The sequence below is a fragment of the Astatotilapia calliptera genome, chromosome 16, assembly GCF_964374335.1.
Source record: "Astatotilapia calliptera chromosome 16, fAstCal68.1, whole genome shotgun sequence".
Classification (NCBI taxonomy): Eukaryota; Metazoa; Chordata; class Actinopteri; order Cichliformes; family Cichlidae; genus Astatotilapia; species Astatotilapia calliptera.
The window spans coordinates 33,125,788-33,197,876 of record NC_137437.1 but is presented as its reverse complement, the minus strand read 5'-3'; the positions used below and the strand labels follow the sequence as shown (position 1 = coordinate 33,197,876).

General features: G+C 38.6%; 1 long non-coding RNA gene across 1 annotated transcript; it reads right to left on the bottom strand.

The window, feature by feature from the left end:
* Window positions 1-28,306: 28,306 nt before the first annotated feature.
* On the bottom strand, window positions 28,307-38,331 carry LOC145421156 (uncharacterized). Its single transcript, XR_013902470.1, has 3 exons — window positions 38,176-38,331; window positions 30,031-30,473; window positions 28,307-29,946 (listed from the first exon to the last, which is right to left on the bottom strand). It is a non-coding gene; the product is annotated as an uncharacterized LOC145421156 (long non-coding RNA).
* Between the last annotated feature and the right edge of the window lie 33,758 nt (window positions 38,332-72,089).

Sequence of the window (72,089 nt, the reverse complement as noted above, 5' to 3'; positions counted from 1 at the left end):
ATTTTATAAGATTTGTGCCTAATATAGTATTTCTGCTAAATTACAATATTTCTGCTTTTTATACTATTTGTGCTAAAACATAGTATTTCTACTAAATGTAGTATTTATGCTTAATCATACTATTTCTGCTTTTTATGGGATTTGTGCCTAATATAGTATTTCTGCTTTTTATAGTACTTTTGCTCAAACATAGTATTTCTACTAAATGTAGTGTTTATGCTTAATCATCCTATTTCTGCTTTTTATAGGATTTGTGCTTAATATAGTATTTCTGCTAAATTATAGTATTTCTGCTTTTTATAGTATTTGTGCTAAAACATAGTATTTCTACTAAATGTAGTATTTATGCTTAATCATAGTATTTCTATATATTTCTGCCAGGTCCCCAGGCAGCCAATCCTCTGTGAGGACTGAGAAATTCAAATTTTCAAATCAAGGCCTGCACGGCTTCCCAGCCAATCATATATGTGTCCTGAGGCATTCAAATTTGCATATTGGGGCCTTCATGGCTTCTAAGCCAGCCAATCATATCTGAGGGCTGAGGAATTCAAATCCACAAATCAGGGCCTGCACAGCTTCCCAGCCAGCCAATCATATATGTGGTCTCAGGCATTCATATTTGCATATTGGGGAATTCGTGGCTTCTAAGTCAACAAGTCATCCATGTCATATATCTCTAAAAATTCACATTTTAATGATAAACTGTTAACACTGGAAGATTCCCCCATCTCTTCTGAACAAAACAGTGTAAGAATGACCGCTCTAGCCCCTACGGTTAGGAAATTATGGTCATTTGTTTGAGGGGAGTCCTCACTATGAGAAATAGGCTGCAATAATCCTGTGCCTCTCTGTGCTGCTGCGTGTGTAAAAAGATGCACCTGTTTTGGCGGGAAAACGTAAACAGCCACTCTGATTGGTGGATTTAAATTCGGCAGCTCTCTCCCTCTGTGTGTGTGTGTGTGTGTGTGTGTGTGTGTGTGTGTGTGTGTGTGTGTGTTTAGTGGGAGAGAGAGGACCCTGCCCTTATTTGGCAGCATGTCATTGTAGGATTTAAATTGAATATAGTTAGACTGGTTGACTGGATTAGAGCCTGTGTTTGTGTGTCCCTCTGTGCATTTGTGTTTCAATAAGTTATTACTATTCTGCTAAATCATAGTATTTCTGGTACTTTTCGGTACTTGTGCTAAATACAGTATTTCTGCTAAATTATAGTATTTCTGCTTTTTATAGGATTTGTGCCTAACATAGTATTTCTGCTAAATTATAGTATTTCTGCTTTTTATAGGATTTGTGCTTAACATAGTATTTCTGCTAAATTATAGTATTTCTGCTTTTTATACTATTTGTTCTAAATTATAGTATTTCTGCTTTTTATAGTACTTTTGCTCAAACATAGTATTTCTACTAAATGTAGTGTTTATGCTTAATCATCCTATTTCTGCTTTTTATAGGATTTGTGCTTAATATAGTATTTCTGCTAAATTATAGTATTTCTGCTTTTTATAGTATTTGTGCTAAAACATAGTATTTCTACTAAATGTAGTATTTATGCTTAATCATAGTATTTCTATATATTTCTGCCAGGTCCCCAGGCAGCCAATCCTCTGTGAGGACTGAGAAATTCAAATTTTCAAATCAGGGCCTGCACGGCTTCCCAGCCAATCATATATGTGTCCTGAGGCATTCAAATTTGCATATTGGGGCCTTCATGGCTTCTAAGCCAGCCAATCATATCTGAGGGCTGAGGAATTCAAATCCACAAATCAGGGCCTGCACAGCTTCCCAGCCAGCCAATCATGTATGTGGGCTCCAGGTATTCAAATTTGCATATTGGGGAATTCGTGGCTTCTAAGTCAATAAGTCATCCATGTCATATATCTCTAAAAATTCATATTTTAATATTAAATTGTCAACACTTGAAGATTCCCCCATCTCTTCTGAACAAAACGGTGTAAGAATGACCGTTCTAGCCCCTACGGTTAGGAAATTACGGTCATTTGTTTGAGGGGAGTCGTCACTATGAGAAATAGACTGCAATAATCCTGTGTCTCTCTGTGCTGCTGCGTGTGTAAACAGATGCACCTGTTTTGGTGGGGAAAAGTGCACAGCCTCTCTGATTGGTGGATTCAAATTCACCAGCTCCCAGGCTGACCTAGAAACTCACTTCTCTCTCCCTGTGTGTGTGTGTGTGTGTATGTGTGTGTGTGTGTGTGTGTGTGTGTGTGTGTGTGTGTGTGTGTGTGTGACAGAGAGAGAGAGAGAGAGAGAGAGAGAGAGAGAGAGAGAGAGAAAGGCTTTTAATGGGATGATCTCATTCTAAGATTTAAATTCAATATATTTAGACTGGTTGACTGAATTGGATCTTGTGTGTGGGTCTCTCTGTGCATGTGTGTTTCCTCATGTGTACATATTTGTGATTGTGTGGCTGTAATAAATTTTTTTGCAGATTTTTGTCATTTAACAAGTATATTTGAGGGACCCTCAGCATGTTCAGCATTTTTTCAGCTGTCCATTTTGCTTTTCCAATTTTTCTGTTTAACTTATTACTATTGTGCTAAATCATACTGTTTCTGCTATTTTATAAGATTTGTGCTTAATATACTATTTCTGCTTTTATAGGATTTGTGCTTAATATAGTATTTCTGCTAAATGTAGTATTTATGCTTAATCATACTATTTCTGCTTTTCATAGTATTTGTGCTTAATATAGTATTTCTGCTAAATTTAGTATTTCTGATTAATTATAGTTTTTCTACTAAATCATAGTACAGTATTTCTGCTTTTTATGGGATTTGTGCTAAAACAAAGTATTTCTACTAAATGTAGTATTTGTGCTTAATCATACCATTTCTGCTTTTTATAGGATTTGTGCTTAATATAGTATTTCTGCTAAATTATAGTATTTCTGCCAAATTATAATATTTGTGCTAAAACATAGTCTCAATTTAAAATTACAATATTCATAGTTCATCACAGTGTCTCTGGTAAATCACAATATTTCTGCTCTGTTGTACTATTTTTCTAAATCATAGTGTTTCTGTAATGTTTAAGTATTTTTGGCTAAATATATTCTTTCTGTTATCTTATACTATTTCTCCTAAATTCTTGTATTTTTGAGAAGTTATCATGTTTCTGGTAAGTTACAATATTTCTGCTAAATTCTGCTATGCTATTGTATTTCTGCCAAGTATTATGTTTCCTCTAAGATATTGCAGTTCTGCTAAGTTATTCCATTTTAGCAAACTTCTTTTGCTTCTGCAAAGTTTTTACAATTTCTGCAACTTTTCAGCTTTTTCAGCTACTTTTTGCATACAGCTTCAGCTTTAAGCATCCACACTGCATTTTCGCAGGAAATGCAAATTTTTCTAGTTATTATTATCTATTCCGTACGTTTTTTGAAAGCCAACTCCTTCAAAACTGTTCAACTTAGAAAAACCATTCAAACACCGTTAGATTCCTATTCTTTTGGACAACATTGCTTCTATTTTTCTCATTTTTAACATTTATATTTTTAATTTTATTCAACTTTTTTCAACAAAAATTTATAATGTATTTCAATGGGGAGACCCTTCAAATTCTCATTCAACTTCATCCTCTTTAAACTGTATCTACTTCCACATACATTGACATAGAGCCACCATTCAAACTTTAAAACGAAGACAAGACATTCAACTATTCAACTTGTATTTATCTTTTCAATATCTATTATACTTTTTCTTCAGTTCCAGTTTAAGTTTCATGATGTTTTTTCACCCGTTTCAGAGTTTATAATGGGTGTGTATGGGACGGAATGTTGGGGCTAGAGTGAGGCAGCTCAACTGCTAGAGTGAGAGGAGCAAAAAAATTAATCTTAAAATATTTTTTAAAACTGCTGCTGTGTCCACAGCGTTTGCTCTACAGGTATGATTTTACCCTCAAACCGTAGCCATGGCTGTCCTCTTTCATCCAATGTGTTTACTATTGTCCTAGGTGTTATGGTTCTTTCATAAATGTCACCAATGCACAGCCTCCTCCCTCCAACTCTTCCATAGACTCTAATGTTAAAACGGCTCAGAAGGTTGGTTTGAAAATCAGAAGAGCATGGTGTCTTTACACTGTCACCACGTCCATATAATAAACTCCACAGGCATGAAAACTGAGAATTCAGTAGACTAGAAGCTGCTGTCGCTCACGGTGAAAGAATTTCGTCAATACGACTTGTACTTTTCATATGGGAACGATTTGTTTCGGCCTGACTTTTCTGTTCATTTTAAGCAGCAAAAGTGAGGTGCATGTCTGTGTCGTGTGTATGGAGCCATTGGGTGCGGTCACTATAGCAACCAGGCTCACACCTGCCTGCTTAACGAGCTCTCTCTCACTCTGTGCCAAGATTCATCTTAAGCACTTCTCTTTCAACTGCTGCTGTGTCCACAGTGTTAAAGCCATCATTTTACCCTCAAAATGTCACCATCGTTGTTCTCTTTCCAACACCGTATCTTTCAAAGCTCAGGCATTTAAACTTTTTAAACTGTGTGGATCAAAGTGGAGGGATCACATTTGAGTCATTCAGTGATTCAAAGAATATGACCTTTTAATATTCATTCAGATGTTTTCTGACTCTAAATGTTCTTTTCTCATTTCTTAGGGTTTTCTAATTTACATTTAAAACATTTTCAGTTTTTTTCCAACTTCTTCTTCTGTGTAACCTTCAGCTTTTAGCAGTTCAGCACCTTTGTTTTCAGGTTAAATTCGGTTTTTTTTTTTTGTTTTTTTTTTATCTCATTCAATATTTTTAACTCAAAATTCAGCAATTAATTCATTTCAGTGCATACATTCAGATTCAAGCATTCACACTGCAGTTTCTTCAGAAAATGCACTTTCTAGTTCTATTTTATTATTATCTATTCCGTACGTTTTTTGAAAGCCTACTCCTTCAAAACCGTTCAACTTAGAAAAACCATTCAAACACCGTTAGATTCCTATTCTTTTGGACAACATTGCTTCTATTTTTCTCATTTTTAACATTTATATTTTTAATTTTATTCAACTTTTTTCAACAAAAATTTATAATGTATTTCAATGGGGAGACCCTTCAAATTCTCATTCAACTTCCTCCTCTTTAAACTGTATCTACTTCCACATACATTGACATAGAGCCACCATTCAAACTTTAAAACGAAGACAAGACATTCAACTATTCAACTTGTATTTATCTTTTCAATATCTATTATACTTTTTCTTCAGTTCCAGTTTAAGTTTCATGATGTTTTTTCACCCGTTTCAGAGTTTATAATGGGTGTGTATGGGACGGAATGTTGGGGCTAGAGTGAGGCAGCTCAACTGCTAGAGTGAGAGGAGCAACAAAATTAATCTTAAAATCTTTTTTAAAACTGCTGCTGTGTCCGCAGCGTTTGCTCTACAGGTATGATTTTACCCTCAAAACGTAGCCATGGCTGTCCTCTTTCATCCAATGTGTTTACTATTGTACTAGGTGTTATGGTTCTTTCATAAATGTCACCAATGCACAGCCTCCTCCCTCCAACTCTTCCATAGACTCTAATGTTAAAATGGCTCAGAAGGTTCGTTTGAAAATCAGAAGAGCATGGTGTCTTTACACTGTCACCACGTCCATATAATAAGCTCCACAGGCATGAAAACTGAGAATTAGGTAGACTAGACATTGCTGTCGCTCACGGTGAAAGAATTTTGTCAATACGACTTTTACTTTTCATTTGGGAGCGATTTGTTTCGGCCTGACTTTTCTGTTCATTTTAAGCAGCAAAAGTGAGGCGCATGTCTGTGTACGTGTGTATGGAGCCATTGGGTGCGGTCACTATAGCAACCAGGCTCACACCTGCCTGCTTAACGAGCTCTGCCTGCCACTCTGCCAAGATTCATCTTAAGCACTTCTCTTTCAACTGCTGCTGTGTCCACAGTGTTACAGCCATCATTTTACCCTCAAATTGTCGCCATTATCGTTCTCTTTCCAACACAGTGTCTTTCAAAGCTCAGGCATTTAAATTTTTTAAACTGTGTGGATCAAAGTGGAGGGATCACATTTTAGTCATTCAGTGATTCAAAGAATATGACCTTTTAATATTCATTCAGATGTTTTCTGACTCTAAATGTTCTTTTCTCATTTCTTAGGGTTTTCTAATTTACATTTAAAACATTTTCAGTTTTTTTCCAACTCCTCCTTCTGTGTAACCTTCAGCTTTTAGCAGTTCAGCACCTTTGTTTTCAGGTTAAATTCGTTTTTTTTTTTTTGTTTTTTTTTAATCTCATTCAATATTTTTAACTCAAAATTCAGCAATTAATTCATTTCAGTGCATACATTCAGATTCAAGCATTCACACTGCAGTTTCTTCAGAAAATGCACTTTCTAGTTTAACAAAATATATTCACTATCTGCGTCTAATATTTCTGAGCTGAACGACGACTATTGCAGTTTATTTTCAGATTGGCCTCTGATCACTTTTTTTAATCATTTCTATCTGAATATACGATGCTCACAGTTTTTTGAAGCTTGAGTAAATTTAGAAATTGCAAAATGAACATGAAATGAAGTGTTTAGTAATTTTCTTGCAAATTGCTACAATACTCAAGAAACATAAAAATAAAACAACGAAAAAACAAATATCTCTATCAAACAGTGTTGTTAATTTAACATCTAACAATCATTGAATTGTAGACACTCAAGACTCCTACAGCAAACACGCCTAAATTTAAGGGAGTTGGTGGGCTCAGTGCAGTGACTGTCACTGCCTTAAGACTCTTTAATATTTATTTAACCGCATGTTTTCATTTTCTGTACTTAAATGGAAATGCAAGTGCTCTGTATGTGTGTGCACGTGTATGTGTGCATTCACCATACATGACTTGATTAAGTATGATTAAGTATAATGCTTTGTGGATTTTCTTTTAATTCAGAATAAAACCCAACTTCAGCATCCAGGTCTGCTTGTTCCTGTGAAAGTTTGTTAAGATGTAGAACTAGGCCTAGGCAAATTTGGACATTTGTCTGTGTATACCGTACTACGTTCTTATGTAAGCCAAGAATCAATAAAGCAAGTCTGTCTTGCTGACTATTATAACTATTGGGCCACATGTTCTCATGAAGATGTAATGAATCCGTCCTCAGTCCTAATGTCAGACAAGTAGCATTCATGGGCTCCAGGAAGGACATCTGGTCATTTGGGTTTTGATGCCATTAATTTCCAAGCAGAGGAGAATTCCTCTTTTGGGTTCAGAGAAGAAGAGAATCAGGGGAGGAGCTGGATCATCCTAAGTGACTCCACAAATAATTCATTCCAAAGTAGTAGAAGACAAATGACAATAAAAGGCGCAACAGTCTGTGCTCTCTCCATCTTTAAGTGCATTAAAAAAGTTGAGGCATTCTGGACTGAATGGGCTGCTAGCTGGACATATCATAGCACGACGCAATGTTTTGGCATTGTAACAGTGGCACTGCGCCAGTTGATCTTCCTCGAATAACGACTTACTCTAAAGGTAGCTGCTCAATTTGTTGCTGTACTCTGAGCAGTTACTTTCATGTTGCTGTGGTTTGGAGGCTCAAAAATAGAAGAAGAATCTCACACTGTTGATATATTTAAAAGTTATATGATCTACAATTACTGCTACCTGGATTTCAGGTAGTCTGTTGTGCATTGCTTGCAACTACCATCAACATCAGCTACCAACCAGCACTAAAGATATATCTGTGAAATGCACTATACACAGGTACACACACACACAGGTCTTTATCACCAGGTTCCACATTTATTTACAGTTTTCCCAGGTTATGACTGAACACAGTCTGACAGCTGTCGGTCCCAGCTGATTTCCCTCTCTCTCCGCTCCTCTCCGTCTCACTATAAAAAGGGAAGGAAACCATTATCAGTCCAAATCACCATCAGCTGTTCTCACCGGCATCTCCAGCACCGCCCCGTTGAGCCCACTGCACCACTCCTCCCCTGCAGCCGCGCCCAGGACCACACCTCCGCCACAATATCCTGTGCCAAAAATGTCTCGTAAGTGAAGATTTGCTAAAGTAAAATAAAATATAACATGACAGTTAGGTAAATGGGATTGATGAATCAACTGCACTACTGTAGGAACACTTTGTTCTACCAACAAGGCAATAAAGTTGAATTACTGGTACTATTCAATAAACCTGTAATTTACATATTTTCATTGTGAATAGTGTAACAATAAATGCCTCTGGATTCGCTGCCTCTTTAAAAGACACGCTATGATTGACGACATGGTCAATAACTGATCTGAGCGCTACTTTTTCCTCTTACTGTGCCTCCTCCACCACAAATGCATACTTCTCTCCTTTGGATCCAATGACTCACTCCTTCCTTGCCTCTTTTTACTGTTTTTCAACCAACATGACTCCAGTGCTAGAGGCCAGTCTAAAACCTGTTCCACCCAAAAAAGCATTTTTTGCAACTTTGTGGTGCCAAGCTGGTGCCAAAGTTGCTGGAATTGTGGCTATGGAAGTGACTCTCACCAGAAAGTTTACCACTGATTGGCAGGTACAGCCCACATATTCCATCTGCCATGCTTTCATTCCACAGCAAGTACAGAAACTTCTGTGGGAAGAAATTCTGTACTTTCTGTGGGATAGTTTGACAGAGGATACATCTCCCTTACAAAAAACATAAACTTGGTATAAGTTTGGTGCAGTGAAAATACATAAATTACAACACAGCAATAATCAGAATCGCTGAGTGTAATGTTGTTTCTCATCTCATAAACCACGCACAAGCAATTTTGTTAACATTTTTAAAAGACAAACTTGTTTCACTCTCCTGTTCCCTCTTCTTTTCATCTCTCTCTTTTCTTGCTCCTCAGCCACAGCGTTCTCATTAATTCTTGCTGATGTTCAGTTTCATTTGACCTTTTCTTTCAGTTTGTTCATTTTTAATCTCCTGTTACTGAGCACCTTCCCTACAAAACACTTTGAAGCATTTTCTCTGCATAGTAAATGATTTTGATGAGGCCAGTATGTAAACTCTTCCTTGTATTTCCCCCTTTTACATCACACATGTGATTGAAAAAGGGGAACTCTCACAAGCAAAAAGCGTCAACGTGTTTTCAGATACAAGCAGAGAGAGTGCCCTGCACAAAGCATCTGAGCTGAACTGACCAGCACAGCAATGCTACAGAATGCTACTTTAAATGAATTTACAGTGCCATTTTCCTCTACCCATTGACAACCCCTATAAAATGAGGTCAGCGGCCCATTTTGGGTTTCTGAAAGGCAGTAACAGTTTTGGGTCACTCGCCCTGTTGTTAGAACTTTCTTTTTTGGTGAAAATGCGAGAAATGAATGAAAAGCCATTAGAACAAACAAGTAGTAAAATCTGATACACGTATTAATGTTTCTTTTTGGCCTACTCAAATTATGCTTTGATTGCCTTGCAAAGTATAATAATATTTTGACAAGAAGTCACATCACTTTTTTTAAAATAAAGTTTTGTCTCAGTGTTCAAAAGGCAGATTTGATATGACTGTGTGTCAACAGTTGGTGATATTTCACTGGCAATTACTCATGTTTCGTACTGAGTGTTCCAGTTCGACTCATGCTTAACATTGCAGAAATGAGGAACAGACTTTCGCTTTTTTAAATGAGTGAGAACTAAGACGAAGAACTTAAAGGGTAAAAAGTAGGTGTTCAGTTTGGGTACAAGTCGTTATTATTTCTTTTCTCTACAGAGCTGTTGAAATTTGTCAATAATGTTTCGACTGCATAAAGTTTGAATTGTATTCCTTTCCTGATAACAACCGACATTTGATTCAGAGGTTTGATACTTTTTTCTATATGCAATGACAACACTGCACTGTTAAGCATGTTTGTGTTTGTCTGCTCACTCTGTGACATACAATCCTACGGTACATCAATAGCTGTCTGAGGCGAGACCTCCATTACTGGTTTTGTGTTGCATGCATCCGAGGCCCATTGCTCGGAAATGTCGGTTCCTTCTCTGATCTGTGTCTCCTCACATGCCACTGCGGCACTATGGGACACCTCCTGGGGCTATTGGTGTTGACGCTCAGCAACTGAAAACCAATCCATCACACAGAAAAAAAGGGTTAGGGAGGGAAAAGAGGGAGGAGAAAAGGGCAAGCCAGGAGGTGGTGAACAAAACAATGGCGGCACTGCACTTCATGGTTTTAAAGGCTATTCATCACAATGGTCCCACTGTCAGGCTCCCTGCCTGTATATCCGTGGAGGGAATCAAACCCATGCCAAACTCATTAATGAGCATGGACGTGGAGGAATGAGCCATCATTAAGTCACACAGACAGACTGCAGGTGACCACAGCCACTTGTGCACTATCCGGTGCTGTGAAGTAGGCATAGCATCTTCAGTGCAGACCCAGGACATTATTGGGTCTGTTGTCCACCAGTTGAAAGGCTTAGATTCCATATCTGTGCAAATCACTTTTCTGTGACCTTGATGACAAATTTGTGAAGGAGATTTTAAGGGAAGACATAACAATGTTCAGAGAATCTAACAGCACTTTCAGAGGCTGCTTTATGAAATGTGGAAGCTATGATAGGCTAAAGACAGACCCCAAAAAAGATTATTTTATATGACTTGCTTCGGGGTTTCATCCTTTTCATGTATTAATAATTATGGACAACCTGGTGAAAAGGGGTTCCTATCCCTTTATTTCCAAGGTTGGTACATAAAAAAGATGTACAAATGTTGTAATAAACACAAAAGAGGTGTAACATTCATGGGTTTAATACATTATTTAGTCTTATGTTAGCAAGTTTTGGCAGAAGATGAAAAACACAGCAGTAATGTCCATGATGGTGTGAGTGGTGGCTTTCACACAGACACTTAACTTTGGTTAGTTAGGAACTCTCCAAAGCAAAGCTGATCAGTTGTCAGAAACCTGTATCTGACGGTTGATTTGGAAATGCTGTGGTACAGAGCTTCACTGAAACTGCTGTCCCTATCCTGTCTTCCAGATGGCCCCGCCCCTCCCTGAGCCTGGTTCTGCTGGAGGTTTCTTCCTGTTAAAGCGAGTTTTTCCTTCCCACTGTTGCCAAAGTGCTTGGTCATAGAGGATCATATGATTGTTGGGTTTATATATTATTATAGGGTCTACCTTACAATATAAAGCTCCTTGAGGGGACTATTGTTGTGATTTGGTGCCGTGTAAATAAATTGCATTGAATTGAATTGAAACCTGTACTCAGTTCACCTGATGTTGCATAGATAAAGTGGCAGGCAGTGACTTTCAGAAAAAGGCAGCAGAGCAGATACACCAGGATGATGGACTGTTGATCATACAATTTAAAATCTGTACTTAAGCATCTGAATTGTACTCACAGAAAAAAAAAGAAAACTAGAAAAAAAAAAGAAAACTAGAAAAAAAAAACTGTCCAGATCACATGATACACGTGACTAATGCCGGTATTTCATTACACATTACTACACAGAAGCATTATTAAAAAGGAAAAAAGTATTGAGTTGTGAAAAATATAGGTACTTTTTTAAGCCCTTTTAATTTGTCACCAGTTTCTTTCTAATATTTACCATAAAAGATAAGAGTACTCATTTTGAAGTTCTACTATCGCCTCTGAGTCAAACTCAAGCACAAATGCTTGTTCGATATCATCTCGTTGCAGTTTTGGCTCTGCTGAAAATGCACTCAGACTAAACAGTTTGTCAAAATACCCCAATACAGCAGTTCAGAGCCCTCAGCCATCTGCTGTTGATGAAACAGTCACAAAGCTGGGGTGAGGAGGCTTTCAATTATTCAGCTGTGCAGTTTCCTACACCTTGTGTGGGTATCCTCCCGTACTGTTCTACAGTCTCTCTTGTGTCTTTCATAAATGCAGATCAGTTTTTCTTCCTACATTTCAGTGACCTAGTAGAGATCTTGTCTTTACTGCAATAGTTTGCCTACTTATGCATCTACTAATTGAGTAAGTAAAGTGACATTATCTGGTATAGATATTATAAATAAAGTTGGCCAGTGAATGCCTACCAACAGCCTGAACTTCAACAGGTAACAAACTGATGGGCAGGCAGGCTGCAGCCTCCATTTCTACTTGTTCAAGTAGAATCACTGTGGTGATGGCTTTAAAGTCTTTTTGTGCCAGTTTTCATCTTTGCTTTGTGCTGTTGAGTTTGTGTTCATACTGAAATACTAAGAGAAAGATGATATGTGTGACCTTATTAGGATAGAAACCTAAACCTATTATGAGACATCGCGATTCAAGTCATTTTACAAAGAAACATTAAGGAGTGTAACGTACTTACTTTAAAGAAAGTGTTCTGTGTACTATGTCATATTACTTCTTCAGTAATGACCGCAACACTGATCACAACAAAGAGGGAAAATACCTCCAACATGCACAAACATTTGGCCAGGGATGTAAGGATGTAATTGATTTGCGCAAATATAATGTCTTTGATGTGCTTCTTAGCGATGGCAGTGACTGTCATAGCAGAGCTGATAAGAACCCCATGAGAATTGATAAGAGAACTGACAATGGAATCACAATCACTAAATTCTTTTCAATTCTCATCGGTAGTCCTGAACGAAAGTAGCTTTAGAGTAACACCTCAGCAATTTAAAAGAAAAACTTCAACTTCAATCTACTGGTACTCCTTTTTGTTTTTTTTTTATTTATTTATTTGCTCTGTGTCATCATCAGTCTTCAGAATCATTTGACATGGATTTAAAAAATAATGATGTCCTCATTAATTATAGGTTATATATGATACACGTTCTGATTCGATTGGACAGATAAAGGACTATCTCGTACCACTCTATTTTAGGTATTTTAGCTTTCTACTTTTGTCACTAAAAGACATTGTTAAAAAGCAGCAGTGCTGTGATCTGCTGGATGAGAATGCTGCTTTTTATTCTCTTGACTTTCAAATAAAATAAAAAGGGGAAACACTTTTTTCGGCTTCTAACCTGTGGAACTTTCCAAAAGTATTAGTGGCATTTAGATTTCAGAAAATGATAAATCCTGCATTTTATTTATGGTCAATAAAATTGTAAATCATGTTCCAACACTTTTCATATTTTATAGACCAAAACTCTTATTTTGAAATAAACTAGGATTAAATGGATCAATTTAAAGCTCTCTCTCCAGTCTAAACGATTGTATGGTGTAACAAATCGCTCAGGGTGGAATTACAATGTTTAATGAAAACTTGAAAGCAAAGAGGAAATGTAATTGTTATACACTGGTATTAGTTGGAGGCTCCTTCATTAACTGCTGAAAATGAAGAAATCTATTGCTTGTGTAGTTTTCACTTTGCTCTTGCTCTCTTTGCCAGCAGGTGTCTAAACAAAGCCGAGACAGGGAAAGTGAATGGCGTGTAATAGGTCTTCAGCATTAAATGTTGAGTTTGGGGCGCTGCATGTCCAGGGAAATCAGTTTAAAGGGTTCTTCAAATGAAAGGATCTGGAAATTAATTGAACTCCCAGTGGCTGAACATGGTGAGTGTGTTGGCTCTTTGAATGGTCGAATCTAGAACAAGCAGCTGTAGGGAGTGAACAAATCTTGCCATTATTTTAAATTTGTGTCAGCCCCTTTTCATGAATGGTGGCTCATAAAGTCCTCTGATTTACTCTTTTTGGCCTGTTTTCAAATGCAGTGCCTCAGACTTGTCGCTGCACAATCAAAAAAAAAGAAAAAAATAAAGAAAGAGAATTATCAGGACGATTAAGAGACAGGTTATTTTGCCTTTGGTTCCCTTACCAGCTCCCTTTCTGACACTGTTAGCAATCTGGGCGTGTTGCTTGACAGCTCGTTCAAACTCGATAAACAAGTGTCTGCTGTAGTTAGTTCTAGTTTCTACCAACTCCGTCTCATCTCTAAGGCTTGGCAGTATGTTCCGCATAAAGACCTGGAAAAGCTCATCCATGCCTTTGTGACCTCAAGGCTGGATTACTGCAACTCACTTTATTTTGGTCTTCATTCTGCCCTCCTTCATAGACTGCAGACAGTCCAAAATGCTGCTGCTCACGTTTAAAATTACCAACAACACAGCACCGAGCTACCTTAAGGAACTCCTTAAATCGTATGTTCCTGCCAGAGTATTAAGATAAGCTACTCAGTTACTCTTGGTGCAGCCTAGATCTCGGCTGAAGTCTAGAGGTGACCGGGCGTTTGCCCTGGCTGCACCAGAGTTGTGGAATAACCTTCCGATTGTGATCCGGGCGTCTGATTCCATCCAATCTTTTAAATCACTGTTAAAAACCTATTTGTTTAATCTTGCCTTTCCTGCTTGTTAATGCTCGCACCTGACTTTTCGACTTACTCTATTTTTTCTTATACATGTTTTTTTATGGCTTGTGCTTTTATTATGTTTTTATTTTGATATGCATTTTATATTTCCCCTGTGTATTAGTGGCATTGACCTGTGAGTATATTTGATACTTTGCTAAAGCCTTATAATACTCGTGTTACTTCTCTGTCTCTTGTGTTGAGCACTTTGGTATACCGCTGGTTTTTAAATGTGCTCTATAAATAAAGTTTGTTGTTGTTGTTGTATTTTTAGGCAAAATGATAAAAAATAAATAAAATACCCCAAACATTTTTTCCCACTGAATTTTAGCATCCCTAACCCACTCTGGGTCAGCTTCTTCTGTTCCTAGAACTGAAGAAGCTTCTTGGATGAGAGGTGAAACATCTTCAAGCAACTTAAAGAAGTCCAGATGCTTTTCTTTCCAAGCTCCTTAGACTACGATGACTGAGAACCTTCACAGACAGTGATTACTTGAAGTTTATCAAACAAGTGTTTTTTCCAGTCACACATTCAAAGAGTATTTTTGTGACTTTTGTAAGTAAGAGAAAGTATTGACATGTTTATACACGCTCTAGAGTCTGACATGTGTTTAGAGTTTCACTGTTGGAATCACTGACAGAACAGACTGATGTATTCTGAATGTTAACAGGTTATTAAACAGCTGTGCTGACTCATGAGTAATACTAATTCTTATAATAGAGTGGTAGTGGGTGTATTCAGTTCCAGATGTGTAGGATTAAGCAAATAAATAAATAAAAGACTGCATCTTGATATCTTTCTTCAGAGAACAGTGTTTATTAAAAATCGAACGTTTTCTCTCTACCCTGTACCAGTAGGGTAGTTAACTAATTTCATTTTTTTAAATATAGTATCCCTGAAAACTTCTGCATGTTCTTAAATTGTCATATGAATAAAATACACATACCTAAGGTCTGATAAAAGTCAAAATGTGTGGATTGTAATAAGAACTGGACCCAAGCACAGGATGCTGAATCTTCAGAAGGCAGCAAAGCTTGAACCACAGTGATGAACATGCAGATCTACAACAGACAAGTCAGCAAGAACGAAAGGAGAACATTGGACTACTACAATGACTGATTAGGAATGAGAAACAGGAGGGGAATGAAACACAGGTGAAGACAATAGAGACGATTGCAAAGGAGAAGGTATAAAAGTAACACAAAACATGAAGGAAGTACCTTCATAGTGAAACAGGAAACAACCAAGGGACAACTAAACCAATACAGGTAGACCAGATTCAATGAAAAAGGTGTTACCACAGGAACAAAGGAACATAGAAGACTAGTCACATAAAGGACCTGAAGAGAATTTAAACCAGCATGAGAACAGTAAACAGAGGCATGAACTAAAATAATAGAGCACAAACAATAATGAAATCAACTCAATCTAAAACTGTTAGAGCACAAAAACAGCAGTAGAACCAAACACAAAAATGTTAACAAATGATCCAAATAGCAAGCAAAACACAAACATCATGACATCTACAGCAGGGCAATGTGTCAGTTATGTTAAATACGTCAAATAAAATATCGAGCATCTGAGGTCAGCCTCTCTTTCATACTTTCTGAATAAGTTTAAGTAGCCTTATTATTTTTGACTGCAGATTCACATTTCATCCTTGGACTTTACTATAGAGCAGCGTTGCAAAACGTCATTACTTAACTTACCCAACCTTGGTGCAGCCCTTTGGTTTATCTGTTCTCTGAAAGAAGCTCTTTCAGAGAACTCACACGTTTAAGCCACCCTCTCTTTTAGCCAGACCTGCTGCCTCTTGCAACCAGAAGGCTTGAATAGCAGGCGGGTAGCACTTCTGACACCGGCAGCATACAGAGTCAGTGGTAGAAGAAACTGCATGAAACCAAGTATTTGGAGCAATGTGCAGAAGTAGCTTTTACCTCAGGATTTTTATAACCATTACACGTAGCCACTTTATTAGGAGCACATGTTCAATTGCTCGTTAATTCAAATATCTAATCTGCCAATCGTGTGGCAGCAACTCAAAGCTTTTATGCATGTGGACGGTCAAGATGAACTGCTGAAGTTCAAACTGAGCATCAGAATAGTGCAGAAAGGCGGTTTAAGTTACATGGAATGTTATTTCAGAAACTGTTGATCTACTGGGATTTTCCTACACAGACAAATTAGAAAATCAACAGTTTTCTGGGTAAAAATACCTTGTTGATGGTAGAGGTCAGAAGAATGCTTTAAGCTGACCACAACCCACTGGACCTTGATGCAGATAGGCTACAGCAGCAGAAGGCCACCATGAAAGAAAACAATTGGCTCACAAAAGTTGGACAATAGAAGATTGGAAAAATATTGTCTGGTCTTATGAGTCAGCTCCTGCTCTGTTATAAACAAAATGAAAGCATGGATCCATCCTGTCCTGAATCAACAGTTCAGGCTGGTGGCGGTGGTGTAATACTTTTGTGCCAACTGAGCATCATTTAAACGCCACAGACCACCAGAGCATTGTTGCTGGTGATGTCCATCCCTTAAAAATCACAGTGTATCCATCTTTTGATGGTCATGTTCAGCAGGATAACACACCATGTCACAGAACTCATTTCATCTCAAATTGGTTTCTTGAATGTGACAATGATTTCATTGTACTCAGATGACCTCCACAGCCATCAGATCTCAGTCCAGCAGAGCATCTTTGGGAGTGGTGGAATGGGCGAGTCACATCATGGATGAGCAGTCGACAAATTTGCTTTAGCTGTGCAATGCTGTCATGTCGGTAGGGACCAACAACTCCAACATTTGAAAAAAAGAGAATGCAACTGCTGCCTGCATCATTAAAATTAGAATATGCCTGTTTCACAACAGTTTTTATTTGACATGAAGGAAAATACTAATAAGTTTGGCTCAGTATGTTAGCTCACAGGAACATTCAAATGGAAGCTAGACATCATTATTATGACATTATTAGTTTCACCTGGGCTTTTCCTCCTGTGACAAGCCAAATAAGTGCAGTTATAAGGGCCCATGTCTGTGTTTTGTGCTTCTATAAAGCACTAACTAGACAACTAAATGATGCACAGGCTACTTTTTTCCATAGGAAGTGAAACATAGTCAGCCAGCTAGGAACATTTTACACTGACATAAGTTGGGGTGACATTTTTATTACACTCTGGGTTACTGTAGTATTACATCAGCAGTTGTTACAGTGCTTCATAAGCAGACAGGATAAAACTAGCAAACCATAGTGTTTGTACATCATTGGTATCGCACTGTGGCAACAAGGGTCTGACATGTTCATCTGTTTATCAGATGCACTTGTCATTTGTTTTGTCACTGATGTGCAGTCAGTAGGTCCTGACATGTGTTGTGCAGTCCCCTTATGTAATCACCCTCTGGGCTTTACTTTATAGCACAGACAAGGTGAGTGGCCTTGAAAAGGGCCACTGCTGCCAGAAACTGTATATCAGCATCAGTGCACTGTAATAACAGCAAATGATTATTGGTATCTCTAGCTGATCTTGAATCAAGGTTGACATATCTATATTACATGAGAGCATGGGACTGTTTACAGCTGCAGGTATATATATATATATATATATATATATATATATATATATATATATATATATATATATATATATATATATATATATATATACACACACACACACACGTTTCAGTCAGGGTCATTTCAAAAGAAGAGTGTTCTTTACATATCCATTAATGTATTTTTGGGAGTCAGACTATGTTCTGGGATATTCTTGCTTTTAAATGCGCAAATATGAAAAGCATCCATATCCTTCCCTGAGCATGTATTTAAAGCCAGCGGCAGGAAGAGCAGCAGCAGCAAGTCCATGTACAAAGCAGGCATCAGGGTTAACAGATATAATTCATTAAGTGAGAAACAGCATGAGGAGGAGCAGCTGGGGTGGTTGGTTGGAAAGAACCTTACAGATGCACAGCAAATTTGGGGAAGCAAAAGTGGCTTAGATACCATGACCTATGGAAGATTTCCCAGTTTGATGTATAGAAGATTATCAGCTGAGCTGAGCCATAGGCTGATCTGCCTGTCTGTTCTATTTTTAGAGTCTAATGTGCTGGCTCACATTCCTAATGCAAATTCCCCTCGTGTGTTTGAAAAGCTTCAAGTTCTAAACAGTTTTTCCTTCTAGGTTAAACTTCAACCATTGCCTCATTATTAGCTAATACCTACACTGGTATGTTTTAGAAGTGTGGTCAAATAGACTCGTTATCCTGCCATCCACTAAGGTCAAAGTGACAAATTTACTTAATCCTACCAAAAGCACTTAAAAGGTTGAAACTTAAATGAGACCAGTGCTTTGTGAACACACCTGCAGAATGTGTCTCACGTTGCCGTTCACCTTTCCCACTATTACATCAGCTTCTTGAAACCCTTGCCGGTGATTGGAGGAAGTATGGTGGTGAGCAAGACTTACAATCAGCCAAGCAAGACGAATGACAATGAAGACTTTCCCATTTGTCTCTCTGCTGTTGTTTAACGGAGGCTGGCAACTGCACAGATGCAGAGTGCTCATCTTTGTCCCTCCTTTGGAAGAAGTGACATGCTGGGTTGTTGCCATGGTTACTACCTATGTAAGTCAACCAATTTTTGCTAATACAGCACATTGCTACTGTTTCAAAAGCACCCATTATAGTTGTTTAAAGGGTGATATTCTCTTTAATAAATACCTTTGAATATGCATGTAAACAAATGTCTTTTAGCTGACTAGATTTTTAATTACTTAACTTGTCTCTATATGAAAGGGACTTAGAAATAACATTGTAATATGGCATCAGTTAAACTAAGCTGTATTATGTTTTCCTGTGCATGAGTTCATTATAAAAAATGTATATATCCCTTCACATATCACATATATCACAGTGTAAAGGTTTTAAATGTTGTTTTTGGATAAGCAAGGAGATCTGAACATGTAGCTCTGCTCTCTCATGCTAAGTGGTGTGAAGCCTATTGAAAGCAATCATTTAATTAAAAAGGAGCCCATTCTAAAGCATATAGTTTTTGTCTGTAAGCTTTTTAAGTGTGAAGAAGCTTTGCCTTCTCCTAAACAACTGTGCCACTTACTAAAGGTGTGTGACCGCGGATAACCTTGCTTCATCAAATGTGGCTCACTAGAAGTTGGAGTAGAAAGAGAACCCAGAAAACATCCAGGCGATGAGATGTAAATTTAAATATAGCACGCCATCCTGCAGTAAGTTTTTATATTCTCTAAAGATACACGAGAACCCTGGTGCTGGCAATACAGCCGGATAAGGCAATCAAGTTCTTTTAAAGCCCATTTTGAATCAAATTTTGCCACCTGGAGGCGATGTTGGTAGTTATGTGTCAATCATTTTCACGCTCTTGTCTAAATAAATACATTGATAAAAGGATTGCTCCTACAACTACCAATAAACTTGAACTTTAATTTTAGTGGTAAACGGGACATTTAAATAAACAGCAATCATCGAGTGAAATGTTTGATCTGGTAAAAACTGCTTCAAAGATTTTTAGGGCTCAAAATGAGGTTAAAATTGTTTTCTTCCTTGAAGTTATGATCACATTATGAATGTGCCAAGCTACATGTTTTCTCCAGCAGATATACCTTCCAGCACATACAGTGGGGCAAAAAAATATTTAGTCAGCCACCGATTTTGCAAGTTCCCCCACCTAAAATGATGACAGAGGTCAGTAATTTGCACCAGAGGTACACTTCAACTGTGAGAGACAGAATGTAAAAAAAAAATCCATGAATCCACATGGTAGGATTTGTAAAGAATTTATTCGTAAATCAGGGTGGAAAATAAGTATTTGGTCAATAACAAAAATACAACTCAATACTTTGTAACATAACCTTTGTTGGCAATAACAGAGGTCAAACGTTTACTATAGGTCTTTACCAGGTTTGCACACACAGTAGCTGGTATTTTGGCCCATTCCTCCATGCAGATCTTCTCGAGAGCAGTGATGTTTTGGGGCTGTCGCTGAGCAACACGGACTTTCAACTCCCGCCACAGATTTTCTATGGGGTTGAGGTCTGGAGACTGGCTAGGCCACTCCAGGACTTTCAAATGCTTCTTACGGAGCCACTCCTTTGTTGCCCGGGCGGTGTGTTTTGGATCATTGTCATGTTGGAAGACCCAGCCTCGTTTCATCTTCAAAGTTCTCACTGATGGAAGGAGGTTTTGGCTCAAAATCTCACGATACATGGCCCCATTCATTCTGTCCTTAACACGGATCAGTCGTCCTGTCCCCTTGGCAGAAAAACAGCCCCATAGCATGATGTTTCCACCCCCATGCTTCACAGTAGGTATGGTGTTCTTGGGATGCAACTCAGTATTCTTCTTCCTCCAAACACGACGAGTTGAGTTTATACCAAAAAGTTCTACTTTGGTTTCATCTGACCACATGACATTCTCCCAATCCTCTGCTGTATCATCCATGTGCTCTCTGGCAAACTTCAGACGGGCCTGGACATGCACTGGCTTCAGCAGCGGAACACGTCTGGCACTGCGGGATTTGATTCCCTGCCGTTGTAGTGTGTTACTGATGGTGACCTTTGTTACTTTGGTCCCAGCTCTCTGCAGGTCATTCACCAGGTCCCCCCGTGTGGTTCTGGGATCTTTGCTCACCGTTCTCATGATCATTTTGACCCCACGGGATGAGATCTTGCGTGGAGCCCCAGATCGAGGGAGATTATCAGTGGTCTTGTATGTCTTCCATTTTCTGATGATTGCTCCCACAGTTGATTTTTTCACACCAAGCTGCTTGCCTATTGTAGATTCACTCTTCCCAGTCTGGTGCAGGTCTACAATACTTTTCCTGGTGTCCTTCGAAAGCTCTTTGGTCTTGGCCATGGCGGAGTTTGGAGTCTGACTGTTTGAGGCTGTGGACAGGTGTCTTTTATACAGATGATGAGTTCAAACAGGTGCCATTCATACAGGTAACGAGTGGGGGACAGAAAAGCTTCTTACAGAAGACGTTACAGGTCTGTGAGAGCCAGAGATTTTCCTTGTTTGAGGTGACCAAATACTTATTTTCCACCCTAATTTACGAATAAATTCTTTACAAATCCTACCATGTGGATTCATGGATTTTTTTTTCACATTCTGTCTCTCACAGTTGAAGTGTACCTCTGGTGCAAATTACTGACCTCTGTCATCATTTTAGGTGGGGGAACTTGCACAATCGGTGGCTGACTAAATACTTTTTTGCCCCACTGTATAAACACAATATAGGAAAGTATTGGAATCTGGAGATATTAAACATTTTTTTGGACATGGCTATTTATTTATTTATTGGCAAATCTTATGTCTGAATCACTTACCTGCCACCGCATTAGTCATACCTTTGCTAGTTTCAGGGTTGGACCTCTTTTTGCTTTCACAACTGTTTTGTGTGTTCATAGTGTTTTCAGCTGTGGAGTGAATCTTCAATCTGCACAACAATAATAAAGAAACCTTGAACCTGCCTTAACAAAACCTTGGCCCTCAAGGTTTTCTACTCTTAAGGCCACATAGCTCATAGTTACAAAGCACTTTACAAAGACCCTGGTCAAAATGTGTGCTGTTGTCACCCCTTCCATACACACATAACTACAAAATTAAGAGTTGTGGTATTAAAACTGATTAGAAAAATGGTTAAAAAGGGTTCAGCAAATTAATTGGGGTTAGAGGTGAGCATGCAGAGTGCATCTGTTACCACTAATAACACTTATACCAACATTTCTATTGGATTTTTTTGTAGATAGCCTTTATGTATCAGTTGTCTAGTGCTGCACATCTTTCTTTTTTCTATTTTGAGGTGTGAAAAAATTTAACGGCTTGTTTTAAACAATCAACAAACAAAGAGATGGGGTCACGTCACACTCAGCATCGTATTGTTAACATGTTAAAATAGTCAAAGTGTGATGATTGTTTAAAAAAATGGTTAGAGACACAAATATAATTTTCTGCACCTGCAGCAATGTCATAGTAAAGGAACTAGTGGAACTAAGTGTTGTATTGATTTCACATTTAGAAACTATTACTGGCAAATCAATAAATAGTTCATTAGATTGTTTCTTGTGTCTAAAACATCAAAACTGTTGATGAGACCCCCATTGCACCTCCTGCAGTAGGGTGGTCAAAAATAAGTGCATGAAAACAGCGATGCTGATGCTGATGATGTCATTTGAACTTTGAAGTAAGCTACAGAAATAGAAAAGAGAATTTCATGGAAAAAGAGACACAGTTGTGTCAGCTGCAGTTTCAGAATGATTTAACATTAATCCGTGTTTCTCATTTTAGAGTGAAACTACTTTAATTTTTGCTATTTTATTTTTCTTTTATTTTCATAATGGGAGAAATTGTGCTAGCTGGTGATGGAAGTGACTGAATGGAACAATTGGTATTTTTACCTGGTTTTCTCTCTCAGGGCGTCAAATCATTCTTTTCTGTCAGAAGCAGCTGATGTAGTGCTGAGACTCACAACAGAACCTGGGGTAATGGTGCATTACTGCTGCAAGCTGTGGAAATGTTAGATGACCCGTTTGAAAGTGAAACAAAGGTTGCATAAGAAGTCAGAGGTAGTGTCAAAAATGTAAATCACAAAACTGTCCGCCAACAGGCTCTGATTTTATCTGGGAGCTCTGTGATCTCTACTTTTCTTTTGATTTGTTTTCGCTCACTTTCTGGTTTCAGTTCACCCTCTCAGCAGACTTTACTGTGAGGTTTTTAGGAAAAGAGCAGGTTGGGTTTGATAACGCCACTTCAGGTGGTTCTGGACAGTTTCCCACATGTAGCAAGTTCAGACTGAGATGACATCAAAAGGCAATGTGACAGCTTACGTTAACTCCTGTATTCAATTTTTTGCAATTACATTTAACTTTAGGTCAACATCTGCTCTAAAACTAGGATTTTCTTTCATTCTTTGCTGGCTATCAGTTGTTTTTGATGAACAAACTCAACACATCTCATCAAAAAATTCTGGATGTTTAAAAAACTCTACAAGGAAAGGCTTTTTCTGTACATCAGGATGCTATACTTTCATGGGCATGAATACCTACTCCTTGAATATGAAATTACCTCTGATGTGTCTTTTTTTTATTTATTTATTTATTTATTGCACATAAAAATATATTGGCTTGTAAAATGAATCCTTTTTGTTGGCACATGTTGCTGTCTTGGGGTAGCACATAAAGTATCCAAATGCATATGAATGAGCAAACTGATGTTCTTTATGATTATTGCAGTACTCTGAGTTCTATTGTAGTGTGAAAATTTTAGGATGACTTATCATTTTCTACCCTTATCGGGTCTTTATTTGAACTTCCTCCAGACAGTGAGAGTGAGTCAGACATCCTCCTTCACAGGAGCCAGGGAGGCAAGATAGGAATCAGCCACTGAAGGGACTTCCAGGTTAATAATGTAGCTGTCAAATGTGCTGAGAGTGGTTGGGATAAGTGCATGCCATGTCTGTGAGAATGCATATGTGAACCTTGATTTATGTTACCTGCCTACCTGCAGCCTACGTTTTAATGATACACTAAAGTGTTTTTGCAAATGCAAGACCTCACCATGTTGAATGAAGACATTTCTAATACTCTGTTCCCCCACTGTGACAAATCAATGTCTGCTATAAAAACAAAAAGGTTAAAAATGCTGTGAAAGAATTTGAATCCCCTCAACCTGAACCTGCTCTGGAGTCAGTTGTCTTGTTGTATTGTCCCATATTTAGTTTTTACAAAATCAGCTTTGTGGGACCAAAATATATGAAATCACTGAGTTAGGGCTGTGTTATACTGTGAAGCCACAAAGACTGTGTTATTACGTCACGGTAAACTGCAATAAACTCGTGCCTGTTTTGTCTAATTTGAGTAAGACTATTATATCAGTTGGACACATCAAGGACTGTGAAATGAATACATAGTGATTTTTATATACATTTAGATGGTAAAGAGCCCAGGCACATCAACAGGCATCTGCTGATGCCCTCAACTCTGTAGCTTTCTGATGTTTTCAAAACGCAGCACTGCAAGATCTTGTTCTTTGCCAGAGTCACACAAACTTTCTTTCTCATGCGTGTGTATTTCTGCATCAATTCTTGTCATGCTACAGTTCGTTGAGCTTTAGACACGAGTCGTGGAGGCAGACAAATGGTGAGAATTTCGTGCAAAGTATTAACAAGGCTAAATGTTTTCTTTGATCCCAGAAGCCTAAAGTCAGCCTTCATTGCATGTTTTATTGCAGTGACAATCAAAGATTTCGCAGTGTTTCCCATTGACCCTTAATGTCTCAGATGCTCCAAAACAGCATAGTGCAGAGAAGCAATTATGTCTGAGCTCTACTCTGCCCCGGCCCAGATGTTGTAGGCTGTTGTTTGAGTCAGGTATGAAAGCAGGTGTCATACAGTCAAATGGTTGATCATTTTATGTTTCATAATACGTCACAATGGACTGCATCTGCTCACATTATTTATCACACTGAGACTTACACGCTATTTATTTATTTAGTTTTCCACAAAGGTTTCTTCATTTCTCTGAGGATGACCAATCTGTGCACAACATGCTCACCAGCATTTTTTATTTTTCATCACTGAAATCCAGCTTCAGTTCAGCCTGTTGTCTGTTTTTCATTGTCTTCCTGGAAATTGCTACCTAGCACCTCCTTTCCAATGACACTGTGAAAGACTGCAAGCATGATTGGGCAGCAATGTGTAGTTTTATTATGTCAGTCAGTCATGAAAAGGCAAGCTATTATGACTCTAATTGCCTAATCTGACACAGGGACCCATCTTGACAAATAGAAATACTGTGTAGTCTTAGTCCAGCCTTTATCTTTTCTCTTGATGGATAACTCACAGTTAGATCAGAGAGCAGCTAATTTCATACATGTTAAGAGATCCTTCACATATTGCCATTTTTCCAGTTAAAATGGATGTTTATCCATGCCCTTAATTGCTAAGATATCATGTGTGAAATCAGAAGATAAATACCTCTGGAACACTCCAGTACCAGATTCCTCCACAGCAGCTCTCAGAACTGCAGTTCTCTCACACTCTGCGTTCGTGGCCCGTTATAAATGCAATCCCTTCTATCCCTTAATTCATGATGCCATTTCTCCACTCCCCTGAGCTTTCAGTGCAATAGCACATCCAGTCGGCTGGCCAGTGTAAAGGTGAATATGCTGCACATTCCTGCCAGCTTCTTCTTACAGGTACATAATGGTGGTCCGCTCACAGACAGACCCCCAAAGTGCATGTTTGCCTGCTGCCACAGAGACAGGCCCTCATAAATCACTGTTATCTCCAACCAGTGGCACACGCCGCTTTTGTCCGTCACACAATGAGGGCCTTCTTCCATGATAGCTGCAGACAGTTTGTTAGCTGTGGGGCAGCTGGAGGCTGATGCACTAAACACATGTACACAAACACACACATTTGTGTGAATAACACTGCATCCCACTCTGATTATTAGTCACATGCATTTTAAAATTCATGACAAATTTCATCTTTTAGTCCATCATTCTCATACTAGAGGCCAAATTTGTTGGTCCTGTCACAGAGCCTCGGACCAGCCTTTGGTATGTGTAACCTCTTCCCCGTCCACCTGCTAACACCTCATCTTCACTCTAACTCTCATTTCAAATCAGATTCTGTGGGTTTTTGTTTTTTGTCTCATGTTTGTATGCAACTGACAGAAAGTTACAAGAGATAAGTCTTTGCTGGAATATATGAAACCTCTAGCAGGTAAGAAAGGTGTTCAAACAGATTTGCACATGTTCACGTGCATTAACTGAGACAGACGCACATGTTACAGTGACAGAATTGTGTCCTGTACAAACAAGGAAGGGGGAAGAATATAAATGACACATAGTGCAGATGTAATTACCATATTTCCAATAGACTTCATTGCTTCAATAGCAGTACAATCCACTAGCATTACTATTGCGGCAATAAAGTTGCTGGATATTTGACAGAAGATTTTTACCCTAGTCATAAAGCCATATGTCAGTGAAGTATAGCTCTCTCTCATAATGCATGCATTACTGCTTTGTGCTCGTGCAAGTTGGGGGCGTGCGTCTGTGCCTTCTTAGCTAAATCATTTCTTTTACAATAGTATTATCAGTACACTGCACACTAGGGACCCATTGACATGTAGATTCTGCGCATATGTCATTTTAAAATGGCAATGCTCATCTGTAATGAGGCCCCACGTGTTCCTTTATTGTCAACAAAGCAGCTATTTTCCCCATTTACAATTTTTCCTCCTTTTTTCTTATTTTTCTATGTACAGTGTCACTGTGTCTTTGATATTTTGCTAATCATGGGGGGTTATTAGAGAGAGAATGGGGGAACAATATCCAAAGTACTGGCAATCCAGTGTCAGTATAGTCAATAGACAACAAATAATAAGGATGAAAGGCACTCTACTTATTAACAAACAGACCTGGCATTTTAAAGTGACGCAATCTCTTGTTGACATTAACAAAGATTAGCAGTTCACCTCAATTTAGCGTAAACAAATACAGCAGCATACAGTACACTGTGAACCATTATGTGCAATCTGGTTACAGTTTTTAGTTAACATAGTGTTTTTTATATAGGTAAGTATTTATAAATTTTCTATAAAGTATTTAACATCAATTTAAGCTTGATTCATATTCATCTATTGTTAATTGAGTACCGCTGAGAATTTTTTAAAGTGAGTCTTTTATTAAAGTAACATTAAACATAAACTAACCATAAGTTATAAAAATCTTTCAAAAACATTTTCTCAAGAATATAAAAACTATTTCATTGTTGCAATATACATACTGTGTATACTGTAAGTCATTTCGAAAAGATTGGGCACAGGACTAAAATCAGAACAGTGCCCTGCTAAGATTGTACAAAGCTTGTAAGACCACAAGCAGCCAAATTACTGGCTGCATCACACATCTCAGTGCCCCTGACACACACACCGACCAGGAATTTCAATGAAAATGCCAACCTGCTCAAGTCTTTCAAAGCCATGCTTGTTCATGTCAGGTACTTTGCATAGCAAAGCTATGACAGGTAGGCTGGACTTGTACTAACTGGGTGCAAAAGCAGACAAGCAAGCAATACACAGCACAAAGTGGAACTTTCAAGTTGTTTCTGTCACATCCAAAACTGGTGACGAATTTAACTCTATGGCTGATAACAATACCTGAAGACATGCGTACACTACTGATATCAGTTAGTTCACCTTTTTTTATTTTACCAAAGAGCGCTCTAATTCCTAAGAAGTACTATTTCAGCAAGTGTTTGAACATTTTTTGTACATCTAGTGAAATTTATCATAAGCTGTATATCATTACCAAGACATGTGGTAACATGTAACATGTGGTTAAAGGATGTATTTTGTCTAAAAACATGATCTTTCCGTATCCCCCAACAAAGTAGTCTATTGATCCATCCATCTTCTTCCGCTTATCCAGTTCAGAAGTACGATGGGGTGCTGGGGGCTATCCCAGTTGCCAGAGAGCAAGAGGCAGTGTAAACCCTTGACAGGTCACCACCTGGCTCCAACGAAATAGTTTTGATGATTAATCTTTACCAAGATAAGACTTAAAACTTTTACTATTTAAAAACGTGTACCTCAACCTCACTTTGCTTTCCAACACAGAAGTTAGGACCTGTGTAAATAACACAATCCAGTGATTTGCGAATCGTATAAAGCCATACTGTAAAATAAAGGGCTTCTACTTAAAAAAAAACACAGAAAACATAATAAATGTCAAAGACAGAAAACAAAGCATTTAATTAAAACACATCTGAAAATGTTTGCAATTGGGCAGAAGAGTCCCTTCTTCTTTTAACAACAGTGTCTAAACATCTGGGAACTCAGGAGACCAGCAGCTAGACCTCTGGTAGATGAATGTTGGTGGGGAAAGAGCTGGACTGCAGGTAGGTCGGTTCAGCACCCAGACTATTCTGTTAAGCTGTACAACTGTTGTTAAGGCTGCAGCACAGTTTAGCTTTGTCTTGCTTAAATATGCAGACAGGAAGATGATATGGAAGCAGATGTTGTTCTGAAACCTTTAATGCAGTTTTCAAAAGAAATTGTGATGATGACGATGATGATGATGATGATGATGACGGTGATGATGATGATGATGATAAGACATTCAAAGTCTTTACAAGTTATGTTGAGAAACATTATTCTGAAGATGTTCCAGTTTTTTGTTTGATTTATTGTTTGATTTTTGGAGATGAACCTTTACAGGTAAACTTCTGCTCATCTTCTGTGAAACTGCTCTTTTTGTCATAAAGCCATGTTACTCACCTGTTACATATCACATATTTTCATTTGAGTAACATAAACATTTAGCCGATAAAATGACTATTAAAAATAAATACCTCATTTATGCTTTTGTGTATATTTCAATACACTCTACTGCTGCCTGTCAGGATTAGGTAATGCAAACTTAGGACATGTGAATGACTATTTGAACAGAAGTTGAATGATGTAGCATGATTCGAGATGACAAATTTCGCTCCACACAGTGAATAATGACAATAATGGGATTTATATTTTACATGCACTTATTTATGGAAAAAAGAACCAGTCTTAATTAATGCCGACAGTTAAAGTCAAATTGATGAACTGCCACACTGCCAAGTTCTCTTGGGCAATTAAGCTAAATTGTGGGTAACATTTCCAGCTACATGAAATATAGTATGTTAAAAAATGACATGAACAAGGACCTGAATAATCCATTTGATTAAAATCCTGATTCAAAATGAATATTCTTTAGTTATTACAGCATGTACTGAAATAAAATCAGATGAACTGGAAAAAAATAGACCTTATTATGTTTCTGCATTTTGTTCCAGCTCCTGTTTTGTTATTTGTTGAATATATACAGATTCTTATAATGACTTGATAGATGGAATCATTTTATTTTGAACATGTAAATATAACTGAAATAACAAGAGAAAAGAAAAACTTTTAATGAAAATCTCTATGTCAACACAACGCATAAACGTTGTGTTTATGCTGAAAAGTTTGAACTTCTGTTCATCATCTGTGAGAAATGATGCTCACAGATGACAGACGAAACTTGCACTCCATCAAAGAACTGAATGACACATTTAGAGATCATTAATGCTGCTCTGTTTGTTCCATCTTTTCCTCTAAATGCCTCTAAATTCAAACACAAAACATTTCAAACAATGCAATCTTAGACCACCAGTAACTCACTAGAAATGAATCAATACGTCGGTGACACAGTGTAGGCATTTGAAGCATTTCAAATTAACTTTGATAGTTTATCCCATCAAAATAAATATACAAGTACTAAATTATATGTATTTTTACATGCACTAACAACTTCATTAGGTTTGCCTTACCAGTATTGGGTTGGACCCCTTTTACTGTTAGAACTCCCATAATTATTCACGCCATAGATTCAACAAGGTTCTGGAAACTGTCACGGTGTGGCATGGCACACCGTGGAAGGAGTGGGGAAGGAGGACCCAGGCGCGGTGCTCTATGTATAGACAGTGTTTATTTACAAAGTGAAACAACGTAACAATAAATCCCCGTGTTCTCCCAGACTCCAGTGTCGTGTCTCCCCGTGAATAGTCCGTGTTTCTGTGCTCTCTCCGCTCCCGTGTCAGCACCCCCCGGTGCTCGCTGCTCTCGTGTCTTCCACGCTGCTCCTGCGGGAAACATAAGACGCAGCCGTCAGGACACATACAACTGCGGGCATGCACACACACTAACTCAATAACAGGACGACTAACGTGGAGTCTCATGCAATGATCCCGCGTGGGTGGGAGCTCCAAGACTCTCCTAAGTAGCTCCCCCGACGAGCCCTGATCAGCGGCAGGTGTGTGGCTTCGGGTGTGGCCAGTCCTTCCACAGGGCCACACCCCTCAGGCCTGCAGGTGGCTGAGCTCCATCCTCCAAGCATACCCGCAGACGTACACACACACACACACATCTACAAGCATGGAGAAGAGCAGCAGCAACACCAAAATACATATAATAATAATAATAATAATAATAATAATAATAATAAATAACTGCTCAGGGATCCTGGGTCGCCCAGTCCCAAGACCCTGACAGAAACATTCCTTAGAGATTTTGGTCCATGCTGAAATGATAGCATCACACTGTTGCTGCAGATCTGTAGCAGGACGGATCCAAGCGCTCGTGATGTTTATGCCAAATTCTGCTCCACCATCTGAATGTTGTAACAGAAATCAAGACTCATCAGACCAGGCAGTGTTTTTTCAGTCTACTACTGTCCAGCATTAGTGAGCCAGTGTGAATGTCTGCATGCCTAAACACACTGACTTGCTATAATGCGATTGGCTGATTGGATATTTGCATTAACAATCAGCAGAACAGATATACATAATAAATTGCATACATTTCCCTCCACTGGAATCTGATGGTAAAGTTCACAGAATATAAAGAAAACAAGAAAATCAAACCTGAATCAGGAGAACACAACGGAAACACAAGGAATGAACAAGAAAACATGCATGCACTGAGGGAACTGATCTGATAACTAGAGACAAGTGCTGACAAAAAAAGTAAAGAGAAACTGAATAAAATGGCAGAAGCTTATATTATTATATTACAAAAACAAAAGGAAAAGAAGATCAAGAAGTAAAGTGATTTAGTACACACTCTAAACTTCATTTTATTTATTTAGCTTATACAAGGGCAATCCCAAAAGTAAGGTCTCCAGAGTGGTGGGGACGTAGAGAAACTATTCGTAGGGCTGTTGGCCACACTGTTGTGATAGGTGCTTCCTCCACTCCTAAAGACTCATGCGCGGCTTCGCTGCGATGCTCAATCTTGGCTTGGCAGGCCTTGAAAATGGAGCTCCCATTTGAACATTACCGCCAAGTTCAAAGTTCTCGCAGTAATTCAATTTTTGAACACAAAAGGCGTTAAACTGGATGAAAAACAATTGACCGAAGTACAGTTGTGATGTATGTCAAGAACGTTTGCAGGTCAGCCGGTCAGGAATAGATTTTGCTCTGATGAAGAGATGAAAGATGAGGTTCAACAGTTCTTGAAGGACATGGTGGCGACCTGGTATGACATGACAATTCTAAAACTGCCACAGCATCTATGAAAATGCATCAACTGAAATGGCAATTATGTAGAAAAATAAATAATTCTTAAACATTTAAAATGATGTAAATATTAAAGAAAATAAACACTTGTTTGTATTTCCAAAAGAAATAGGAGACCTTACTTTTGGGATTGCCCTCATATATTTGTCTTAATATCACAGCAGCAATGACAAACAGATTGGTCACTGGGGTTGACTCCCAGACTTTGTCTTAAAGCAGCTTAATGTTCTTTAAAATATACATGAAATATTTAGCTAATGCAAAACAATAAGACTGCACTTTTGTTTCTAGTCTAACACTTTCTTTAACTTGTCAGACCTTAATAGACTTTTCGAAGCCAAATTCCTACATAATTTAACAAACTCAATTTTGTACAAGTTTTGATCTGGTTTACAACCACAGTGTAGGAAGCTTCCAACTCTGTCTTACTCTTGTCTGTATTCTACAATGCAAGTCTTTCTTTGGATGGTGCGTCCTAAAAGATGTATGCCAAACTACACAACAAGAATGCAAACTAGCTACCCTGCAGTACAACAGCTATTCAGTTTTGTTGTTTTCATGGACAGTCAAGAAGGCTGCTGTCTTTCAGCATGAAAAAATTAATCTTTCAGTCCAGTCTTTCTACCGTGTATGGTATGTAGCCACAAAGTGCAATCAAGTATAAAAGAATCATTGAGAATGAGTCAGCTGTGGTGACATAGAGATAATAACATCTACAGGCAGCAGCTAATGTGTGATTTTTCTTGACATGTCTTGATGGTCTTTCTCGATGGGATAAAAACCTCAGGATATCAGTAGCTTAGAGAATATAACTGGTAAATGCTTCTAGGAGTCCATTAGCGGTACTGCTATGTGTCAAAATTCGGAAACAACCAACTGTGCACAGCAACCAAACGTTACTGCCCACAATCTGCTCATCCGTTAACACTTAGAGATCAGAAGCAACATTTTAGTCTTTCAAGTCATTTGCAACCAGTCTTCTATGAAATATGGTATATATCTCAAAATGTTAAATGTTATCTGCATCTGGATTAGTGCATTCCAGTTACTCCGTCAACAGCCTCTCTGCTTCTGACAGTTATTTCATCACGTACGCTATCATTTTCTTTTCTTACATAACTTAGATCTGTCTCTCTTCAAGGGGTCTGTGCAAGCACTGCAAATGACATCTAACACCAGTTTTTTGTGTGACAAATCAACATGTTTCCCACTTTTAAAGTACTACTTTTTATTTGGCAAGTCAGCAAAAACTGGTCACAGGCAGGCCAAAGCATTCAGTCACTTTATTGCCTCCCTCTTCCCCTGAGAAGCTCCCGTCTCAGCCAGGCATAGCTGGAGGACGTTTGCCTGACTGCTAAATCACCGGTGGTACCAATAAAGCTTACTGCAATCACATGGGGCCTCTGTGTTACATGTAACATTTTCTGCTTTTGGAAGCCAAATCTAAATCCTGTAGTAATTTATACTCATAATTAAGATATTTCCTATTTTTCTTTTAGATAATTGTTGCTTATAGATGAGTAAAAGTAAATGTTTTTTCTTATCACTAGCTAACCTGTTGATCCACTATAACAAATTTAAATATGAGTGAGACATATTTCCACACATAGTTATATGTAGAACAGTGTTGGATGATGTAGATAAATACACTTAGATTAAGAAAAGCTTTTTTCACATCCTCCCCTCTACCAGGATCAGACAATGCCCAGTTTGAGTCACCTGGAATTGCTATTTGAAACGGTAAATTTTAATCAGCATTCGCGTATTAATAAAAAAAAAAAGGGGGTAGGGAAGGGGAGGGGTGGGTCAATGAAAAAAGAGAGAGGCGCACACGATGCACCTATGAGTCATTGTGGTATAGTGGCTAAAATAGAGCACAAAGAGATAAAAGGAAGCATCTGTAAGGCTTCCTAAGCCATTCTCAGCTCTCCGTGACTCATCCCAAGGCATTGTTCATATTTTGGCTATTTTTTGTGCCAATATTTGTGGCTTTCCTTCACCAATTAACTCTTTGCTTTTTGTAATTTTCACTTCTGTCCTATGGATGTATTTATTCATCTATGTCTCATAAATCACTCTGTCTGCAGGGGAAATGACGTTGCTCACAAACCAGCAAGGAAAGAGCAGAGTGAAGAAATCCAGAAGCCAGATTCTTGACTCCATAGACGACTTGTTTACACTTGTTTAAAGTTTCCACCCACCTGCAGAGGTGGCTATTTTTGTTGATTGCCCCGCTACTCGGGATTGTAAAGCTTGATTGAAACATATGACTCAACTGCATGAAATATACAGGAAATAATATGTGGCTTTTTTTTTGTTTGTTTTTTTGTTTTTTTTTATTTGCTTGATTTTTGAGTATACACAACAGCCTTTTGTCTCAAAAGTGCCAGGCTCAGAGTTTGCGTTTTTAGAAACTTCACCAAACAAATGAAAAATCCTGCCAAATATTAAAACTATTATGGCACATATGTTACATATTGAATTAATTTAATTGTTGTTGCATTGCATTCTGTGACTTTATTTTTTTGGCAAAGTGCTACATTGACTAGTGCAGAAAGTACACAGTTATATGCATTAATATTAAAAATAAATGAAGTCTCCAAGCTGAGATAAACCTGGTTCTTTTCCCATCACTGTGAAGAAACGCATCATTAACATTTGCCATTCAAAACTGCCATGAGTCCAGCAGGAGCTACACTGTGTGATGCTTACCGTGAAGTCTAAACATGAAACCAAATATGAAAAGTGGATCTAGCAACAGTGACATCATCTACTTCTGGACTTTGTTAATTGGAGCCTCAAAGTTAGCTTTCTTGTGGTGATAGGTTAGAGTTCAAAGCTGGTTAGCAAGCTGATAAACTGTACATATGCAGACTCAGACCATAAATACCATGGTAATAAATTACTACATTTCTACCAGCCTCACATCAGGATGTGTTATATAACTCAATTCAAAGTTCAAAAACAATTGGGGAGTTCACCAAACCCCTAATTTTAAGCCTCGTTACCCTTTTTATAATTTATCACAGATGTGTTTAACGTGCTGGTACGTACGTGCGTGACACACTTTTGGAGCTAGAATGAAATGGACATTAGAGGAACTGCAGTTTTTGTCACTTCATCTTTCAGTCCACAGGTTACCCCTGAGCAAGGTACCGTCCCTACACACTGCTCCCCGGGCGCCCAGTGGCTGCCCACTGCTTCACTGAGTGAATGGGTTAAATGCAGAGAGGGATTTTCCCCACGGGGACCAATAAAGTACACTCTCTTCTTCTTCTTTCTTCTCAGAGATGGACCAGTAGGAAGTACTGGTAGTGGAAATAAATCAGGATGGGTGCAAGAAACAGATTTCCTCATCTTTCTGAAGCACTTTGCAAACCACACCAAGGTAAGCCAGGATAAAAAGTAATGGAATTGCGATGCTGGTGAACAACTATATTTTTTCAGCTTCATTGTTATGTTCAAAATTGGTGCAAGAGTTGTAGGTTATAATGCCCACTGAGCCAATGAGGACAAACTCAAGGAAGACCAACCAAAATTAATGAAATATTCAGTTGCAGAAAATTCCATAATTTGTCTTTTTTGGGGGATTGGAATATGTTCAAAAGTTAGATTTCTGCATTCTGTCACACACACACACACAGCTACATAAATGGATGTAAGTGCATTCATGTGTTGAATAAACAAAGATTACATGTTAATGTTTTGTTAGTACCCTTATTTCATTGTGTTACATTTCACCCCAGGATATGTTACAACTAACCCAGACTATGGGGTTAATTGTAACATTTCACTCTTTGTGTTTGAGGCCATATCATGCAATGAGTAATTGTGCTGCAGAGAAAATAGCTGCACTATTTAATAGCTGAGACATGTAAATACTTTGCATTACATTTTGAATCCACTACCTTAAAAGAGCTCCAATTTACAGATAGAAATGTCAAAAATGTTACAACTATCCCCGGTCTCCCCTATATATATGTACTGAACGGCAATATTTGATGCTAGCACTCAGATTAATTTCAAAGTTGTGAGTCTTTGAATGTCTATGAGTCAAAAAGTGATGTGTTTTTATTGTAATTCCTAGAGTGATTTTCCTAAATCTTATCTCTGGCACATGCCCTCCTAACAACGATACAAAAACAGTAACACTGAAACTAATAACTGAAGCTAAGCATGTCATACAGTCACTATGTGTCTTTGGAGTTTGCTTTCTTTCAGCTCTGTGGGGGGTTAAATTTTCCACTTGGATCAGAATCCTTTTGTGTGTTTCTCCTTCTGTCTGCATGAACCGTCTTCCTGCCTGTCTCCTGTGGTGTTGCCCTTGCCCCTGTTCCTAGCAGTCCGTGCTCTGACAAGTGACCCCACAGAGCATCGGTCTCACATGGCTGGCTGTGTCCGCACAGATGTGTCCCTGCTTGTCCTTTTCTGTCTTTCTTCCTGTGATGTGGCCCTCTAGTGTCTACCCAAAGTCATCTCATGGGTTGTAGCCCTTCTTCAGTTCAGAGTCCTCTGCTGTCATCGTTCTTTTCCTCCATTTTTCCCTCCTCATAATTTCTTGTTCTTTTTCCCCCTTCTTTGCAATAACTTTTGATCTGCTCTGGCTCACATGAAATTCTTGCTGCCATGTCAGCTTCACAGGATTTATTCTGTTCTGCCTCCGTCTCAATCCTTTTAATCTTTTTCAAATCCCACCCACTCCCTTTGATTTTCTGTGTTCCCATTGTTTTCATTTCTATTGAGTGTTCTTTCACCATTCTATCATTAACATTTAAGCTTTTTTGTCTTACCTGGAATCTGGTTTCTCTTCCTCTTAATGTTTGTTCCACATTTCCTAGATGATCATTTTGCAGATTGCGATTTGAACATGGTATTGAATACAAAACTACAGACAGGGGAGAAAAGAACCCTCCCAAATCAGAGTTACAAATTTGAGGTGTTGTTTTTCTCCGAGTAATCCAATCAAATATTTCCCTTTGATCCATCTGGGGTTTTTTTTTTTGTTTATTTTGACTCTGCATTTGCAAAAAAAAAAAAAAAAAAAAGGAGCCCTTTAAAGCCAGATTAGTCATCCCAAAACTTCACCTTGTATCACCGATCATATCTGTCGCCACAGAACAGAGTGCAGAAAAGCTGAATCCAAGTGGAAAAACACCACCTCCATTTGAAAGACTTTCTAACTCCTTCATGCACATGAAGTACATTTGTTGGTTTGATTAACAACAGTAAATACAACCCACGTTCTTGTTCAGTACCATCCAGTGTTGGGTAAGTTACTTTAAAATAGTAACTTAGTTACATTACTAGTTACTTCTCTCAAAAGTAACTCAGTTACTTCAAGTTACTCGTTACTTTCAAAGTAACTAGTTACTAGGGAAAGTAACTTTGGTTTTACTCAGACTTCTCTTGTTAATGTGTTGCTTCCATAACTTTGCCAGTCTTCTAGCTTGCTTACTTGCCACAAGTGCACTGTGCCACCTACCAATAGAAAGGAAAAGATAATGTGCATATCTCCATGAGAGAAATCCCACGCCTGGACCGTCATTGACTGCTGCCATGATTCTAGCCTACGTCACAGCGTCATGTGCGCCTTTTACATCCAACACAAAAACTGGAGTCGTGGTGCTTTCGATTGTACTCAGAACTCGGAAATTCTGCCTTCTGAATAGGAAGATGTAGGTAACACCAGACTGCAGATGAGCTGCATACAGGGCTGGACTGGGACAAAAAAATCGTCCTGGGCATTTTGACTAGAGACTGGCCCACCATTATAGGAAAAATCATAAAGCCTTTGAATGAAAACAAACGCTGTTGTGACAGTGATGTTCACTGTTTTGATGGTATATATGCATCAATCTATCAATCGTTTGTTGTAAGATTCAGATAATTATTTTTAAAAGCGAGACATTTTAAATGAGAATAAGAAAGAAAAGTATTTCTTTGTGCCCCCCTCTCCCTGTTAATGCCCTACATGCCCCCCTGGCAACACTTTGCTAGATCCGCACCTGCACAGTTACCAGCTGTCAGCTACCTAAAAAAGGATCCTGGGGTTATTTGTCTCTCAGAAACAGTTGATAACTTCCCTTCAACTCATTCATGTCACCTAAAAGGTAAACCTGTGTCTCCATCACCTGCTCAGCTCTGATGATTCAGTAAGGACATCTCCTGGTTTCATCTTCATGTTTCCCTCTCACCACATATCCAAACCGACATCCTGACCAGCAGGTTTACAGCTGTGGCTCCAGCAAACATCAGCTGATACTAGAAATTAATATTAAATAAATTCTAACAATAGCTGATCAAGCTTAAACGTGCTGCTGTTGTTTAGCGCGACATCCGCTGGTTTCCTCTTTCGGCACAAAGTGAGCGATAAACAAACAAGAGAGAAAAGACGATCAGCTGATCATTGATCAGTTTTCATGATTGAAGTAGAAACAGGAGAGGGAGGGGGAGAGGATGAGAGAAGAAGAGGCAGCTGTGCAGCGTAAACACAGAATAACTCCAGCTTTGTGTCTTTTTCATTGTTGCTGAATTACGGGACAAACTGTTCCTTTTCACCTCAATAAGAAACGCGTAATATTTTCTCTGAATACCAGACGGGACGGTTGGCAACTCTAATAACTTATGAACAAAATAAAGTTCAACATCATTAGCTTCATAGCACCACCCAGCTGTATAGAAACTCCGTCATGCTAGCTAGCACGCAGTACGGAAAAAGTCAGAATAACGAAAATAAACTTCACCTAAACTTGGTTCATATCTGACCCAGAGAGACTGCAGGTCATAACTTCTTACCTGAGGTTCAGTTCACACTTGGACCGGCGGCCGCCTCGGGTCTCTTTTCCTTCTGCGTCCCTTTTCCTTCATCCACCTGCTGGCCTCCACCACTTGCTAATGTTACTGAATCTGTGGAAGCTCCGCGATAGCCACCACACGAAGTAACGAGTAACGACCCTATCGTTACTCTGCTTAAAAAAATCCTCCCATGATTCCACGGTTATACATAATTACAGGCCAATTTCCAAACTTCCCTTCATTAAAACAATGCCTTTAGAAAGCTGTTGCTCATCAGCTCTTTCAGCTACTTGAGTGAAACAAAATTTTTAATTGGAAATTGCAATCCAGTTGCTGACAAATCACAGCACTGAAAGAACATTTTTGAAAATTACTAACAATATTCGTATGCCTCACTGATAAAGGTGAACATTCGATTTTATTGTCTTGACACATGCTCAATCATCCAGGTAAGTAGATCCCGAAAGGTTGATTCTGTTCATCTGGATGTACGTCTACATGAACAGAATCGATTTTATTCTTATGAGATTTATCTGGAGCCTTTGTTACTGATCACACTATTTATATTAACATATTACAAAACTGCATTGGCATCACGGGCACTGCTCCTAAACAGTTTGACAGCTATTTCAGAATTCATTTGAGTCTATGTGTCCTCATCTTCGCCCCCCCGTTTTGTCTCCCAGGGCTCCAGTCTTGGACCAGTTCAGTTTTGTTCAGTTCAGTTCAGTGTTTGGCACAAGATTTCCTCTAAGGCGATCAGTCAGTACATCAGCCCCCTCTGATAAGAACAAATCACCTGATAAGAACGTTGGTACCATCTTTGACCAACATCTGCATTTTGAACACATCTGCATCTCTTAGCTGATCCAATCTTCTTTCCTTCATCTAAAAAAAATATTGCTAAAATCAAATTGTTGCTGTCATTCGGTCATTTTGAACTTTAATTTTCTCCTGCGTTGATTGCTGTTTTCATGTTTTCATGTGCATCTCTTAGTCCTCCACAGCCCATATCCAGCTGTTGCAGAACACAGCAGGAAGGATGTTAACAAAAATGAGCCGGCACTCACATCTATTCTTTTTTCTCTTCACTGGCTCCCAGTGAATTTCAGAATCTGCTTTAAAATCCTATTATTAACACATAAAGCCCCACTGACAGGCCCCTGCTTATATATGAGAGCTACTGAGACCCTATTAGTGCAGCCAAGGTCTCACATCATCTGATCAAGGTCTTGTAATTGTTCCACCTTCTTACCGTAAAGCCAAATATAATCACCCATTTGAGCCTGTAGCATCCTAAGTTTGGGGAAGCTTTCCTCATCAGGTGAGCTGAATCTGTGATTTGTTTTAAACGACTGCTGAAAACTCATTTTTATTCAGTAGATTTCTCCTAATCTTTCTCCCATTATTTTGAGTCATAGTTTACATCTATTTGTGTAAATGAAAGCGAGTATGTTGGAATGTATGTGAAACAGTATGGTGTTGACTTATCCTTAATGTAGGCTTTTACTAACTGTGAAGCACTTTGTATCTTTGTGTTTTAAAAAGTGCTATACAAATAAAGTTATCATTTTCTTTTTTATCCTTCACTGTGTCTAATACAATAGTTGCCAAAATGACACAGTTTGCAATGATAATAATATTAATAATAATAGCAATAATTCTGAGCTCTTCAGTGCAAGAAGTGAGATGCCTCAGCTATGACCATGAACCTGTCTGCGGAACAAACTAAACAGGGAAGCAAGTTTTTATAAAGTTGTTGAAAAATAAAGGAAAAGTGATCATGATGGATACTTAGCTGCAGACAGTTCGTAACACCAGTTTCCAGACAGTGTGCCAGAGGAGGTTTTTGAAGAACACGCCACTTCAAGCCATGATTGTTCTTTTCCATAAAAGCACAGGGTATATGTGTGTGAAAAATGAGCCCTCAGTGAAAGGAGAAAAAACACACACATACACATGGGGTTAAAGACTACAGGCTCCATTGTTTACCAGAAGGGTGCATTGCTTAACCTAAAGGAATGGTCAGTATGCTCTCTTATATACCTGCAGCAACACAGACACGTACACATATACAAGAAGAAATAGACACGCAAGTGCACATTCCTGTCAGCCTTAGTACGCATAGTGCATTTCTATAATGAATACTTTGATGCCAGTTGCACCAGTTGCCAGTGGTCATGGTGGCAAGAAGTCTGAGGAACAAAGGAGACTGGCTTAAGATTTTAACCTCCGCTGCTCCAGTAAATATCCAGCGGCATAAACACAACACCTCTCCCAAATAAATATTGAACCTCACACCACCATCTCTAATTAAATAATAGCACTGGTGCCCAAGGCAGTTCGTTGCTTATATTAAGATTTGCATTTTTGAAAAACCACACTTCCTCTAAAGGTCCCGAGGTAAATATTAATTTTTGCTCCATGTGTGCACTTTTATTGTTTGAAAAGAATCTGGGAGGAAACAAAAAAAGGGCAAGGTGACCTTTTGAAAATAGCTAGGCCAAATTTGGAAAACAGGAACAGAGTGGTGGTTGTGATGGTTAATGTTGCTGGTGGAACAGAGGTGTGGGTGTGGAGGTGTTGCGAGAAGTCAGCTCTTCCACTCATACTTTCACTCTGTGCCTCTTTTGGTGCCAGGAAGACAACCAGCCAGCAGCAGCACAAGGTAACCTTTCTCTAATTGATGTGTGTGTGTGCGCAGCGCACCAGGCAGCCATATTGTGAGGGAGTCAAGAGTAGCCCAGGCCTCAGCATGTGGCAGGGTTTGACAGGAGGGGGTTGATGCAGCTGTGCAGCTTGAGTGAAGCACCACAATCAGAAGCCAGTGTAATGGGCACAGTCTGAAGAGGGAGCTTTAATTTATCAACAGACTGAAAACTCTCAAATTCCAGTGTTTCACTAGAAAGAAGAAAGAAAAGAGCCAGAGCTTAATGAAAAGAACGCATCCAAGCACCACAACAAATAATTAGAATCTGCTGCAGATTATTATGCAAGCAAATAATTAGTAATCAGTAAGATTTCAATAAACTAAACTAAACTTATGGGATTACTGAGGGTTATTAATAATGAATGGTAAACAAATGCCAAGAAAAGTAAAGTTTTGGGGTTTAGCATTCAAATATTACTTAAAGACATTAAAAGAAAGAACAGCGCAGGGCTCATGTGGCAAATGTGCCCTCTGGAAATGAACTTGAGTGGAAAGTATTCAAAAATTGTGTTTTTATTTTCACATAAATTGTGAGATAGCTCACCTCCAGGCATTTTGGCAGTCATTCCGGTGAATTGTGTAATAAAACACAACGGCTGAATATGACTTTTAAGATATTTTTTTGACTAGTTCCACCCCTCGTTGCCTTCGTTAATGCAGTAAATAATTAAACAAATACAACAGACTCTGAAATAGATTGAATTTGCAGCGCTAACTTCCTCTTTACACTGTGGCCAAAATTGGTGCTGTCCTTGGTGCTGATTCTGTCTGCAGAAGATGGTGTTGTCCACGGTCCTGAATCAGCAGCCAACTGGCGACATGGCAGAGGGCTGCCAGACCACTGACAGCAATAATATGTCCACCGCATGTCCACTTCACCTTTTATTAATCCAGGGAAGCTTTGCTGAACACACTAACACCTACACTGATTTTGTTTGCATGCAATGATGCCTTAGATCATCTTGGGCCAACCAGTTTTTTAGTGTGTGCCAATTATTCATTCAGGTAGAACATTTTTGCCTTTCCTACACAGCACTGTGGTGATAGGGTTTTAAGGCTAATGTTTGCTCATTAACAAATTTCCCAGTCATTCTGATGATGTGAATCAGCAGTGGCCTGGTAATGGACCTGCCTAGACAACAGGAATTTGTGTCTGTGATCACAGTTTTCTTTTCTTCTTTTTTCCCTCTCTTTATTCCTGATTGCCTTTCTTCAATTAAACAGTAACAGCTTGTAGTTTAGGCCATGAGGCTATATTTTAATGCCGCTGTGGAGCCACAAACACCGTATGATAGAATAAAAATGCCAAATGTGACCAGCATATAAAAAGCAGATTCACTCAGCCGCAGTTAATGGAGACCAAATCGGAACATGCAGGATTTTTAAGTATTAAGTAAAATGCTGTCACCAAAAACTGAGTCAATCCCTCAGATTTAAACATCCAACTTCAGCGATGCTAAATGGTTTGGGTCTTTAGTGCTGGTTTCCTGCCATAAGAAAGTTGCAAAACAGGTGAATTTGTTTGCTATAACTTACCAATTTTAGGGTTGGGGAGTAGCTGTTTTGATTGACAGTCAGTCTTTAAAAAAGGCAGACAATTGCTGTGTGACAGGCTTCGAAGTAACTGAACTTTACCTCTGCTCTGTATTTGTCTTAAGGAGCATTTTTAATACAATTATCTGACATCCTAGCCAAAGAGCTTAAGTTTAATTTTAAAAAAAAGTTATTTTATTAATCTGATACTTCACACTAAATTAATTAATGTAACAGACAATTATTTTGATAGTCGACTAGTCAGCAATTATGTAACTATTATTAGCTTACAGCTTGAAGTGTTTAAGGTATGTGCTAACTAAAAATAAAGACAAGATGACAGTTTATTAAATTTTTAATGAATTTTGCAGATTGTCTCAGTGGAGTTTAATAAACTCAGCTGTCTGCTCTGCTATCTAAAATATAACAATACATGCCGGGAGTCCGCTGTTCTCGCCGGCTCTAGTGCGCCTTGAACCCCGGCTAGCTATTGAGATGGTGGATAACAGACGTCTCCGAAAACGTCGGAGCACTTTTACAAAGATGTGATGTCTTGATAAACTGAGCAGTTATTTGAAGTTTACACAGCTACATTCTCACCTGAAAATATGTTAAAAGTTTATTTTGTGACCCAGAAAGAGTAATAAGAGTAATATTAAAACTAAGTAGCTGCCACCATTGTTGGAAACTGGAATTGGCTGAGCCGTGCAATGAATTCTGGGATAGGTTGGGCCACAAAGGATACACCTGACGCATCCTTCAAATCTGGGGAAAAGTAGGACGCATTTGTCGGCAGCATTTGCAGAAGTCTTCGAATTTTGAAAGCCTTTGTTGCGTCGCTGTAACGTAATCAGCCTTCAAATGCGGCCTCCGAAGGATGCGGCCCCTGAATTTGGACACAGCTTCGATACCGGAGTTGCTTTTTCTTCTTCGGCGTTTGACGGCAGCTGGCATCCTTGTACATGCAGTGCTGCCATCTTCTGTTGTAGTCAGTTATTACACTCTTAAATCCTACTACTTATTCCTGCATCTTTCAGGATCTTACAAAGCTTCAAACGACGCGTCGACTATTAAATTTGTTGTCGACGATTTTGATAGTCGACGTAATCGTGACTAGTCAACTAATCATGGCAGCCCTAGTATGTAATCACCTGTATATTTTTGGTGCCATTATCTTAACCCATTTAATCCCAAATTTTTCCCTGCGAAATAAATGCATGCATTTTACTCCTTAGACTTCCCCTACACAAAATATGTTGAATTTTTGTAATGTCATAGGGGGTTAAAACGGCAATAATTGTTGCCGGTGGGATTCCCTTTAAATAGTGAACTAAAAACTGAGTATTATCACTCTAAATATTAGCCAGAATATATGGTACTTATTTTAAACAATACTTGTAATTTCTTATTTGAGTACAAATACATTAAAAACTATGTGAGCTGAAAATTGCAGTGAACGTGACCAGTTGTCCGCCAGCATCACTTAACGTAAAATGGGACAAAATAACTTACTGATTCATAGCATGTTTAAAAAGTCAAAACTAACCACCAGGTTCATTCTGTTGAAAAACAGTTGATTTCATATAAGCATAGCTTAATATCATTTTATTTGTACTGTTAGGACTTGCTCCTGAAAGACCAAGCTTAAATCATAGCTTTGACTAACGTTTATAAAGACAAGCATTTGTCCTTCATCACTGCAATATGTGTTGTTCGTATGGTTAACTGTTTAGGAACTCTAAAATCTAAAGCCGGTTGATGCTCTTGTTATAGGCCTTGGGAAATCCCTTTAAGAGGATTACTTGGGAATATTTCCCCTGGAAGAAATAAAGTAAAGATCTGGTTCATGTAATGTTAAAATAGTTTCTCTCTTTTCGCACCCTTTAAAACTTCAAAGTTGGTTCAAACAGCAACGAGCCAGACTGAAGTCCCAGCAGTTTTTCTTAAACTTTAAATGACATTAAAAAAGTTAAATTCAAACTCTGTGAGCAAGAACTGGTGCCCCATTTGACACTGACTAACAAAAGCATGAAGATGGATGTAGAACAGAGCGATCACTCATTTCATAATGGAAAATGCAGTCATTTGCTTAAAGTAATGAGGAATAGAAAAAAAAGCCCAGCTTAAGTGAAAAAGCAAATTTGTTGTGTTGTTTATTTTTATAACAAATACAGAAAAGAAAAATGTTTGAATTGTTATAAAGACCAATGTAAAGTCTTGTTTACTTTGGTGGAAAAGGCATTATTCATTTCACTGACATGGCTCCACAATGCATATTCTATGGAGATGTCTCTATCACTGAAGTGAGAAGGTATATAACAAGTATAAAATTCCCATTAACACACTTCAGCTACAATATAATCCAAAAGTGCTCTTTGCACATCGCTCCACAGTCCCACACTTGAACTGCATCCTTTTCATTAGTGGGGTCACGGGACAGACGCAGCCTGGAGTTGGCGCCGTAATAACTGTCACACAGGTTTTTCCAATTTAGTGTCTGATTTATTAAATGAATGTATGCAAATCAAGTCAGTCACAATGTGGCAATTATCTGAAAGTCACTTGAGAGCACATGCTTACCAGCTGACAGATGCATGGCAAGGTGTTGTAACAGTGTGTAGCTGGCAGAGCAGTTACAGGATCTGTTTTTTTCCTAGTGTTTCTGTCCTGTCACTGCTGGAGAAGGCAAAATTAGAACAAATTTAATGATGTTGTTGAGCACAAAAGGCACACAGCGAAACAAGGACTGAATTCATATGACACAACCGAGACTGCGACACAAATTATCCATTTTGCTAAAGCGGAGGCCGGGTTTATAACCACTGACAAAGTTTCTAACATGGAGAGGTCGAACTGAAGGAGGAGGTCAAGAGCAGAGCTGCTGTGAGAAAGAGCAGAGGGCAAAAGAGAAATGGCGCATTTCCCAAGGTGCCAGTTAAATCGTGTGGAATGACTCGCTGTTAACAAGAAAACACCAACCATCTACTCAGCTACTTTTGTTCCAAGTGTAATTTCCCGTTTATGGTTCTTGGTTTTTACAGAACCCCTGTGGTTTTGTGCTGCTGTGCTGCTTTTCCCAGCAGAAACCCCATATTCAGTCACAAGGTCACTGCTTTGCACTTCTTTCTTTCCTTTTTTTTTAAGCACAGTGGACATAAAGAGCATCACTCAAGTGTGGGTTTGTTTTACATTAGAACACTACTGAGTATCAGTATTAGTGAGATACACACTTCCCTGGTTTTCCTCTGAATTCCAAAGTTACTTTAAAGCTCACAAACCTACAGTGACATTCAGTTACAGCTGTTCACAAACCTTCTTTGCAACGCTGCCAAGCAGAAACAAAAAGAGTTCGTACTCCCGCGCCCCTCCATTTTTGATACCAATCATTAAAAATAAATAAATAAAAAAATGCAAGTTGAATTTTAGTGAAACAAAGGTCAGCAAAAGAGTATCAGCAAACTCTTGTTTTGTTTTCTTATGAATTCATTCAATTTTGTTTCACTCCATATTTTTTCTCCTGGTTGTTCATACCCCCACTGCAGTGGCTCTATGCCAGGCCCTTGGTTTGAGAACTACTAAGTTAAAGTGTAAGCAGTAAAAGTGCAGTGTCTGTCAGTAGCTATGAGGAGAATAAATGAACATTTAGCTTGTAATATATTTTTTATTCCTTCCAGTATCTTTGAATCAGGTTAAGATGAGCAATTTGGTGATGGTTTTTTAAACTGACAAATGTCGTATGTGTACAGCTCTTATTGCATGATCTGTTATAAGCTCCTGTCACCTGGCGCGTAAAAAAGGTCCTCCGTGATAGATGACCAACAACACAAACAGAACAAAAGATACAGCACATTCTTACTAATGACTATAATCAGTTTATACTACACTGCACCGGCTTTACACGTTTAAATATTCAAAGCGAATTACTTTAAGAGGTCAAAATAAATCTTATTGGAGGCCAATCACAAACAGAATGTTTGAACAGCAGGTGAGTGGGCCATTGCAGTGTTTGGGATATCCACTCCTTACGACATCATGAAGAGCCAAGAACAGGGGAAAAAAGTCTGCGTTCAGAGAAGTCTGTAGTCTAAAATTTTGGCTTATCTACTTGGACCTACACTGACCTCATTGGAATAATGAGGTCAGTGTAGGGGCAATGTTTAAGATTAACATCTACCATAAAAACAGTACATAATTAGGATAAAAATAAATTAATTGTGCATGTGCACATACAATGTGTTTACATAAGTCTCATTTCTATTTCAATTTGCAATATAATGACTGTAGAAGTGCTCTTATTGCCTGTTCCACTTGTCAGTGAAAAGGCAGTTTTAACATTTGGTAATATTACATATATAACAATCACTTTTTAAAAAATTCTATGTTGTTTTTTTGTGTGTTTTACAGTTTTGATATCCATCCCATCACAGCAAGTTAACTCTAGATCGCATATTTTGTACTATGCTTTAGGTGTACGAATTTTCACCTTACGTTATTCTTTCGTGGATGCCAGTTTGTGTGTGGGAAATGACATTTGCATATTTACATATGTAAGCATCATTTACATTTGGCTACAGCATTGTATCTGTTACCACCCACATATTTTATGCATTACAAAAAATAGTTGTAGAAAAAGAGTGGGTGGCTGAGAGGGGCCATTATTAGTAAACATACTGTGAAGATGTACAAAAGGCATACTACCCATGAAAGTACAATAAATACAGGTACGCAGTCAGTATATATACTATACTTATATATATAATCCTGGACAAATACTGTTGTCAGATGTTGCTAAATCTGTAGATATGCATCTTGACGCACATGCACAATTACAAACAAATTGTCACGTGGATGATGATGATCATAGGCCTTGATAGGTACATATCGTTTATTCTCTCCATAGTGTAATGGGCGTGTGAATGGTTACTGTTATTTTTTTTACACACAACTGCAGTTAATCTTAAAATAAACAAAATAAAACAAATCTGGGGCTCTCCTCAGCTCTTTCTGGGACAGTGGCGCGGCTGCCCCTCTGTTGGTCTTCCTTGGTCTCTTGTGTTCTGGGGGCCTCTGGAAGTCTGGAGTTTTGATCTCCTCCATACCTGCTTCATGCCCTGGAGGACGGGGCTGTGGCCCCCCCACACCCTCTAGCAGATCATTACATGAAGGAACCTTTTAAAAAAACAAGCGCGTCCATGCTCACAGGTGTACACACGGGTGATCACACCCACAAACTACACCCTTTTTGGCTCCTACCTCAAAGCACACTGTGTTCTGTTGATCTTATGTGCGGCACAATAATGTTTAATATTTAGTATTTACTGTCATATTCCCATATATCATCGTGATGTTGTTTATTCTATTACTCTTGTTCTCTTCTGCTTGTTTTCTTTTTTCTTTCTCAGCAGGTGATCCAGGTGATTGATATATGCATTTTTTTTGTGAAAATAAAATAAACAATAAAAGGTGAATCAAATGGACCATTATGGCAAGGCTGGGATGGTCAATTTGGTAAAGTAAATCCGTTGGGCATCTTTCTTTGCCTTTAGACAACAATTCTGATGGCAAAAGAGCCAAACGGGACAGGCGCAAGGAAAAAACAAAAACAAAAAAAAACAAACATTGTATGTGCAGCCAATGTTGATGGCCTTTTGTTTTTGTATATAATTATCTTGCATAACATGTTGTTTACTTTACGATCAGCTGTTCATCCCTCAGTGTCTTTCTTTCAGCTGCAGACACCTGAGACAAACAGCAAACAGCATCCCCAAACACTCACTGCTTGGTCAACTATCTCATAAATGTCACGCACCACAGCCCTTGTTCTTTTTTATGTGACATGAGTAGGACCCTGACTGGCCACATTTAATCTTCTTGTAGCACCCTTAGGCCCCATTAAACACAAAGCCAACATCAGCAGTCTGAGAATAGCTTTCCCCTGCAGCGTAGTCCTGAGTCCTGAGTCCTGTAATGACTTTAAAGGTAAAATCACCTGATATTATAAATAGATTTCAGCAGTTATGGTACTTTAGGCGATTTTGGTGTGGGGTGTGTAAAATAAGAAAGCAACAACCATGTGTAATGGTATGGTTACATTTCAGCATGAGATGCACTTAGCAGCAAAACTACCACAGCAACAGCTTGGTAAAAAAAAAAAAAAGTAACAATACTCATTCGACATGTCTCTTTATTGATCCAAACATGGCCTCATCAAGTTGATGTTAATTTGAAATAGTATCATATATAGTATCATATCAGCTGATGGATGCACTCATTTGCAACATTTTCCCCTGAACTGTTTCCAGTATTTTATTGCATTTTTTTCTCAGTCACACTGATTCAGTTCTAACATGACGAACATCATTCTCCATACTCTTAACGCAATTTTGAAATCCGCAACACATTTCTTGTGTTTTGTGCATTTCTCATCTCAGTCTGACAGCTAATCAAAACAGTTTCTCCTTAAAACAAGATCTACAAGAAAATTCCATAGAGTCCCATGAAGAAGTGTTTACCCACTCCATCATTTCTTTGTTTTTTGGATATTTGTCACATTTAAATGCTCGTCAATGCAATTGAGAAAAATTGTAATAAATGAAATCATTTTAAAAATCTATTTTCTATTAACTTTGGTTATTCTTGTCTAATATAAATACATGTTTGTTTATTTGAAACATTTAAAAATTGCAAATGTGCAAAAAAACAAGAAATGAGAAGGGGGGGAATATTTCCCCGTGGCACTGCAAGGCCAATCACAAAACTACTAAGTTCCTTATAGTAAAATTTTTCATTTTTCCACCAAACTGAAGTCAAATGTTTCATCTTTTAGACAAGCTCTTTCTCAAAGTCAACAGATATTTATTTTTATTTTTTTCTAGAAGCACTGAAGTGCATAGAGTTCCCAACTTCCAAGTCCAAGACAATCACATTATAATTTGGACTGTTTTCTTTTTATAAATGTTATTTTAATTCTCTCCTTAAGACAAGCAAGACAAAAAGCAACCTGTTCATATTCAGGTTTTTTAAGTCATGTCAATGAAAATTGAGGGTTTTAATTTCTCTCCAGCAATCAGCGCCATTGCCATGGCAATTAACTGCAGCTGTGCTTACACAGGTGTTAAAATTGAGAGCTGACAAGCAGAGACCTTTGAATGTCATTGGTTGAAACTTGTCATGTGTTTTCTAATCAAACTCTTTTCTCTCTCCCAGAAACATGGACGAATATGTTTGTAGGGCCTTTAATGAAATAAAATTCGAGATATTTCTGTCTATTTCTGTCTATGTTTTTTTATCTTTCTTTCTCTCAAAATGAATCTTTATTAAATATTCCTGTGACCACTATATTAAGTACATCTATGGCCATTTTACTGAGGACACATGTAGCAACTTTAGTTACTGGTATCTGTCATCAAAGAAAAGTGCCATGTCCCTTCAGCTTTTTTAGTCAGCTTATTTAACTACAACTTTTTAGCAAAAAGCAACAATCCTACTCTTGCAAAGCCACAATTCAGCATACTGTTAGCACCAGTTACCAATGGCCACCCTTGGTGCTGTTTGCCAATAGGGTTCAGTGGAGACTGTGCTACTGTTGTCCAAAGACAAGAGAGAGAGGCGGGGGAAAGTGAAGAGAGCGAAAAAGAACGCAAGGTTGCAATGTGGATCTGAGAGTATAGACTCTAAATTTAGAGACTATAACTTTACTATGTGAAATTAGAGAGCTGACTGATATGATGAAGAAAAGGAAGTTGGATATATTGTGTGACCAGGAGACCAGGTGGAAGGGAAGCAAGAGTAAGGTGTAGAAACCAAAAGCAATGAAGGAGCGATTATCTTGAAGGAAGAGTACATGAATAGTGTTGTGATGAAGTGTCAGACGGAAAAAAAAAAAAAAAAAGGGATGGAAATGGCTGTGGTGAACACAGGGTAACATACAAGAGTGGAGGAATGTGCACACAGGTGGAAATTATCTTATACAGATGGTAAAACCTGAAGGACACACATGACTGCAAGGTGGTGACTGTAAGATGACTCAGTGAAGGCAGAGGCATGGACTAAGTGGTGGAAGTTGGAGGAAGTTGGAGTAATATTGCACACAGTTAAGAAAGGAACTGAGACTAGCTCTGGTTGGGGAGGAATAGTTAAGTACAGCTGAGCTGTAGAGTTGAGGGAAACTGTCAAGAAGGTGTTTGGTGTATCCTCTGAACAGAAGAAAGGGGACAAAGAGACTTGGTGGCAAAGGAGGAAAATCTCCAAAGGAAGAGTTTAGCAAAGAAAAAGTGGGATAGTCAAAGAAGATGAATAAAGTAGACAGGAATACAGATTAAGACTAACAACTGAAGACTGTGTTGAGAAGATAGAAGAAGTACTGTGGGAAGACCATGAATAGAAATGAGAGAGAGAGAGAGAGAGAGAGAGAGAGAGAGAGAGAGAGAGAGAGAGAGCGGAGGACAGATAGACAACAATGGGTGGATCAGGAAGTACAGGGGCTTAGTAATGAGGGAGTGAGGGCATCTATGACAGTGATGAAGAGTAGATGCAATCAGTTCTGATAACATATCAGTAGAAGTATGGAGACATCTATGGGTAAAGACAGTGGACAGTGATCAGAATGCTTTACACAACTAGAATGAGGAATGGAGAAGAAGTGTGCTAGCATCAATTTTTAAGAACAAGGGTGATGACAGGAGTGGCAGAGAGGTATGTGAGGGAGATGCAGGACCTGTTTGATGACAAGAGAGTGGCCAGGTGTGTGGTAGGTGTAACAGACTGGTTCAGTGTGGGTGTGGATTCAGCTCTGAGCTCCTTCTTGTTTGCAGTGGTGATAGAGGTTGACAGGTGAGGTCAGGCTGGAGTACAATATTCACAACATTGTAATCGGCAGTGAAAGGAAGCAGCTTGAAAACAGCCTGGAGAGGTGGAGGTATGCACTGAAGAACAGAGGCAGGAAAGTAGAAGTAAAATAGAATACATGAGTGGATGAGAAGGAAATGAGAGGAAAAGTGAACATGCAAGAAGTGGAGATAGTAAATGAGTTTAAATACCTGGGGTCGACCATCGAAAGCAAAGAATAGTACACAAGAGAGGCGAAGAAGAGAGTTCGAGCAGGTGGAGTGGGCGGAGCTGAGTGTCAGGGTGATTTGTGTCAGAAGGATGGCAGCAGGAGGAAAATGGAAGGTTTACAAGATTGTAGTGAGACCTGCTGTGTGTGGTTTGGAGATGATGGCACCGAACAAAAGACTGGAGGCCGAGCTGGAGGTGGCAGAGTTGAAGATGTTAAGGTTAAGAACAGACACAATTAGAAATGACTTCGGAAACAAGGTTGAAAGAAGAAGCGTGCTTTGCACAGGGGAGTCTGTGTTATGACAAATGCCTTAAATGCTATGAGAACTGCCGTAATATTGGTGAGAATGACATATCCGATGTGACAATTGTGTCAAGGCAATTGAGAAAAAACTGTAAAACTGAAACAATGCCACATTGGAATGAGATTAAAAAAAGCAAAAAGAAAGAAATTGTGAAACAGACAAAAGAAAAGGTGATCAGTAATTCTGGAACTAGAAACTAGAAAAGCATGGCTGAATAATAAATAAAGAAGAAATGTCAGTGCCTTGCACCAGTCCTACAGTTACAGGTGCGCTTACTTAAAATAATACTATTTCAAGCCTTATTTATTCTTGTATTATTTTAAACAGATAATAAGCAGTTTCTTGTTGTCTATTCATTAAGTCATGACATTGTGCTTTGGAATTACTGCTGTCTAAAACATTGTTGCCTTGCACTCTGCTCAGTTTCTCAAAGCTGCATAAAAAAAGCCTTGATATTATTTAACTGAAAATCTGAAAATTCCTTGGAGCTAGTGTTACATAGGAGATTGGGTAAAGCAGGTGATGTGAAGCGTCACTGCTGAGGCATCTCCTTGGGCAGTGATGAAAAGCAGTATATCTTTCAAACAGTTGCCAGCAGTCTTATTACTTTTATCTTAACTTAGCTTTGATAAGGTGTTAATTTTCCTTGTGCAGTGCCTCAAGGCTTTTTTTACTGATATTTGACACCTTGTACTTTTTGGTTACTTTTATTATTTGCCAGCCTCTGCTGATGTGACTCAATCCGCATACAACAGCTAAGCTACATTAACACCCTTCAAATATGTCAAAGTATGATGCCTGATCACACTGTGTGTCTGTATTATGAACCTCTAATAGAAATCTTCCCATGCGACATCAGTGATGCCTGCAGCCCCACCAGAAATCACTAAGTGTTAGACACATTTGGGTCAAATATAAAATTCAGGCTTTCAAGTCAAGATTATCTTTAATCTTCTGGGCCAAAAGAGGCCGGGTATTTCAGAGCTATCTAGTCCATGGTATTTTTTATGTATGCAGTTATTTTTCCTCATTCCCAGTTTATCAATTAAGAAAAACACATCAAAGTAGAATTGCTACTGAGAGTTTGACAGTAAGTATTCTAAAGTGCCCAAACTCGCCCAATAATTCCCAAAATACCACCAACCAATACTGAGGTTAATATAGGCATAGCACTTTTATGACTTTAATTTGTAAGCAAAGTGTGGATTCCTTGTTTTTTTCCCCCCATTTTATATGTATACTTTTAAATGGTATCCTGGGTGTTACTGAACATATAAACACAAAACTTAACAAGGCAATATACTAATTTAGATTTGCTTTTTGGTTTATTTTAGTTGCTATTCCACCAGTTTTCATTATTTTACAAGTAATAAGCAAGTAATCTCTGATTTTGTGTGGATGAATCACTAAATACCACGCTGCCCAAGTAGCCTCAGGGGGTCACTGCAATGCAATAGAGCGACACAAATTACAATTATAGGAATTTACCTGTGGAGAAAGTACCGTGTCTAAAATTGAATAATTCCAATTGGACTCATGATTAAAAAGCAAGTTAAATTTAATTGTCAGCTTCCTCTATTTTGTTACATTATTGGATGGCCCAAAACTTTGTTGTGCATTTTTCTTTCAATTTGTAATAAAAAATCAGATATTTTCCCGAGGTATTTCCCAATCTTATTTTTCCCTAACGTCTAAAAGCCTGGCTAAGGAAAAAATTAATCTCCATAAAGACATGTACACCAATAACAATTCCATTTTGCAAGTCTCTATTAGCCAATTAGAATAATAACTTTATAGGCACATATATGGCCTGGTGAATGGTCTTATACAATTAACTTCTGTGTGACAGATTTGAAGACCAGCGATATGAGCTGATATGCCACTTACCCAAAATGTTTGATTTCTCAAATGTACATCAGTTATTTACGAAGAGCGATTTGCAAAAGCTCCCTTATGAAGCTCACTTTTCAAAGAATCACAGTCACCCTTATGCATACAGTTTTGAAGGAAATGAAACCCTCTGGCAATAATCTACATTTACTGCTCCCAATCCCCTTTTCTCGTGTATTTTGACACACTCATTTACCTCCAGCGTTCCACCTCATTGGACTGGCAGACCTGATACTGTCAGCTCTGTGGTGCTGAAAGAACCTCTATTTGCAAATGTACTGCACACTTGCAAAAACTCCCATAGTAGCAAAAACAAAGCATAGTCTATCAAAAGAAAATTGGCTGCTGTTACAAAAAATACTCTTAACAACAAGAGCCCCTCTCCAGATGTTTCCCCTGTGCTAAAACCACTTGAAGTAAAAGTGTAATCATGTAGGAACTATCAGCCTGAGGTTATGTGATACTGAGCTCTGATGATATCAGAACATTTTACAACTCAGTCTATCATTTTACCTTGCATAGTGTACATAAGGTATAAAACCTGAAGTTACATCTGCATCTCTTTTTTATAATGATGTAGAAAGAGATTCTCACAAAGTGAAAGTATGATTGATGAAAGGTAACGTGTAATCTGTCATTTCTCTTAGTTATGAAGAGAAAGGATTTTCCATCCATGTATTTTCTTTACTACTTTTTCAGTTCAGGGCTACGGGGGGCCAAAGTTCATCCCAGCTCTCTACTGGTCTTGCTATAGTTTAACAAGCTAACCAAACTATTGTCGCACTAACACATAGAGACATCATGACCGATCATTCACGCTCATTTTCACATCTACAACTAATTTAGAATTACCAATGAAAAAACACCCAGAGACACAGACAGAGCTGCACACAAAAACAGGTAAGCGATGACTAAATCCGGCACAACTGAACAATAATATAAACAATACACTAAAATAAGTGATTAACACATTTTGAAAAATAACTCCTGGTCCAGCAAACATTTGAGCACAGACTCACTGTGCAACCAGCCTAGTGAAATTTGCCCTCAAGTGATGTTCGTGACATCAAAAAAAGTAGTAATAATAATCGTCGCTGCCAGTGCTACCCCTCAGCCTCCTAGCAGACACACCTATCATTTCACAATTCTATGTCATCTTGTTCTCAAGTTATCATATTCGCTAGAATGTCAGAAGACTTACTCTTTGAGGTCAAGGTCACTGAGATTTGAAATTGTCCAGGATTTTTAGTAGATACACCTATGGTATAAATGTGAAAATCTTAGGTGATCTACTTCTTTAGTTATTGCAGTCACAAGAGTTTCAGAAAACTTGACCTGTGAGCTGTGAGTCACAAACGTAGGTGCCCACACCATCCACTGGCCAGGTGACAACGACACTCCATCAGCCTTTTTTGACTGAGGGGGAAAAGTCTGTCTTTAGTCAGCGCCAATAACACTGCGTGGATTATGACCGATAAATAGTTTCTTGTAAATCTAGTGTAGTTCTTATCATAAGTTTATTCATTACTAACATGCTATACGCAACTGTTTTTCTACTTGCATTAAATGAGCCCTGTGCGAGCAAAACTAAACCACAAATGGACCAAACAAAGACATCCAAGGGTTAATCAGGATGACTTTAGATTTCACTTCTAAACATAACATATTCTGTTCTGCTGAATTTTACAAAATTTACCAAATTTACATTTTCCAAAACACTATAATTTAGTACACTGACTACATCTCTCTGTGTATCCTGTCTAAAACAGTCAAAAATTGCATTTTGTGCGTCACAGTTTGTTAAACTCATCCTCCATGTTTGCATGTTTTTACAGTTTATACAGTGCCAGTGTCAGATGCATACGTATATTATTCTCTACTTATGTATCTGAAGAACTATTAGATGAACAGCAAAGACATTTGATACATCCATGGTACTGAGAATAGGATTCCCTCTGACTTTGTAAGGCTGTGACCTTCCACTGGTAAAATCAGCAGGCAGCCATTTGTGGTTTTCAATGAAAATATGACCGCTGAATGGATTGGTATGAAATTTAGCACAGACATGTTACTGATAGCATGTGCTATGATAAAAACACCCATGTGGACTAGGCAAAGATCATATCTTATATCAGCACTTTAGCCTTTGTAAAAAGTTTTTCATTATATGATAAATGAATTGAATATTTGCTGCCTTGTATAATCACCATGAATCAGCAAAAAAAGAACCAAAGATTATAATGCCTCATATAAAAGACTTATGATGGTTTTACAGCCGGTAAGTACACATCCTATTATTTATGCCAAGCAAGAAGCAAACTGAGGCCAGAGTGGGTACATTTAATTCCTCAGCTGATCATGGAGATAAATTCTATTTACAGCGTGCACATGAGGAAACTGAGAAAGATGGAGCAGCTGAGGAAAAAAGAGACACAGAAACCAAGAGAGAGGAACCGTTTCAGGATGATCGAAGGTTTTATTTGGTCATTTTGACAAACCTTGTTGTAACCACAATAGTGCAATGCCAGGAAACTAAATGGAACATTCCCTCGCCACAGTTCGTGTTTCCATATAAAAAATGGTTGTCTTACAGATTAGGTGTGGCCTACTTGCTAGCAAACTAACACAGATGCTAAGGCTCTTAGTTTGGTGTGTAGTACTACTAGAATTCTGGTTGGATTGTTGTACAAGGTACAAGTGGAGTACTCGTATTCCAATTGTAACATTGTACAGCTACATGAGTTTTTTTTAATTAAAAATAATTGAATCCTTACATTATTCTACACTTTAGTACACAGAGCATCATTTTTTTTAATTATTGAGCTGTTTGACACCTGAACCTGAAACATACTGGAACTTACAAGCTATTGTGTAACAAAACAAATACACACAGTATTCATACATACTTTCAACATGAGACCAGTGTGCAGACATGGCTGGATATGACAACCTTAAGAAAAAGACTACATATGTAATACAATTGTCCTGGATTTGTCATTCTGTGTCCTGTAGAAAAATGTTCTTGTAATAGCTTAATTAGCTATGTCCACACATTGCTTATATCACTTAGCGATTTGGAGCTGTTAATACCTGGTTAAAGCCTGAAAGTTTTTCAAGCCAAGAGTGAACTGGAAATATTAGAGTACTGATATTTAGTGTATTTTTAGATCCTTTTGTAAATAGTATTTTTTTTCTTGCTCTTTCAGCCCTAAAAAAATAATGCTAACAACTCAACTGTTGTTTTAGAGAATCATTACACCACTACCGCTGAGGAATTAGGTGGACTATTATAAAGACTTATATAGTTAACTCATAAAGGTAATCCAGTGTGCCCAATGTAGACATTTCATATGATTATAATGCGGCTTCAACTACTAAAGAGGACTCTCCCTGTTGTGCTAAAACCACAAGGATTTATCAACTGTAAACGGGTGACTCTATTTTAATTGTGCATGGCATGTTTAATGTGTGCAGCAGGCAGGAATTGACCCAAAATGCAGACTCATGGAGGCAAAAAAAAAAAAAAAAACCCTCAAAAACTCACATGAAACTAAACAGGCAGGCAGAACATACAGCGGGGTATGAGGGAGAACAGAAGAAGATGCAGACAGTAAATGCAAGGGAGGAACAGGACAAAGAGGAAACACCTGGGAAACACGGCTGGCACTAATCAAACAGACAAGACAAGGGGAGAAGCAAAACATGAACAGGACCAAATACTAAATAAGATCACCACAACCAGAAATACTGAATAAACTCAAGAGCATAAGTAAACTAAACTAGAAAATGCAAGGTACAGAAAATGTAAAAGAAGACTTCAAAACACTGAGTCTATGACCCAGGGACCCTAATGGTGGAGGCATTGGAGAAGATGGACCTGGAAACACCAACGAGCATTCTCTGACTAAGGTACAGGAATTGATCCTCAAATGTTTCACCACAATTTTGTTGAAGTAGGTAAGTTTCATGTTTTATGTACAAGGATAGTTTGACCACCCAAGGAAGAAAAGTGTATTATCTGCTCTCTGTTATACTTTTAGATGAGAATGTCATGTTTAAAATGCTGATCTTCTTCAGTGTGCAAAACACCAGTTGCTATTAATCTATTTTTTTTTATATTCAAGCCAATTTCTGTCTTCTTAGGCTCCATTTTTACTTTTCACTTCATGCATCTACTGACCAGTTCACACATTCAAATGTGTTTTTTTTTATTACTAAGCTATGCTCTTCATTGAACATCTTATAGTCATCCAACCCTAAAAGTGTTTAGTTAGCTCAGTTTAACCTGATGTTTTGAAGGTCCATGTAACAGGAATTACATGAACATATTTTCTTACTGTGGAAGAAGTATATTCATGAAGACTAAAAATGAGTTCAAAGTGTTTCTTTACTGCAGAAGTGAACTAAATGAAACTCTGCCAAATAGTCAAGAATTACAGCTGTTACAGATGATGAGCTCTGAAACAGTTTGAAAAATGTTGTCATAGAAAATAATCTTGACTGCTTCCAAGAGTCTGAAAGGAAAGATTATGAATATGTGGCTGATTAACAAACTCGACGTGTGACTTTTAGGTGTTATCATCCTCCATGTTTCACTTTTATTAGAGAAAATCCATCAGTGTTAAGGACTTTCTTCCCCTTGTATTAACAGTATTTTGGAGAATCTGCTGCTATAGAACCAGTCTCAAAGTCCCTTTTCTCAAACACAGATGCTGGTGATGGGCTGGTTTTATAATCAGTCTTATATTCAAGCCAATATGGTAATAAGCTCAGTTAAAAATGAACAAAAAGTCTTCAATTAATCAAATTGTTGCCACTTTAGAAATTTCCAAAATATGAGCCAGTTTCAGTTTCTTCCAGTGATGTTCAACAACCTTGTGTACGTGTGTGTGTGTGTGTGTGTGTGTGTGTGTGTGTGTGTGTGTGTGTGTGTGTGTGTGTGTGTGTGTGTGAAGACCAACGATAACATTAATTGATGCCTGTGATCTAGCAGATGTTTTGCTGCATCTTATGGGGTTCTTAGGCTACAGCTGAGACTTGGGAGCAAAAGCTGTGTGTACAGTTTCTAAGAACAATGCACTGCACAAGCTTTAGTGCTTGTTTGTTTATCCTACCCTTGAAGCTATCCTTCTTAGCTGGCGCAAAGACAACAGGACAGCATTTTTTATGGTTGGGTTGCATCCATCAGACCCACCAATAACCTTGTGTTTGTAGAGGAGATGGAACTCAAGAATATCCCTTTACTGCTACATTTCTCTGGCAGTGAACCGAATGACAGCAATAAGTAAACCAAAAAGATCACAACAAGAAACAAAAGCCAAAAGTTGATGTGTAATGTAAAATAAGAGGAAAAAGAGAAAAAAAATCCTGCTATTTCTACTATTCAAGTGTCACATGTGCAGTCTACTGTATTTGTAGAAACAGGACAGTGTCGAAGTACATCGATTTCAGGAAGTTTTATCTTCTGTGATATTGGTTTGTGAATTGTTAATTTTTAAATCGTTTCTTAATTTAGTGTTATTTTTTGTTTAATCAGGTGCTATACAGGTACAATAGCAGCCTCACGCTGATTCAAAGAATGACAGGATATTATACAGCTGTCAGGAAAAGATAAATTAGCTATGGAGACTGAAAGTATTTTGTACCATGCTAACAGCAGCTTCATGTTTGGGCTTATTTGGTGTTTGTGTATATGTTTTCATCTTTACAATCTTTGGCACAACACAAGAGGCTGAAAGGAGCTATTCCACACTCAGGAGAATTAAAACCTCTCTTGGGAATACAGTGTAATAACACTGCTTAAATGTGTTGGGCATGGTCTTGATGGGGAACAGGCTTGTCTGCGAGAGACATTAATAATTACACTAACAGTTTATATCTGTTAGCATATGAAAAATGGCCAACATTTCAAAAATGAGTTGTAGTTATCGGTTGTTATTTTCATGTTTGAGCCATTTCACAAAGTCAATTTCATAACTGCTTTAAAAAAATAAAGAATAGACTCAACATAAAATAGCATTGTGTAATGTATCACTTTCTTTAGTCACATTTTTGCTTTTCACCACTAATGCAGTGCTTCTGAAGAGTCAGGTCTGCCTCGGTCCATTCTGAGAATCGGCCATTTAGACTAGTTTGATAACTGAACATTACACTGATTTACATACAGCAGGTGTAGACAACGGTGGGGATAATTTACATGGAACTGTAATCATGGCAGACACGACATATATAAACAGAGCAGACTGTAGACTGTAGACTGTTTTGTCAGGTAAAAATCTGTCTCTCACTAAACTGCAAAGGTTCAGTAATGATTATGTAATTTTTTCTTAATGAACAGTGTGTGTGTGTGTGTGTGTGTGTGTGTGTGTGTGTGTGTGTGTCTGTCTTTGTTTTTTCACATCATGCACAGAATGCTCACTTGAGACTTGATGGGTTTTTTGTTTGTTTTTTGTCATAGAAGCAGAGTTGTAATAACTGGCTGCCAATAAGTCAAAAATGTTGTGCTTTTATTTGTAACTTATCTTTTACAGTATTTTGTGGTACTGTATTGTACTGTGTTTGCTGTAACTATACTACATTGTATGATGCTGTTTTCTCTGCACTGTTGTGTTGTGATGTCCTGTTTGATACGACATATTTCATCATACTGGCTCCGCTTGTACTACAATGAACTGAACTGACTTGAACTCAAATGTATATAAATGTGAGAGGTCAAACAATTTGGCCATGCAAGAGAAGAAGATAATAAAGAATCTTAAAACGAAACCTAAAATCTTCTTTCAGGGATAACAAAGCAGTATGCCAAATTTAAATAAAAACAGACATACAGAGGAAAATAAAAAACACCTTTTTCTTAATTAGCTGCATGCAGAGAGAACAAAAAGCAAGTCAGGTTTTCTTGTCGACAATCAACAAATCATTCAGTGACCTCAGTGGATTTATAACAAAACACCAGCACATTTCAAAAACAGAAAGGTCAGATTACATTTTACAGAACTATGGAAAAAAATGTATGGTCTGATGAAATAAAAACGGAGAAATATAGAGAGAAAAATACAAAGAAAAACTCAGAACCCAAAGTATATCAGTACATCTGTCAAAGAGTGGCGCTTCTGTTCTGTCTTTAGTATGTATGGCTGCCAATTGAACAGACCATGGGTGAAGTCTCACTGCTGGCACAGACACAATGATAAAGGCAGACATGTGCAAGAGCTTTCTCTGTGCTCATGCTTGGTAAAATACTTAAAAGCTACTTAAATAACATTTCATCACTCAGCAGGAAAACAATCATGCGGCCGAAGCAACTGAAGAGCTTTTCATGGTGAAGTGCTGGTATGTCCTTAACTGACTTCAGTCACATGATCTCAATCTGTCATTTGAGCTACATTTCAACTAGTGTAGACCAGATGAAAGCCAGAAAGACCCCACAACAAGAGCTGAAGATAGCTGCAGTGAATGCCCAGGAGAGAATCACAAGACAAGATACAGAACTTCTGCTGATGCGTGTTGGTCAAAGAATCCACGCAGTTCTTTTTCCACAAATATTAAATATTTAGAGACCTTGTATGAAAAGGGTTATATCACCAGCACAGCATAAACCTGTTTAAATTAAAGCTAAGACTTGGCATTTTAATGTAGCATCCATTATTTTTATTTCAAATTGAATGTGCTGAAGCACAGTGCAGACAAAGCAAATGTGTAACTCTAAAAATACTTCAGGCTAGGAATATATACATTTCACAAAAAGGTTGCAATGCCTCTTCATGCATTGCTCTTTATTATTGCTGTTACACATACAGAATGCATATCGGTAAAGCTAAATAGAGACATCAATAAATATACAACTAATCTTGAATTTATTTTTTTAAGTGAAAACTTTTTATCCAAGACTGAAGTGACAGAAGTATATGAAGTATATGAAGTGCATTACTTAGCCTGATTCATTTGCTCAGTAACTTTTACAGTCTTTCAGAATTTTGCTCAGAGCTTTGTGTTTTGTTAGTGATTGGTAGCTGAGATTTCATGATTTTTATGCATAAACTCATACTATATGAAATAGCCATCCGTTGCCCTGGTCTGGATGGGCCTGGGCCCCCTTTCCCTGGCGGGTCGCGGAGTATGGGGGTGCCTACTGGGGTCAGCGGGGGAGCTGGCCCCAGGGAAGGGTCACCTGCCCCTCCCTTCCTTCCCTCCCCATCTCCAGCTGCCTCCCTCTTCCCGCTCCACCACAACCACCCACACATGCAGGACCTTGGAGTAGGGGTATGTCACCAGGGTGCAGAGGAGGCCACCCCCCCCCTCTGTCCCCTTCTGGCTGCCTCTGCCTCAATTTTATCCCACAACTTAGACATTCACATTACTCACACTCTCATTACACATACATATAGGATCTTGGGGGTGGGCACGATACACGGAGTCCAAAGTACCATCAGGGTGTACACCCCACCCCTGGCGTCGTTGCCCACCCCTCAATTTTAAATACACGTAGACATTGAGGGCTAGCAGGAGGGACCATGCGCTTACCTGCTGCTCTCTGGCAGGTAGCTCCATGCCCTCCTGGGTTTTAAATGCACCTTAGAACACACATGCATCAACACTACAATGAGTGGGTGGAGGGAGGTTTGGAGTCTTCTCTCACCCCCGTTCTCTGCGACCTGCTGGAGCGGGGGGGGGGGGCTAGGAGGAGGAGTTGGCCGTCCGACTGCGGTCTGGAGTGTGGGGCCTCCCTGCTGCTGCGGAGTCGGGGCGGTCTGCCTCCCCCCACCGCAGGGAAAAGGGTGACACCACCTGGGTCTGGGTGCAGTTCCCCCTCCAGGGGCAAGGGTACCTAGACCCGGTTTGTAGAGTACGCTTGGGGAGTGTGATCGTGTGTACAACGTCTCTTTATGTCTGTCTCCACGTTGGTTGAGTGTGGAGTAAGTGCATATGAGAGCATGAGGGTGGGAATGGATGTTTGTATCTGTGTGTGCCTGTATGTCTGTGTCTATATGTCAGGTTGGGTGTCAGGCGCCACCTCTCTGTGGACATCTCAGGCCCTCCAAGGTTTGGAGGCCTATCTCCCCCTACCACCACTTCCCCTGCCAGTGGCGGACCCCCTCAGACATCGGTGCGTTGGTGGTTCTTTGTGTCCGGGATGGGCGTCCAGGTACACACCGGCTTACTCCTTGGCGGCCGCTTATCGGGGCCTGGAGCCTGGGGCTCGCTCGGGCCAATTCGGAGGTGGGGTGCCCCCGGCCTCTCGGCCTGGGGCTCGGTCACTCAGGCACGGCTGGCTGCCGGCGGAGCTCACGGGCGCGTCACTGCAACTCCCCCTGGCTTCTGCTCCGCGGCTGCTGAGTGAGCCCTCATCTGGGACTCTCCTCAGCTCTTTCTGGGACAGTGGCGCGGCTGCCCCTCTGTTGGTCTTCCTTGGTCTCTTGTGTTCTGGGGGCCTCTGGATGTCTGGAGTTTTGATCTCCTCCATACCTGCTTCATGCCCTGGAGGACGGGGCTGTGGCTCCCCCACACCCTCTAGCAGATCATTACATGAAGGAACCTTTTAAAAAAACAAGCGCGTCCATGCTCACAGGTGTACACACGGGTGATCACACCCACAAACTACACCCTTTTTGGCTCCTACCTCAAAGCACACTGTGTTCTGTTGATCTTATGTGCTGCACAATAATGTTTAATATTTAGTATTTACTGTCATATTCCCATATATCATTGTGATGTTGTTTATTCTATTACTCTCGTTTTCTTCTGCTTGCTTTCTTTTTTCTTTCTCAGCAGGTGATCCAGGTGATCGATATATGCATTTTTTATTTCTTTTTTTTTCCTGCTCATTCTGTTGGTTTTTGTCTTTTGCCCTTCTCCCCCGTCCCTCTTCTCAGCTGTTTCTCTTTCCCTCTTTCTTTCTCCCCTTCTTTCCCCCAGTCAAGTCTGTCCCGTATTCAGTAAGTGAAAATAAAAGAAACAATAAAAGGTGAATCAAATGGACCATTACGGCAAGGCTGGGATGGTCAATTTGGTAAAGTAAATCCGTTGGGCATCTTTCTTTGCCTTTAGACAATAATTCTGATGGCAAAAGAGCCAAACGGGACAGGCAAAAAAAAAAAAGAAAAAAGAAATAGCCATCAGTTATCCTCAAAAAGCCCAGTTTTTACTAGAATGTAAATGAAAAACGTTCCCGTTACCATAATCCAAAACAAAAAACACCCCAAAATCCAAAAACACCAACCAGAAAGTTTTAATATTCATCCCAATGATGAATCCAGACACGACAATCTTGTGCTTTAAAGGTTATGAACATGTGCCTAGATCTACAGCACGAGGTTAAAGTGAGATGTGTAAGATGTGCTTTCCATCTTCAGCGTGACAATATTGAATGCCTGGGAAAAAAAAACTGTGGGGGAAAACGAATTGCCTGACCTTTATCGACTCCTCTGGAGGAGACACACGCCAATGTGCATCGTCCCTCCTTACATCCGCATAATTAACGTCAATCGATCGGACTCCCCTTTTTCTCTCCCCTGATTGGGACTGATGTGCAGAGTTGGGGAGTGACAGCTGTCGTGAAAAGTGACACTAGGCAGATTCATTACCCTGTGAATCAATAGCACTGCTTAAAGGCAAAAACTGAGCGAGCCAAGGAAAATCCATCACAACTCACAAACAGAACTGGGATATCAATCAAAAGCACGATTGACTATCTTTATTTGGATATCAATGGCTTTGCCCAACACATTGATTTTGTCATGGTGCCTTTCTTTAGATAAACACTTAATTGTCAGATCAAGTAAGATGAACATCTTGCAACACATGGTGATTTAGAAAACATCCTGTTCTAATTGAAAACCAGAGAGTAACTTTTGTTCTCAGTGCAAGTGGACAATAGCTGAAATAGAATACTCTTTTTAAAATATAGCCAGGATCTAATATCTTATTTCAAATGTGTGAAGTTTACTTGTGCAAAAACTAAACATTTAATCATACAATAAATTGACTCAAGTCTGTAGGCTGCTCCAGTATCACAAATTCTTATCATGTTGAAACGTCCATATAGAACCTAATCCTGAATTTCACCACCTAAGGGGTCTAACAGCTTTATTTCCTCCCAGGAGCCCAACACCTTCTTCACTGTCAACCCTCACATGATTTGCATACAAGGTTAAGAGGTCACAGACTCAGCGGTGTAGTCTGACATTTTAATTCTGTGCAGACAGCCAGAGTGTGCCCTCGTCCTTTCCCTAACCCATCTTCACTGCTTTGTCTGAAAGGTGAAGTAATACTAGGCATGGTTGGTATTCATCTGCAATAAGAAGCATAAAAAGGCAACAAACTTTAATTGAACATGTGTCATTAAAGGAGTGTGAATGCAGTGGAGAGCGATATATTACCAAGGACAGATTTAAAGGAACAATATCAGTCCACTTTAAAAGAAATAATTAATTCATTACATATTGTGCTTGTATCATTTTTTACTTCCCTGTCTGTGGTCTTGGGAAACATGAAGAGCCCAGCTCTGTTAGGAATACTCTCTGAGAAGAAATGAACCTTTTTCAGGCCACAGGAACAGAGAATTGAGGCTGGATCGCAGCCATCACTTCTGACATCCTCTAAGCAAAAGTAACACAATTTACGTACCGGTGTCATAAATGTTTTACAACTGGTGAAAAATGCTGTGATCTTCATGTGTGCTGACATTTCTCCACATACCTCTCCTTTTCTAGATGACTTGAAAGATATATAGTTATGAAACAAACATTTTCACAATATTTAATTGTATGCATGACATATTGCTTTGATGGCTCCACATCATCCCTCCTGCACTGCCATTTCCCCGTGAATGAAAGCATTTATTAGCTGGACTGATAGTAACTCTGTAGTGTACAGAAAATGAGCAATGTGTGTTCATTTTACTGAGTGGGACTGGAATCTGTGGATTCGGCCTGGTGAAAGGGGCAAAGGTGTGCAGTAGTGGTGTTGAATTTGTGACTAACAAGCCATGAGCCAATGAATGTGCAGCTTCATCAGATCCACCCCTGGCACATCACACCTGCCTTTAAAGCACCAGGATAGTGACTGGGAAAAAAAACCCCCAACATCACCCACTGGTTTTTGTAAACAATGGTGACAAGAATAATTGAAAAGACGCGGCAGCTCTATCACTAGCTCCACTTCTCACACTCACGAGTTTACAGTCCAGTAAGACATGACTCCTCTACGCCTCTTTATGCAGATTTTTTAAGCTGTTGGAACGTGACACCTACACTATGAAACGAGGTGATAACAGCTGATTGAGCCTACTAGTAAGTGTAGGAGGGTGCACTCTAGCTAATCTGTGGGAGTGACAACAACTGATAACGAATATTTAATGGGCTGATAACATCTGAAGCAGGTGACTAATGACTCCAATCCACTATTAATTAATCTAAGAATGATGAACTGGTTTAGTCTCTCTGCGGTAATTTGTCTCCACACCAGAATCTGAATAAACAGATAAATGCAGTTGAGACAGGAGACTGCCAGCTGAGAGCTACACGACGAAGGGAGCACGTTGCTATCTTAGACACAGGTATTGATTATATGGAGGGACATTGTTACCAAATTACATAGATACTTAAAAATAGTTATTTGTATCTATGTGGCGCTTCAGATCATCATCCTTACATCATGTCATGCAATGATACTTCTCATATTGTATTATTTCTTTGAGAATAGTTTATGTTATTATGTCATGTTTTAAGACTTGAAGAAATTGCTCAGTTTGAAGAATACGTGTGAAATGTTGCTTCTGTCATTTAGTACATGAGGTGTAGTGGCTGTCAACAGTGAGGATTTATCACACCACTAAATATATGTGCAACATTTGATCTCAGCGTTTGTTTGCCACATAATGTTCAGCTCCACGTGAAAATATGCCATGTGCCTATAATTACCTATTCTGGTGAAAAACAAGGATTTTCTCACAGATGTTGTCCCCTAGGATACAGGCTCATTTGATCAAGCCTTTATTTTGTAGCCACATTTATTTCATTATTTTGTGGTCTTAGATTTTTTATATTTCCAAGTTACTGCTTTGACAGTTCTGGGCATGCAGGAGTGATACCATGTGTTTGTCAGTGCTCATTAGTTAACATTTACTGTCTGTCAGCATACTGAAAGGACACACTCCACAGAAAACAGTCGGTCAGTAATACAGTGTAAAGTGTCGATACAGATTAGTCAAAATAGATGAAAAAAAAATGTCTTATTTTATTTTATTATTCTAATTTAAAACAGATATGTTTCTGTAAGACTTTATTTCTGTGTTACAATGTTTTTATTAATTTCATGTGTTTTTTTAAATATATTAAATACATTGTCTAACAAGCGAGATAACCAACTGTGTGTTATTTTAATAAGTATTTTTTATTTATTTCTATTTTGCTTTGCTATAATAAGGCACTGTTACGGCCCTAGTCTCTCTCTCTCTCTCTCTCTTGAGGGTGCCTGTGTGGGCGTGTCCCACTACCTCCCCTGCCTGAGATGCCACCTTTCCCTCCTGTACAGCTGACTCCCATCAGCAATTAAGGGTATTTAAGCCCAGAGCAGGGTGAGCTCTGGGCCAGAGTGCCATTTGTGTGGTTTACAGCTAGTGAGCTGAGTGTTTTTTGTGGTGTTTCCAGCTGGTGAGCTGTGTTTTGTGGTTGTCAGCTAGTGAGCTGTGTTTTCCTTTTGACATTTTGCATTACTGACCAATGCCTGAGTTTTGTTTGTGTTACTTTTATGGTGATAGCGGCTTGTCCGTCTCTTTTAGTTGAATTACTTCAATAAAACTGTTTTATTTAACTGTTTCGCCTCCTTGACTCCTTTTTCTGACCCGGTCACTTTTGTTGCTTCCCCCTTAACGCCTAGACCCCCCAGGGGAACGTAACAGGCACCCATGGTTTTCCACCACTCAACACAGCATCCCATTTCCAAACAGTCAGAATACAACACAGAGTCCTGCCCAGAAGTCTTGAATTACCACCTAATTTTTTCTTTGTTTTTGTTTGGAAAATGGGAAACTGGTGAAGCTATTTGGTGAAACCAGCAAACATAAATAGAAATATAGTGTATGAGGCAAAAACAGAGTAAATGATATTTGATATGATCACTTCTACTCTTCAACACAGTTTGAACTCTCTCAGGCTTAATTGTAATGTATATAACTGAATGAAAACGTCATCATGAAAATCCTGCCAGTGAGACTATTTCTGATGGAGCTTTGGTGAACAGTAAAAAGATCTACTGAAGGTCCAGATGTATCTCATAGGTGCTATTTTTTTTTTAGCCCTGCCACTTCTTTATTATTTCTTTATCTCTACTTGTCAGTTTAATCATTTTTATAAGGTCACATTGCACACTACGTCAAGATACACAAGTTTTTTGGTAACAGCATCTTTTGACACTTTGTTGGTGTAAAACTACTGTCATGCCTGTCAAACTGTGTTAACGTAAAGGCATGGGAGGCTAAAGCGATGTGAAGAAATTATGTGGGGGGTTTTGGCAACAGGCTGATTAAAAGAAAGTACCCAAAGATACAATTTAAATCTTTATTTTTGCTGAATTTTCTGTTATGTTTACGCTGGTTCATCCCTTGGGTTAGATGTCGTTTTTTATGCTTGAATGATTCACAAGTGTTAAGTGACTAAGCAAGTCAAAATCCTTTACCATGAAAATGGTCAGGTATAAGATAAGTAGGCCAAAACTGTTGAAAACTCAATGTAAGTAAAATAAACTCTAAGCTGCTCTGATGTATGTAATAGCTGATATGATACCAGAAAAACTATTTTAAAATAAAGGAATTTTCCATGTTAAATTATACAAATGCTTTTCCAAACAGTGCATTTAATTCTTACCGTTTCTTCCCATAAATTTAAGTATAATAGATAATATGCTGGCAGAAAACCAGGACATTTTCTATTTTTGTCTTTTTTTTCTACAGTGCAGAAGGTACTTGAGTGTAAATTAAAGCAGCAATTTCACAAAATAGATGCATATATGAAAGAAAAAAAAATCCAAGACCATCTACTTTTCATGTTAAACGTGGCCTTGTGCATTATTTTAAAATTCTTGCCAAAACCAGGGTGGAATGAAATAACTAATGAGAGATTCATTTTAAGAGAGTCTTAGCTCTCTATCTTATCTGAAGCAACCCAGCCATAAAATGATGCCATTCAATGGGCCATTATACTCTAATCAGCTCAGAGGAGCTGAGCGTCTTTTACTTGGATTGTTAAACTCACCTTCAATGGGAATCCACACAACAAAAAGTAAATTACCGCTTGCATTCAGTACATTAGAAATATATGTTTTTTGTCATCAGTGTGAACAAAAGGCAAGCTCTTCTTTCATCTCTTTATTTTTGATCTTTGAATAAATCAGATTTTATATCCGGCATTTGATGTTTGCATAGTTGTGAGGTTCTTCTGCTTCTGCATGGAAGTGACATAATGATTTCCATAGTTGTGAAGCAGGAAGTGTGCCTTAAATTAACTGCAATAAAGTTGAAAGGTGGCATAACTAAGGGTTAAAGAAGCCTACACATACCTACTGATTCATACAGTTTCAGATTAAACTGAAAGAAGGGAAGGATCATATCACTCTGTGAGACCATTGACCCACTCGTTGAGCTGTGCTACTAATTTGCATGCCTGTTCTAACTACTCACTGAATACTTCTTCTTAATCTATAGCCAAAACTGTAATTTTATGGATTCTGCTTTCTACAGCTGGTTTGAATTAACCAGACAATGAACATAAAACGCAGAATCACCATGTTCTCACATTTAATCAGGCTGAAAATGAATAAAAAATGATCTCATCATTGTAAGATCACCCGAGGGAACACAATTTTGTTAGACCTTATTCATGGTTGGTAGATCTGCACTTTTTGTGAGCAGAAAATGGAGTTGATTGTATGGGGCAAAGGTGACTGGGTTCCGTTGTAAAGCAATGAAACGGAGCTGGGGTCTCAAACGTCCACATCATTTAAATTTAGGAGTTGTCTGATGAGCCCTGACAGACTGTGGTCATTCCTGTGGGGTGAGCTGCTATTGTTGCCAGCACAGATGTGGAGGGAGCTAAATGTGAACATATGGTCCTGGAAACCACACACAGGCATGCATGCATGTGAATGCATTGACATACATGTACCTTGCACACACACAAACTGTGGTTTCAGAGGGACTGAGAAAAGGCCATCCTGCTGTGCTGAGCTCCCTCCCACCTGCTCCTCTGGGCACAGGAAATATGGACCCCTGGAACGGTTAGTTGTTCACTTCTGTCATCGTGTTCCCTGCACATACATCTATCACACGCCTCCTGCGTTCTTTCGGAGTAAAAAGACTGACATGGGTGTGGAAAATCATAAAGAGAGGAAAGTGGGCGATTGAAGCCGAGAAGGAGGGAATTGGACTTCAGTTGATGAGGGAAGGTGAAGAAATTGGCACAATGGTAGGGGTAAGAGTATGAGGAGTATGTAAAATATAGTGCAGAGTGGGTGGAGGGGTGTCAACGGGGATAATAGTAGTCTTGAAGATGAGGGTGTGCTAGCTTATAAAACAAAATCAGCTGTGAAATGTTGGAGCTTTCAAAAGGAACATTTAATACAAAACAAACTGATGCAACTTAATTATTATTTATAATATTTGTGTCACTGGATATTTGCCTGCAAGAGCTTTTCAGCTTAAGCATACCCTTTTTTGAAACACCCTATGGTCTTTACTAACCATGAATAATGTTAAAGTATTCAATTATAATAAACAGCAGAACTTTTCAAGTTGCTGAGAAGCAGCTAGTGTAAAATGTAGCCTTGATTATAAGATGTCACTATCTGTCTGTCCCTGCAGGCACATGGGAAAAAGACAGGTAGATACCCTAGACAGTCTTACTTTTCATCTCAAAATGGAGAACAAATCCCTCTTTTTCTGAAAATCTATTTTCTATAGAAAGTACAGCTCAACTATTTTTTTGTTAAATGCAAAATATCAGAAAAAAACATCTAAAATGTTTTGATTGTGTAAAATCCTTCTCCTTTCATTGATGTCTGAATAAGTTAGAGTGTTTAGACATGTTTGGTGGGTAGTGAATGATGTTAGCGCTCCACAGCTTCTAAAACCTCACTTGAATCACATGATGCTTGAAGTGCTTTATTGTTAACTGTAAAAATATCCATCTTTTTTCAGCATATACAGATTATTAAATGATATGTTTTTGCTTTTGGAGAAGAAACATATAAAAGTACAAATTTTAAACCCTCTGACTCAACATGAAAGCAAAAATATTTAGGTTCAAGTAATTTAAGCACTGAAATAGTTTTGGATTCTTACAGTTTTCTTCTGTTCAATAAACTTTTATATATATATATATATATATATATATATATATATATATCTAGGTGGCTGTGGCTACAATGTAGCTTGCCATCACCAGTGTGTGAATGGGTGGATGACTGGATGTAGTGTAAAGCGCTTTGGGGTCCTTAGTGACTGAGTAAAGCACTATACAAAGGCAGGCCATTTGACGTTATAGGAATTATGTTTTTTATTCACTTTGTCAGTCAAAGAGCAACATCAGATTTTCTATAATTGCTCAAACATGCAGGAGTTGTGCAACACACCGCGGCCTTATGTAGCGGGGAAAACATCCTTCTTCTCCTTCTTTGTTAAAACCTTGCTTGAATTTAGCTTTTTCCTGTAAGTGCCTGTAATGATACAATCACTGTACAGGCACTGCTCTCGCTCTAACCAGACTTTCCCCTGCAGTGACTCTGCAGGCTTTTTCTGCAAGCAACTCAGCTTCCTGTGCCTTTTTTATTACATTTGTTTTGATACAGTTAAACATTTTTGAGTGTAACTATGGGTTAAATGTACACCGTGTAATTTTACAACAATTCAACTCTGCATTTTATTCTGTAGCTGTATGGTTGTGTGTTTCTGTGTGTGAACTGCTTTCTAACTTGGAAAGAAAGAAACAAAATTTCCTTGGAGAGAACAAATTTTATTATTTGTGGATGCTTTTTTCTCAGAAACATTTTGAATACTTCTCTGGGTGAGTTCATGAAACTCATGTGATTGTGACAACAGCTATGTTGTGGCAATTTTTGGGATTGCTTTTTCATTTGTAAGCACGACTTTTGTGATGTTTATCATTAAACTGACATGTAATGTAGGTCCTTTATCTGCCTTAGATAAATCAAGACAATCCTTAGCTGGGCGGTGGCAGCTTTCATTTTCCTTGGGATATCTGTCGCAGCTGCTTTAAGCCAAAAGAAAAGAAAAAAAATCGTGTGAGAAAAAACAAATCCCCTGGGAGAACTAAAATAACACAATTAATACAAAAACAGCTCGGCAACCACACATATATTCAGGAGTAAGATAAAAAAAAACAGAGGCTGATTATCTAGGAAACATC